We start from the raw sequence: 50,996 nt of genomic DNA, 5'->3' as shown, positions 1-50,996 counted from the left end.
TTATCACAGCTGTTATAGTGAATGTTACTCAGAAAAACTATTTAAGTTAGCATATTTGTACTTTGTAATTTATTTTACAGTGATGAAGCAGAGATATACATAGCAAAAATATAATTTAATTTTACTCTCACTAAATAAAAATGTCTCCTATGAAATTCATAATCTAAAAAGACCTTTTTTTTTTTCTTTTAAAGCCATGAGGTGAGTTGTACTTGGGATTATCAGATAAACTGTGCCAGAACTTTGGATTTATTTTGAAAATACTATTTTCCGTTTCTTATTGCTTTCTGGCCCAGCATGGCCAGGTGGTTAAGGCACTTGACTCTTAATCCAAGGGCTGCAGATTCAAATCCCACCAAACATGCTCGCCCCTTTTAGCTGTTGGGATGTTATAATGTGATAATCAATCCCACTATTCATTGGTAAAAGAGTTGGCAGTGGGTAGTAATGACTAGCTGCCTTCCCTCTAGTCCTATACTGTTAAATTAGGGATGGCTAGTGCAGATAGCCCTTGAGTAGCTTTGCACAAAATTCAAAACAAACCAAACCAATCTTATTGCTTTCCACCTTATGCCATGTTGTTTAATTAGAACTTTGTCCTTGATTTGCAGTCTGTAGATCATGGGATCGAAACTCTTCACCAAACATGCTGACCATTTCAGCCATATAGGTATTTTGATGTGATGATCAATCTGCTATTAGTTGTTAAATAGTAACCCAAAAATTTTCAATGGGTGGTGTTGATTAGCTTGCCTTCCCTCATGTCTTGCTTTAAAATCAGGGACAGTTAACACATATGACACTCAAGTAGCTTTGCACAAAATTAAAAAAAACTTTTCCTGCTGTTTTAAATATTTTTAGGCTTAATGTATTTTGAACTGCAGGTTTTTTTGCTTACGTTTCGTTTTTTTTTTCTTTAATCACTTTCTATTTTATATAAAACCCCTAGTGGCTCAACTGTAAGTTGGAAGGCTTATAAAGCTAGAAACTAGGTTTTTATATCCATGTGGGCATGGCAGAAATAGCCCATATTTTCTTAATAGCACTTAAACTTTTATATAATTATTTATCTTTTCGATATTTATCTATTCTTAGCTGTAAAATCGCTTCTAACTAAAACAAGCTTAATGTTTGAATCCCTGCCTTATCAAACACGCTTGCCCTTTCAGCCATGGGGGCATTATAATGTTACAGTCAATCCTGCTATCCATTGGTGAAAGAGTAGCCCAAGTAGACAGTGGGTGGTGATAACTAGCTGCCTTCTCTAGTCTTACACTGCTGGATTAGGGATGGCTAGTGCAGATAGCCCTCATGTCAAGAAATCTGTAGCAGAAGTTTTGTTTTTTAAATCTGATTTCTTTGTGTAACAGACTTATCAAAATTTGGGTGTTGGTGATTATGAGGAATATACTGCTGCTTTACAAAAGGATTTAAGTTATTTGGTGACTTGAATGAATAAACAGCAGATGACTTTTAATTATAACATATGCAAGGTAATGCACATGGGATATTGCAGTTTGAACTAAAGGTTTGATCAAAATAACTTTAATTAGTGATCTTGGTGTTCAGTTTATCAGTCTCTTAATTCATCCAAGCAGTGCAATGATGTTAGTAAAAGGGCAAATAGGACTATAGGTTGTATATAGAAATACTGAGTACAACTCTTAAAAAAAAAAAGTTATAATTTCATTGTGTAGGTCATGAGGTAGATCACACACACACACAAGAAGATGGTTGGATAAGTTTTCTTTAAACAGAAGTGAGTACCTCTATCCAGAAGTATTCATCTTCTTCAGATGACTCGTGGAAGGTTGCAGCAGAGGATGATGATAAGTCATGAAGCTATGAGTTAATCATTGTTATTAGTAGTGTTACATAAGATTCATCAAAAACTAATTAAAAGTAACACAGCCTACTGAGAAAGGAAGAAATGTTGACAGTTGAGATGTGGCAATAACTGGAGTTTTGCTGCATATTTAAAAGAAAATTATAATAACTGAATGTCATATGTAGGTCTACAGGATTCTGTATAAACACTAGACTAGAGAACTGTGGAAAGCTCCTGATGATGTACATCACCCAATATCCTCAATCCCAAGATAGAGAGAAACCTGTAGTTCAGCTTAGGTAAACTTAATAAACAACAGATCTTGAACACAGAACATCTATCCACTCTTCAAGAGACAGGAAAAGATGAAAGATGTTCAGTGCCCTTGTACACGTGGTAAGTAAGCTGTTTTGGGGTCTAACATGGTATTGTGATATGGGAGCTCAAATTGCAATCTGAGGATTATAAGATCGAATCCCAGTTTCTGAACATGTTTGCCCTATATGACTGCTGACTTGGCCAGCAGCCCTGGTGTTACACTTCTTGGCTTACAAAAATCCATTGATAGCCTTTGTTTTTTTTTTCTTTATGACAATCAGTAAGGTGAAAGACCACCTTTCTTTCAGAACTTGGTAGATAGAACTTATTATTGAACTTGGTTCAATACCAAGTTACACGTGGTAACTAAGCTGTTTTGGGGCCTAACATGGTATTGTGATATGGGAGCTCAAATTGCAATCTGAGGATTATAAGATTGAATCCCAGTTTCTGAACATGTTTGCCCTATATGACTGCTGACTGGGCCAGCAGCCCTGGTGTTAAACTTCTTGGCTTACAAAAATCCATTGATAGCCTTTGTTTTCTTTATTTTTTTTCTTTATGACAATCAGTAAGGTGAAAGACCACCAAAAGGACAAGGAGCTCATTGACAAAAGACATTTTTCAAGCATTATGAGGCAAACCTTTGTTGGGGAGGGGGATATGGAGGAGGTGATGTTAGTAGAGACTGTGGGTTACCTCTTGTGGGCTGTGCAATAAACAACAATATGATTAATATTTATTATGGATAAACAGAGTATGTTATATCAAGAGACGAATCTAGACTGTACATCAACTGTTGTTAACGTGGGTTGTAACACATTAAGAAAGATCAGAGGTATACTTGAAGTAGTTTGTGCCCCCATTCAGGCAAAGCTTCTGTTGTTATTTCAAACAATTTTGTTTTTCCATGCCTTAGAATCTACTGTCAGACAAACAAAGAATAATACATAGTACTTCTCATGGATTGCAAAAGTACCTCACAGGTTCAATACTAGATTAATAAGGAGCTACATCAATTCACGTTACATATTTCTTGGATGAACAAAAATGCTCTTTTGGGCCATCAACACGGCCTCGGTTGGAGACAATGATGGTTCAATTAAAGTGTATAAAGGCGTGTCTCAATTTACACATCTACTTTTTTATTTGAATACCCAGAACCATATTTCCCAACCAATGTATCACTTTCTACAGACTTGATCATTTTAATGAAATTATGATCAAATCTGTCGTTTAAAGACTTGGCTTACTGATGCTGTACACGCACATCTACGTTATATAAAATACATACAGATCTGATTAATGTAATTAATAAAAGGGTGAAAGAGTTTGTTTAATATCTATAAAAAGAGGCTTCTATGAATATACCAGTGGAATTTTTTCTTGGGCTGCATTACTAGTATTACTGTTGAGCCATTAATATTGATATGTTAGGATAGCTTATACTTTGTTTTCCTAGTTAATGTTTCCGTAGATATATCAGTATTCTTAAAATTATTCTCAAATTCTGAAGCAATATTTCGAAAATGCAAACTCGGAGTCATGAGTGCGATTGGCGATGATGACTGTACTACTTGTACATTCATCTTGAGATGAACTATTGCTCGGTAAACTGTACCTCAAACTGACCCTTTAATATATGTTAAATCCAACACACAAATTAAGATCTGTGTTGAAGTTAGAATGAAGCTGAATAGTTCATTTAACGCAGTTAATATATTTTGTTTGCTATCAAGCTCGAAGTTACACGATGAATTACTTATAGTGTGCTCACAGCGAGTACTGAAAGCCGATGCTTAGCTACCAGAAGGCCCCACATATGTAATATTTTAATATCGATTTTTTCCACTAGAATGTGTTGTTTGTGTCACACTTTTTAGGTTTGTTTAGAATTTCGCGCAAAACTACCCAAGACCTATCTGCGCTAGCTGTCCCTAACATAGCACTGTAAATCTAGAGGGAAGGCGGCTAGTCATGACCACTCGCCGTCAAATCTTGGCCTACTCTTTTACCAACGAATAGTGAGATTGATCGTAACATTACAACATCCTCACGGCTGAAAGGGTGAGCATGTTTGGTATGACGAGGATTCGAACCCGCGACACTCGGATTACGAATCGAATGTCTTAACCATGTCGGGCCCACTTTTTAGGAATTATCCAAATACATAATTTGGGTTAACGTGAATAATATACAGACTTTATTCCTAGCATTGCATGTGCTGTTCGTGTAACGGTGTTGATACAAATTTAAAACATTCTTAGGGTTACAGAGAAAACGGAAGCACAAATCAGCGAATAGTATTGGAATACAAAAAAAAAAAAAAAGCCAATAAGGGCGAGTTCTCGATTAATGATAAAAACACTAACTTTTCTAGTTTTTGTTCTTCCCTATATTAAGTATCAGAAACTTTTTGTTAACCTGAAGATGAACTAGAGAGGTCGAAACGTTGTTCTCTGATTTATTAGTAAAAGTATTACTACCCATACCAGCTGTTCTGAGATACATTTTTATTTTAAGTGTGTTTCTCGTCATCAAGTATAAGAACCTTTATGCACTTTTGGATTGCTTTTGTGTACAACCAAAATTATTCATAACATAGGCGTATGATGACGATAATTCTATAGTCTAAATCCTATTTCATAATCTACTGATTGTTTCATACAGAATAAATTCATCATTGTTCAAGAACTTTTCGTGCAAGTGTTGCGTTTTAAGGCAAGCAACTGTCACGTGACCCAATGAAGCCGAAGGGAATTTACCGCGGTTACCAAATACTATTTTTGAAGATTTTAGTTATGAATACAAAGCCGGAAGTGTAGTTCTGACGGTGATGGGTATCTAAACTTATTTGTCTTGTTTTATGTACGTTCAGATTTGTCGCTTCTATGACTTATTACACATTATCTTGTATTCTCCATATTGACACAGCGTTTCTCAGTGGCTGAGACATATACTTGCGTACTACAATACTGCGCATCGAAACTTCTTGCTGCGCTCATATATTAACTCGAATACGAAGATACCTGATGTTACTAGCAATCAGTGATGTCGAGAAAACCCACTTGTAGAGATATATATGAAAAACGGCTCGTTTTTCTCAACCCAAACAAGCTGTTTTTGCATATATATGACGTTACTAGCAGTTTTGGTAGGGGAGAAATCACATGTAGATTGAAGAAGACCATACCACCATAAACGGACGAGTACGCTCTGTATACCTGCTTAATATAGTGATGAGCACTATTTCTAAGATTCCTTGTTTGCAACTGATTCATCCTGTTGGCATAAAAGTTATTTATATTTATAAGAAGTATGTAGAATATATTACGTAAATTATAATTATGATAAACAGCATATAAAAAAGAAATACGTAAAAATAAAATGTTTTTTTTTTTAAAAAACTACAGTAAATTCTTTATATAAATATTCTTATAGTATATCCTTCAGAGCAGAGTGGCGCAGTGGAAGCGTGCTGGGCCCATAACCCAGAGGTCCGTGGATCGAAACCACGCTCTGCTAACATCTTTTTTCTTTTCTATATAAATTGTATATATAATCAAAAACTTACGTATCAAGAACGTAAACTTTATTACTTTAATATTAGCTTCATACTACTAATTAAAACAATTTGTAAACCTGGCCGAAAGATACAACACGCGAAATCATCCGCCGACATAAATCATATTATGAAAGTGAATAAGACATACTGAATATAATAAACTGCGATTTTGAAAATAACACAGACGGTATTTAATAATACTTATCCTATGTCATAAAATATAGTGTTAAAAATCTTATTTACTTTTCTAATAAACTAACAAGCAAAATGTTGACTATTTTTACGCTACAACTTAAAGCAGAATATTATGTTTTAAGAAATAGTGCAACATTCTTTCATTGTTGGAATATATTAATATAAAAACCTTATGGTTCAGCATTCCAATACTTCAAGTCATTTGCTAATTCTATAGCGGCCTCACGCACTTCGCTTCGGCGAGAACGTTTAGCTAATTCTTGCAGAACTGAAATCGGAATCTGAAAAACAAAATAATTTCGTATACATCCAATTTAAAATAACGAAAATAATTTAATGACTTTAAACAAACCTACAAAACGGTGTTGTCAACAGATAAAATTTTATAACCTGAAGATGACTTAAAAAGGTCGAAACGTTGTCACACCTTTACCAGCAGTCTTGAGAAAACTTAATATTTTATGGTTTTTGTCAACGCCATCTTTTAATGGAAATTAGAATTATAAATTTTTATAATTTTGTACTTTAATTAATAATACATTTTAAAATGCAACTTCAGAATAAACTGCCCAATAAGGCACATGTGGCTCCGTTATAATTAGCAAATTTTTACTAAGTATCTAAAGATAACTTGCTAGTTTAAGAGACATAAGTAGTTGATGAAGAATTACATAAAACAACAACTGCGGTTGCTTACAGGTTTCTGTAACTTAAAAAAAAAAAAACAGTCGATAAACAAAACACAAAAAATGACTTTTTTTTCTTGCATGCAATTTCTAGAGCATATGATACCGTCAATAAAGAACCACGCAGAAATACAGCTTTCTATATATGTGGTCTTTAAACAAACAGGTAGAAATAGTGACAAATAACTACTTCCAGCCTCAAATTTTGTAAAAAAAAAGTGCTGGATTTACATTTCAATAAGCACCCGATCTAGATTTTAAGGATCAGATAGAAATAGCTACATATGTCCACTTACAAATTGAGAACATATGAAACAAGTTTTAAACGTTTAGGGTTAAAAAATTATGAAAATATTTTACTTAAAAATCACTGAAACTCTTCAGATGGACTGACATCAAACAAATATAAAATGACAAAGCTGATGATTACTTACAGCTTCATTCAATTCGTGTAACAATCGTTTTTCTTCCTGTTCACACATAAGAGACTGGGTCAGTTTTAGGCACAATATTTGTATTTCTGCATCTTCTTCTCCTATATTGTAGTGTAATATTATCACAGGAAGTTTCAGGTATCCTTAATTACACTGAATATTTTAGAATTATAAGTAAATAAGATATATTAATTTTGACCATTCCATTAATAACAGTTACCTCTGATACATTTCCAACTTCTTCGAAACAGAATAATAATAAATACTTACGTTGCAGCATCCACCCGATTAAAGGAATGAAATTCGTCTTCGTGCTTAAATACTTGTGTCCTTTCTTGTTAATTGTAAGGTTATAGAGGGCCATGAGGCATAAACTAAAATAATAATAAAAAGTTTATCATAGCTTTGATATTGTATTCAACAAAGATCTTTAAAACTTCATAATCAACAAACTGACAAATAACTAATACCAAGATTATTTCCTGTTTACACGTTTAAAGCAAACCTCACAAGATATAAGCTGTATAAATATTTAAGGTAAAATTGTTATTGAGCAATAAGCAACTTGGGGTGTTTTGATAAAAAAACACCAAAGCCCTAGTTTGTTTTTAAGATAATGCCGTTTACTTTGATTAATCATTTTAACCAAGAGTATTTTTAGTAATAACATCTATATTTCAATAATTTGATTTATTTATGATTCAACATTTATATTTTATGTAACGTATTATACTTTCTAATTGCTTGAAACTGAGTTATGTGATAATTTAGGTTTAAAAGTTAATGAACGCGACACGCCAAGACACAGTATATACTATTGGTTTGTTATATAGTTCGTGTTCTATAAACTTTAGAAGCTATAACTGTGATTGCTATAACGCTTATTAATCGGGTACTTCAGATATTTGACCAGATAGATTTATAGATTTCGAACATTACAAACCATTTAACTTCAGCAGATCCGCATGCAACATTAACATTTTTACGAAAATGTTATGACTTCAGCGGCGGATAGCTCGACGTATGGTTGCAGAAAACAAAAGACTTAGACCTAGTTACCTCTTTGTTAAATGAATCGTACCTACATCAACTCAGAGTTAATTCGCTCGTTCGTGAACTTTCGATAAGACATTAATGAAGTTCCAAACCAGAGAGAAGACTCAATATTGTTTGTAAATTTTTAAAACTTTTGAATATAGATCGTTATTTGTAATAACTATTATCGTAAAGTTTTATTGCTGTATATTAAAATTTATTTGTATTAAAAATGTATCAATCTTGTTGGAAAGTATCATAAATTGGATACATATTGGCATTTACTTAGACTTAGAGGCGTAAGGAGAGTTTCTCGAAATTTCAGCTTACACAACAATATAGACGATACACTAGTGTTTACGTACACACATGTATTGTTGATTCTTACATCAGAAATTTTTTTAGAATTTTAGTGGATAAGTGGGAATTTCACAATACAGATTTAACAGTATAAGTTATGTACATTTGTGAATATAAATTTGGCTTAAAGAAGCATCGATATTAAAACTGATATATGATAGTAACTTCATCACACCTCCCTTCTTAGGGAATTAAAATTAGTGTTAAATAATTATAACTAAGATAATATATATATATATTGACAGCAATACATTATCAAAGAATTGTACAACACCATTAATCATGACAGAATACAACACAACTGATAGAAATAGCCTCATGATCATTAATTACATAGCACGTGAAAGTGCATTAGCACAGTTGTTATCGACTGCTTTTGTAATGGCAAATTCCAGTTAACCAGTCTTCTGCTTTTGCTCGTCATTTGGTTCAAAAACGTCAAAAGTGACAATAAGTTGTTGTGATGTAGACACACACACACTGAAATGTTCTAAACCTAACACTAAAGCCAATGTGTCTTTGTCCACAGTACAATGGTTCTTTTGGTGACAATTAAATGTTTTAAAAAATAACAAACAGGGTGTTTAATATCTTTGTTGTCTGATTGTAATATAATGGCATCGCTGGCATCAAGAGCTAATGCAAAAGGCTTATAAAAGTCAGGAGTCATAAATATAAGGTAATGCAGAATAAAGATATGATCTTTTCAAAAGCAGATTGACATGTTTCAGGCCGCTTGAACTTTTGACGTTTCTTCAGTAGGTTTGCTAATGGTACAGTGATGTCAGCATTTTTTTTTTTTTTTACAAAATTTCCTGTAATAGCCAGCCATTCATAAAAATCTCAAACTTTTCTTTTTAGTAGAAGTTGGATAATTCACAATACAATCAACCTCTGGTAAGCCTCTGGTACTAAGTCATATGCTTTGAGAATAGCCCCGTGAACCTTATAATTCGTACAATTTCCTAGAGACCGAGCGAGCAGCATATGCTTCTTGTTTTACTAGTTAAAACACTTTGTAACAATATTAATGACTATTTTTCAATAGGCCATTCCACGGTTTGGAAAACCATCTCAAAATGTTGCAAATATTTATCAAGTTCATTTTGACTGAATGGTTGCATTTTAACGTATTAATTAAGTCTAAAGTTGTAATTTTGTCTTGGTTGATCGGAATTTATTCTAATTTTCATTATTTCAGCCTAATATTTCTCAGTCTCAATGTGAACTTTTTCGGCAGCAAGTTTATTCTCTCTTTCAGTTTCGATACGAGTTGTTCTTTCTCTTTTTGGCTTCAAGACGAACTCATTTAAGCTCGATTCATTTGTTTAAGCTAAACCTGTAACTTATCTTTATCACTCAACTCCGATTTGTCAGTGGGTACACTAGAATAATTCTCTAATACTTTCTCGGGAAACAAGTCATCATCGACTAGAATCTCAGTAATACTTTGGTTTATTAGCCTCTAGTTCAATAAGTCTCAATTTCAAGCAATTCACTTTTGTTATATTTTTCTAGTTGTTCGAGGGAGGGTGATTCAAGAAAGCCTTGATAATCAGACACGATCAAATCTGGTTGGCACTAATAAATATAAATTTAATTTATAGTTGAGTTTTAATCAGATAAAATATTATTTCTGATTCAGATTCCAGACGAGTCCCCGATTTAGTACATAATGTATTATACTTTCGAATAGCCTGAAAGTGAATTAAATTATAATTTATATTTAGAAGTTAAATATTTATTCAACTTAAGATACTTGTCAACAAAATTGACACACACATTTTTAATGTAAATCTATTTTAATATACAGCAATAACACAATTTACAATAATGGTTATTACATATAATGATCTATATACAAAAGTTTTACAAACTTGTTTGTTTGTTTTGAATTTTGTGCAAAGCTATTCAAGGGCTATTTGTACTAGCCGTCCCTAATTTAGCAGTGTGAGACTAAAGGGAAGGCAGCTAGTCATCACTACGCCCCGCCAACTTTGGCTACTCTTTAACCAACGAAGAGTGAGATTGACCGTCACATTATAACGTCCCCCACGGCTGAAAGGGCAAGTGTATTTGGAGTGACGGGGATTCGAACCCGCGACCCTCAGACTCGAGTGCTTTAATCACCTGACCTTTACAAACTTACAAACAATATTGAGTCTTCTGTATGGTCTGGAACTTCCTCGATATCTTACTGAGGGTTCACAATAAGTGAATTAATATATGTAAGTAAAATTCACTTAACAGGGAGATACCTAGCTCTGGGGTCTTAGTTCTTTGTTGGTAACACGCAGAGTTATCCACCGCTGAAGTTGTATAACGTTTTCGCAAAAATACTAACGTCCAATGTGAATCAGCTGAATTCAAATGGTTTATAATGTTCTAAACCTATAAACGTTCCTGTTCAAATATCTGAATTTTTCGATTAATAGGCGTAAAAACAATCACAGTTATAACATCTAAGATTTATAACACACCAACTATTGCAAACCAATGGTATATACTGTTTGTTAGAGCATCGGTTTGATTATATTTCTAGGTGTGAGGATAGTTTTTAGAAATTTCAGCTCATGCAATAGTACAAAAGATACACCAGTGTTCACACGCACACATATATTGTTGATTCTTACATTCGACAATCTTCTGTAATTTTAGTGGACAGGCGGGACATTTGCAATACGAATTTAACAATATATGTTATGCAGATCTCTAAATATAAATTTAACTTAAACAAACATCGATATTAAAATATATATATACAAGACTGACCAACCAATATTCAAACGTTTGTAATTTTTCAAGGGCGTAGACACGATTTGGAAAGTGTGTGAGTGTGTGGGGGTGATGTGTTAATAAGATTTAAAAATAGGTACGTGTATACCGACTACGTTATCTATGGATAATTTATTTTATATTAGGTCTCAGAATAGGAGTTAGATACTCCGTCTACACACTTGTTTTTTAAAGTATTTTTTGGTGATTAACTGAATGATATACACCTTTTTAACTGAGCAGAAACAGTTGATTTAAACACACTCATGAGGGATACGAGTGTTTCCACAAAATTTGAGCTGTCTCTGTACTGCATGATGTACTCCCTGCCTGAAGATACTGCAGCTATATCTGTAAGAACACGAGCAGACACAGAAAGAAGTAACAAAAAATGTATGCTCTAAGCAGCACAGATTATTAACACACAGATATATACACTTGATGGAACTAATTAAGTAACAGTTCAGGTCTAACAATATAGCGTTAGCTTGGATATAATATCAGTTTTAATAATTGAATTTTAATTACGACTGAAAACTAGAGGAATGAAATACTGCGATAATATTTCTGAAAATATCCAAAATATATGAAATAATTAATAATTCTATATATTTTGGTTTTGTTTTCAGCTGCTTTCTCTAGTTTTGGCAGGAAGTGGTAGGAAAAGCAGAACAAAACTTGCATAAAAACAAAGCAAACACAAAACCTCACTTGTAACAGTACCACACAGTGCTAGAACAAATCCCTTTTCATTTTCCTCAGGTTGACCGCCTTCTTGACTGTCTTCGGCGTATGTTGTTAAGTAACTACTGAGCGTTGTAATCACTAGGTCCATATAGGCGTCTATATTGTTTTGCTAAAAACAAAATATATAAAATTACTTTGTGTGAAAAGCTTACAGTTGTTTAAGTAACCTGTTGTTGAAACATAATTATGATATTGTCCCACCAAAACCATTTGCAAGCTTTATGAAAAACTGCTAAAGCAGTTCACAATGTTATATAACGTTACTTACACTACTTAGCATTGCCTGAACACCATCTTCACGCTGAGAAACATTCCACAGTAAGGTGCAGCATGTGGTACCCATACTAGCACAAAACTCCGACTGAAAGCACAGCTGCTGCATAAGTTCTTGGCACTGACACTGTAGCTGAAATCTTGCCTGTAACAAAATAAATTTACACTGTCTCGAATTCAACAAACACGAAAGTGAGCGTCATATTAAAACCCGAGATAAACTGAAAGCTTGTTTTTGGGTGTAGTTTTCTCTCCAAACGTTTCTCCAGTAAAATAACTTTTAATGATTTTCTGTAGAAATAAAGTAAATTAGTCCATGAGAAAACGTTTACCTCTCTCTCCGTAATGCATTCAGCTTGAGAAGCATCGCTACGTGATTTCCAATGGCTTACTTCTGTCGAAAGTTCTCGAATCTTTGCTTGTGCTTTACTTAGATCTGAAAGAAATAAAACTATATTTCTATTAGCAGTAAATACGGTATTAAAATAAAGCTAACAAAGAAATACATAAAGCAAATAACATTCAAATTAATTATGTTTGTACACTCGATGACATAATGTGATATCTCAAGCCCCAAAGTTGGCTATAAATGTATGATATGTCAGCTGTTATTACGATTAAAACAGAACACCATAGCCGAGTCCGGCATGGAAAATAATATTAACCATATAGGTGTGCCACAGAAGGTATCATTAAGACCTGGACAATTTATTTGCTTCTTCGTTTCTTTCCTTACCTAAACGAAAACACTGAATGAGTTTCTGCACATCCGATAATGGAGGACCACAAATAAACGCCACCTGTTGACGAATTTGGGACACGTGTCTTTGAATCTTGTTCATGAGCGTTTTCGAAACCACGAGGTGATTACTGTAAGAATCCTAAATAATTTGGAAATTTTCAGGTTACAAGTTCTTATTTAAAAACAATAACACAAGTCATTGAATATTGTTAAGATATTCAGTCAGCATTAAGACTAAATCAGTATATTGTAATAAAATTTAGGAATCTGTTTTCTGCCAATTTTCTAGAATTAAAGGTCTACCATCAACTATTATTATAATTCTTATTATCAGATACATCCAACGTTTCTTTAAATTTATCACCTTAGTAATTTATCTGTGAAACATTTTTGATAATTTTCTTTTGTCAAGTATATGATTTAGATCACTGAAATCACACACCTTAGAACTAGAGATATTCAATGTAAAAACATGTTGCACGTCATTCCATTCTTCATGTAGTTTTCTAACACTGCTCCTGGCTTGGTCAAGAGCTTCCAGCTATACATATTGAAGTATATAAAAATCACTATGCGTGTGTGTAGCCTAATTAATTACAAACGATCGGATTAATATCAAAATGTGTTTTTTAAACTGATATATTGCCGTTAAACTCACTAATTTTATTTAATTTTTCTGACATATTTGAATAAAATTTCTTGTAGAAAGTTTATATAAAGGGTAATTATATCAGTATTTAATTTTCGTTGTTGTTGTTCATAGTGTTTTTTTATCATAAAAATTGACGTATGATCTTGCACGAGATTGAATCTATTAATTTTATATACCGTAAGAATTGTTACCTACAATTTTGGATTTCGTCAAATGATCTATATTCCAGCTAGCTGTATTCTGTTGACTCTGAAGTCCCAAAGTTGTCGACATGTTGTCACATAGCATCTGTTTACACAGTAGATTCTACAGAGAAAGTGGAGTTTTATTATTTATTGTACTTAATTAGTAAAAACAATACAAACCGGCATCACAGAAACTTTAACAGTATCTGGTGGCACTAACTTTGATGTAAGTGTAATTTATATATTTACATCATACGAAAATACTTTATGATAAAAAAGCACAAAAATAAACGTGTATACCAACGTATCCCAAACTTTCTCAGTTCAAGGCGTCCTTAGTTTTCTCAGTAATTTTTTCACGGCGCCCCTAGGCAAAAAGAAAAACCTAATAGTTCCATTTATTAAGTGTTTCGGTCCAAACAACTTAATACTTAATAAGTATTTATGTCGTAACAACGTAGTAGCCGTTTGAAAGAATAATACATGTAAATTGAAAATAAAAACAATATTTTTATTTTTGAATAACCACAATTACTAATAGGATGTGTGCGCCTGTTGGGTACCGCACAGCTTCTCAAATCTTGGAATCAGATTGGACACCGCTACCTTCATTTCCTGTTTCACATTGATTTTCGCGCGGTACTTGCTTTTTATCACAGCAGCTGCTGAAAACCCAGCTTCGCAAACATATGACGTCGCAAATGGAATTAAGATTCGTTGAGCTCTAGCACTTAGCAGCGGATATTAATCTTTTACTGATATCCAAAACTCAATTAGTGCCAGATGCCAAATTTTGTTTTTAAAGTTTTGTCACAAGATAGCTCAATAACATTTTCTTCTACTGCAGAGGTACATTCAGATGGGGCCTTAGCCTTGAATGGGTCTTGGATCCATGTAAACGTCTCCATATCTTCTGGAAAGTAATTTTCAAACCAGTCACTGAGCCGTGTTTGGTGCTCCTAAAAAACACGTTTTAGTTCGTGGGTCAAATTAACTTCATTGGATGTAAAAAAACTGTTGCAACAAGAGGACATCGTCTTTGCCACTATCTTCATTCGTTTTTCTTCTCCATAGTAGTAACTTTTTTCTGAAGGCTGAAACATTCTCTATGAGTTTCAGAGTGTGCGTGTTGCTTCCCTGCAGAGAGGGATCCAACGCATTCAGTTTTTCGAGGATATCGTACAGGTGTGCTGATTTTGACAAAAAGAAAAATCAGTATCCAAGAAGTTCTTAGCACACTCATGTTCTTTTTCTTAGAGGTAAGTAGAGTTCCTGTCGTAATTCGAACACACGGGACAGTACATTCTCGCGGGAGAGCCATCGCGAGCTACAGTAGTACAACAAAGATATGTGCTCAGGTCCCATATCCTAGTTTTTTTAAAAAAATTCGCCTTCTGTAGCTGAGTTTTTATAAAGTTCACCACTTTCAACACACTTTCCAGGACTATGTTTAGTGGAAGATTTAGGTGCTTTGACGCAAGGGTTTCCCTGTGGATTATGCAGTGCGTCAAGAACTTTGCTTCGTATGAGTGCTTGCAATCCTCCATAACAGGGAGACATAGAGCGACCACCATTGGTAGAGACGTCAATACACTTAGTCCAGTCTAACGTGTTTCCAAAAATAAAAATGTCAAGGATCTCAAACAAGTCTTGAGCCTTTGAACCTGCAGTGATATTTTTACAAAAGAAGTCTTCCATAATTTTGTCACCATCCATGAACCGTGTGTAGCAAATCAAATAAGCATCCTTGTTGTTATCTGTTACCTCATCTAGTTGTAACCAGAATTCCTTCCCTTTCATTTTTTTCAATTAGTTGATTATTAAAGTCTTCGGTCATGTGTTGGATTCTACGACTGATAGTATTGTTGGATAAAGGCACATTTAAAAGCAGCCTTCCAACAGATTCACCAACCATAATGTTCACCATATCCACTGCAGCCGGTAAAATCAGTTCTTCTGCGAGGGTGTGAGGCTTTTTACATTTCACGACTTCATGTGCCACCTTGTAGGATACTAGCAAAGCATCGCTTGGTATTGATGCTTGTTTAAAAAATGTATCTTTTTGTTCTTTCATTTCTTTTAAATTTCTGGTAAAATAATCACGGGATTTAGTCGCCACGTTAGGATGATTGGTCTCCAAGTGGCGTTTTAGTTTACTTGGAAGCACGCACGTTGGAGTTAAAAGTTTTACACATAATACACACTGTAGGTACTCTTCATGATTGACATCTACCGAATAAAAAATCTAGATAACTATCGTCATATTTCCAATATTTCCATTTCTTCACAACTTTGCCAATGGTCTGTGGTTCACCATCCTTTTCTTCACTCCTACAAGTCTTATTAATGTTCAAAAATATTTTCATTTTTATGCACAAGGACTAAAAATCAAAAAATAATTCATTGAACTTCGTTACATCTGGTAGATCACAACACCCTTCAGTTATTTCGATTACTGACGGATCTGGAGAGTCGACAGATATTTATATAGAAAATCTAAGAAACGAAGAAGGTCGAAAAGTTACTGGCGTAGCCGAAAGTAGACAAAAATGTATCTCAAGCATTCGTGTACGTCATCGAAAGGAATGTAGCGCAATCTAATATACTCTGAGCTACATCGAGATAGTAGTAGTTTGCGCGGTGTTCGACAGATGTCGATATCGCTGTGTCTCCATCGAAAAATTGAAATAACCCGTGGCGCCCCAGTATAGACGATCTATACAAAGTTATGAACTTAGACTTACTTTCTTAGTTGGTTTTTCAATGAAATCCACAGGAAATTTGAAAGCAGATAAAATAATAAAAAAAACTGCAATAACATAAAATCTAAATGGATAAATAGATCTCATTCATTAAACTAACAGGCAAAAAAAAAAAGATCTGTTCGCAAGTTTAAGCACTGAATGTGAAAAAAGACTAGCGACAAAATTAATGTAGCACAGAGTTAAAACATCTGAGAAACATTAACATCTTTATTTATCAAAACATAATTAATTCCAAAACTTTGTACTTACATCCGAAAACACGTTTTTCTAGGCAAGCCTACTTTTGGTGTGTCATTAAGATAAACTGTTAAATGTGTCAGAACTACCTAGTAGTGTGGAAGTTCCAGTTCTTAATAATTGAAACAAATGCAGCTGAAATGTGGATAGAAATTAGTTAATAACTAGTAGTGAGCGATTAAATAATAACTAATGAAGAATAATCGTAGATCATCATAAACACCACTAACCCTGAAAACCGATCAAACAGCCTTTACACTAATTGCTTCGTATCATACTCGGTTTTACTATTGCTTGTTCAATACGATTTTGATATTTGAAAACATTTTGAAACGTATTATTATTAAGGTGCGTAGACAGATTTTTAAAGGATATTTGATTCTTTTATTTGCAAATTTTTTTTTATTGTTAAAACAATCATTTGCAACTCTCCACGGGTTGTATAGACACAATGAAAGAATTAATTTGAATGAAAGAACAGATTTCTATTTGTACATAGTCAATTTTACATCAAATTACAAAATTTTAAGGTAAAAATGTTTAAGCTACATATTTGATCGTTAATGTTAATCCTAATCTTATTTATATCACAATACTATTGTTTGATTAACAAATTTGAAAAAAGTCATTTATCACAACTCGCTTCATGAAGCATAATTCGATAAATATTTAAAATATTCTTACAAGTATGTACCATTATTACAACAAAACAATAACTATACTGTCACAGCAAACGCAAAAGCTAAGCAATACGAGTTTTACTTTTTAAGTTTTAGGCCTTATACACATTTCATATTCCAGTTCCAATTACGTTTAAAACTGAGTTCATTATTAGTTAAATTACTTATTTCTCATTCTATACTTGAAAAAACTAAATCACACTTAAATTACCTGTTAATTATAATAGTATTTCAATTATTACAGTTTTAATAAAAGTTTTGGAATTGTTTGATAATTAAAAATAACTTAGTTTTACATCATTGTTGACCTAATGGTATCGGTAGGCCTAGATACAAACAGCTTCATACTGGGTAAAAAATGAAAAAGTATACCGTGGTAAAGTGTTGATTTCTTCTTAGATTTGGTTAAAAAATATATAAGTTAATCCTAGTAAAGTTAACTGACAAACTCCTATACAGCTAATACCACATAGGGAATTATTAAATTTTATACCAAATGTTTCAAATCAAAAACACAAGATTTCCATTTACGTTCCGACCATGGCGCCCTCAAATAGAATTGATACCTACGTCACTCAACATACACAAAATCAACACTTTATTTTTTATTATGTAATATGAATAAGAATTGATAACTTCCAAGAATAAATTAAAAAGTAATCATATGTATGTAATACAGTGAAGTATTTCATTGTTTTCATTTCTATGGGGTTTTGAGTCCGTTTTACTCAACCACCTAGGTTACTACAGGGTGAAGTAAACTGTACTAAAAACGCTTTACATATTACATACATATCTTGACCATTGTGAGAGGAATAATCAGAGTTCGTTGGTTTGCTGATCCGAGTTAGTTATACTGATGAGCCCTGAATAAGCGAAAATGCAGTCCACAGCAGAGGGTATGGCCAACCAATTAATGTATCATGTTTTTATGTCAAACTTTCTTTTCAATCCTTATTTTCATTTGTTTATTACTATTTGAATTGTTATAGTGTATGTTTATAATCTGTTAATCAGGCCTTTACGCAGAATGTTTAATACGAGGGTTCTGATTGTGAGATCAAAAGTCAACACATACTGTGTAAAGCATAATCAGCATGGAAAGCGTACTAATGTTACGAGAATCTGGGAAGGAAAGCGTGCCTTAAAAAATTTTAACAAACAAAGGTGCTAAGTGATTAAATCTGGAAGCAAACTTGCTTGAAAGATTGCATGGTTATTCACATAAAATCCGCAAATATTCAACGAAAAGCCAACAAATTATCATTTTGTTGTGACACTGCAAAGGAAGCTACACTTAAATTAACATAGTGTGCATGTTTTATTATATTAAAATATTGTACCAACTACTTGGAAAGTAATAATTGATTCTTAAATTATATTATTAATTTAAACAACTGTGTGTGGTTTCTTATAGCAAAGCCACATCGGGCTATTTGGTACGTCCACCGAGGTGAATCGAGCCCCTGATTTTAGCGTTGTAAGCCCGTAGATTTACCACTGTCCCAACAGGGGACATATCTGGTCTGGAACTGACTATTCTTGACGGTCCAGGTCCACGACAAGCAAATTAATGTTATGTTAATACACCAATACATTTCAATTTACAGGAGTAATGTTCCCAGCTGGTACAGCGGTAAGTTTACAGAGTTACAACGCTCAAATCAGGAGTTCGATTCCCCTCAGTGGACTTAGCAGATAGCCCGATGTGGCTTTGCTATAAGAAAATACACATATACACACAGAAATGGTAGCTAGCTCTATTTTTAGGCCCAGAATGGCCAGGTGATTAGAGCACTCGACCTGTAATCTGAGGGTCGCAGGTTTGAATCTCCATAACACCAAACATGCTCGCCTTTTCAACCGTGAGGGCGTTATAATGTCACTGTCAATTTCACCATTCGTTGGTGAAAGAGTGGATCAAGAATTGAAGATTTGTAGTGATGACTAGCTGCTTTCCCTGTAGTCTTATACTGTTAAATTAAGGATAGCTAGTGCAGATAGCCCTCATGTAGCTTTGCCGGAAATTCAAAAACTAAGAAGTTTTATTTTTGAGGACATTATATATTCTCATCTGGAAAATCTCAGGTGTTAATTTATCTCAATTCTAGCTTTCGAGGCTTATAGTATACAGACTGTAGGGACCAAACAATATTAAACTGTTTCTCAACGCGTCGGTTTATATACTTTAAGGCGAGATTCATGAAAGTTTATAAATATTTGAAGGTACGCTAGTATTTTTGTAAAAAATATATAATATTGATTCTTACTCTTGCGAATCTTCTACAAATTTAGAGAACAGAGGGACTTGCGCAAAGCACATCCAACAACATGTGTCATATACATCAAACTAAACAAACGCAGATATTAAAATAAATGTATAATAATAAATCCGTTACACCTCCCTCCTTAGATAATTAAAAATTGGCGTGAGACACTTTTAAACTAAAATATTAGATCATGATATATACACATATATTGCTAACGATAGATTAAATACAATATATAATTATTATATATATAATAATTTCCCAGTGTACTGATAAATGCTCCAGTTGCAGTAAAAGGGTTAGAAGAGGATGTACTATATATTAATTATTCATATTCCAAAATAAACTGTTATGTTCACAGTTAGTAGTATCAATATAATATGCAAACTACATTTTTTTATTTTGATAAAGAATTAGACAATTTCAAAAATCATGACAGTACATAACATAATCAATACAAATAAGTTTATGATAATAAAATTACATAATACGTGAAAGTGCTTAAGCAAAAGTGCTATCTCTTTGGGTCAACACAGTCAATAATCGTATGACTGAGGCGTTATTCGAAAGCTGGGATAGGTCTCAAAGGAGTAATGAGAATTTTCTGGTTAGATTTCCCAACCAATTGACATGCATATGACAAGATTTACAAAACTGGGAAACATCTTGCCAAATTTTTGGCCAAACGAAATATCTCATAATTTTTGTCACATGTCTTGTTAGCACCTAAATGACTTCTTATGGCAGTTCATGGGCAGTTTTCAATATTTCAGAATGACAATAATTTGATAAACTACAATCCAGTTCTCTGAAACTGGTACAGTTGGTGGTCTACATGTTTTCATGAGCACACCATATTTGAAAAAGTAGCCATTTGAAACTTTCTACAGTTCATTCTTTTGGAGTGAATATTTAAAGAGTGACGAGATTTGCAGATCCTTTTCTTGCTCAGCGGTCAACTTGCTTTTAGTAAACGTATCTTTACTAGGTGAATTAAGTCCCTCAGGTTCAGCATTGTCACTCACCAATAAATTGTTAGTTTGTTTTTGAATTTCGCGCAAAGCTACTCGAGGGCTATCTGTGCTAACCGTCCCTAATTTAGCAGCGTAAGACTAGAGGGAAGGCAGCTAGTCATCACCACCCACCGCCAACTCTTGGACTACTCTTTTACGAACGAATAGTGGGATTGACGGTAACATTATAATGCCCCCACGGCTGAAAGAGCGAGCTTGTTTGGTGTGACGGGGATTCGAACCCGCGACCCTCGGAGTACGAGTCGAGTGCCTTAGCCACCAGGCCTTGCCGGACAAATTGCTAGTAGAAGAAGTTAGTAGTGGTTAACAAATTATCATGGGTATAATTCCATGGTTATAATAGAATTTATCTATTAAATTATTTTAATATTCCATTTTGCAATATACCTTGTTATATAGATAATAACGTTTCGATAATAATGATGTTTTTTTTTGGCAAATGAACTGACAATTATTAACATTTGTTCATATAAGAATCGTAGACCAAATAATGTCCTATCCTCATAAATAGACGAGTGTCAACCATGGGCGCACATAAGGGGGGCACTTCTCCCCGATTATCATTTTTGCGTCTCCCTTGTTATAGCTTTGAAATAATTTCGCCATCTTTCCCACACCCAACCTTCGTAATATATTATACTGACATCCATGGTGTCAATAATCTTTATGAGTTTATAGAAATCGTGAAAGTAGTAATACATATTATATTATGAGCCGATAATATTATACACTTAATTTTTCAGTGTCATTAGACAGTTTACTTTATAACTTATTAGACGGAATGGACGTGTTTAGTTAAAAAAATACAACTAAACTAAATCAAGCTCATTGAAGTTGCGTGTTTCAGGACACTTGATATTTGTCAAACTGATATAAAAATAACCTATAAAGTTTTTATTAAAGTTTTCTCTTTTCACAGTTATTAAGATAAACAGGTATTACATGTTCCATTGCTACATTTTCTTCAGGTAGTAAAAACTATTTATCTATGTTTGTCCATTTCGTGATCAAAGATTAAAAAATAGTCATTATAAAACAAAGAAAATTACAGGTGCACATAAAATAACTGTATCAATGTAAATAGTTTGTTTTTGAATTTTGCACAAAGTTACTCGAGGGCTATCTGTGCTAGCCGTCCCTAATTTTGCAGCGTAAGACTAGAAGGAAGGCATCTAGTCATCAGCACCCACCGCCAACTCTTGGGCTACTCTTTTACCAACGAATAGTGGGATTGACCGTCACATTATAACGCCCCCACGGCTGAAAGGGCGAGCATGTTGGGCGCGATGGGGATGCGAACCCGCAACCCTCAGATTACGAGTCGCACGCCTTAACACGCTCGACCATGCCGGGCCGTCAGTGTAAATACAGTTTATTTATTGTTTGATGTATGTTTAAATTGTCATCAATCTTCAATATTCCTCTCGGTTCAGTTACTTTATAATACTATGCAGTGCTGGACACAAATACACTGCAAAGTCTGGTTGAGCTGCTATAACTGGTTTCCGTGGCAGAAAACTATTATATATGAATGTAAAGAAAATGTTTTGTAGCAAGTCCTTACACATTACAGTCCGTCAACAGTCGTCAGAAGAGATTATTGTTCCTGGAAAAATTGGAATGTACCTTCTACCTAAATGGAATCTGACAATGAAGCAGAAGGATTTGGAAACAGTAAACACAAGCATAGTTAACAGTATAGAAAAATAACAGAAGATGGAAAGTCGAACGTTTTATAAAATAATAATATAAAAGTGTAGTTATGGCAGGCAGAAATAGAAGGTAGAATATGCCAATCATATTGTTATGTGACAGCAAAGTAGGTTACAAAATTTAAAATGTTCTGCCGTAAATGAGCGATTTTTAAGCGCATAAAGTAAAAGACTCAATAACTATTCCTGCAAAACACTAACAGAAGAAATTCAAAAAGGGCGAATGCAAACTGAAAAGTTGAGACAACAACTAAAAAAATGGGGCACACTATGACTTTATTGATCATTCGATATGCAAGCCTACTTTTTTCTTTGAGAAAATGACGGTTTCGAGGTCTTACGATCGCGAAAACTAAAGCTGATGTAGGTTACTTAGCCAGAAAAGCAGATAGGCGGCTAATTTCTAACAGCATTGCCAACTGCGTGGAGGATTTCATGCGCTTGGTTACATAAGAACCTTACGATAAAATACCATGAACAAAAAACAGGAGTATATGTTCCATGATATGTTTCATTTTGAAATCTCAGCATTGGGTTTATGATGCATCAACAGACGAGATAGTAGGAAGAGGAGTTTTCTAATTTTCAGTTAATCACAAATTGTGCGTCTATAGAAATATTTGCACAGCCGAAAATTCACTACATAGTTTAGTTCAAGTCGATAAATATAAATGGTCCGGCAAGGCCAGTTGGTTAAGGCACTCGATTCGTCACACCAAACATACTCGCCCTTTCAACCATGGGGCCGTTATAATGTGCAGTCAATCCCACTGTTCGTTAGTAAAAGAGTAGCCTAAGAGTTGGCGGTGGGTGGTCATGACTAGCTGCCTTCCCTCTAGTCTTAGAGTGATAAATTAGGGACGGCTAGCGCAGATAGCCCTCGTGTAGCTTTGCGCGAAATTAAAAACAAATATATATATATATATATAAAACGTATCTAAGATGATAAAATGCCATAACAGAGTTGATAAATAAATAAATTTACTAGAATGCTCTTCATTTTTGGGAGCATTTGTTACTAAGCCCGTATATATGAGATGTAATAAGGCGACAATTGTGCAGTTGAAACAAAATTCTTTGAAACACTTTGCGTACGAAAGAATGAAATACTGAAAGTGAAACGTCCCTAAACAGCTGAACATCACACACCACTTGCATTATCTTTTTTACTTACCACTTCAACCCCATATCTTCAATTGAAAATAGTTTATAACTATTTTTACCAAGTTCAAGGTTAATTAATGTACACACATAATACAACTTGAACTCTGATTTTGTCTTATAAAATAATATGGGATACACAGTGAAATAATACTGGCCTCTGACGCCTTCTGGACACACATTATTCAATTTTCTTCAGAATTACCTTCTTCCGGAACTGGATGACCCGCGATTTTCACGTAATTCGACGAAACTGGCAGTACGACCCTCAAGCAATTCAAAATTGAAAAGCATCGCTAGAATATATGCAGATAACAAGAATTCGACTTATTTAGTTTAAAGTAACTGCTTATGTATAGATCTTTACTTCTGTCTAGACCAGTGGTTCTTAACCTTTTTTCAGTGTTTGCACCCCTTTCAAATCAGTAATCATTTCTCGCACCCCCTGGAAACTTAAATATAAAAAAAGCTAAAAATACAAAGTTGATGTAATCAAAAATTTTTTTTTAATCTTCATACATACAGCATACCTTTTTTCAAGACAAAAATTCAGGGTACATAATGAAAAATTAATTTCAATTTTGTTAATGATGTTTTAAATGACATACCCGTTTGTTTACCCTGTATTGGAATCTGATGCAACTTTACCACTTCATTAGGAAATCAGGTTTAGGTTTAACTTTATCTCGGAACACTGCTGAAGCAAAAATGTTTCTTCTTAGGAGAAATATAAAGCATATTCTTATGTAAAAATATAGATTTGCTTTAATTATTCATGGGCATCCTCGCACCCCTTGGGAATCATCTTCGCACCCCCTAGGGGTGCGGGCACCCCTGGTTAAGAACCCCTGGTCTAGACGTAATAAATCCAACACAGATAACAAACGTGGGATATCACATACATTTAGAAAATTTTTTGTGAAGATGATGAATTATTTTACTTTGATATGTTTAAGAATTACAAATTTTTAAATGCTAGCGAGACATTTTTTCTTTCAAAAAATAACTCAAATTTATGTTGGAGCATGTTTTGCATATCAAATTCTGAAATAATATCTCGTAATAAGGTAACAACTTGTCATGATTAGACATTTTATGAAATGCAGAGCTAAAATGTAAATATAAATTTATAGTATTTTCATCAGTGTATAGGTTGTATGCATTAATGCTCAGCAATTTTCAATGTATTTTTTATGTCAATATGCAAGTCTGTTTTATTAGGTGAAGAATTATGTTACTATATTTGGTAGCAACGTCAAAAGTCGTTGTTGTTGTTTTTTGGAATTTCGCACAAAGCTACTCGAGGGCTATCTGTGCTAGCCATCCCTAATTTTGCAGTGTAAGACTAGAGGGAAGGCAGCTAGTCATCACCACCCACCGCCAACTCTTGGGCTACTCTTTTACCAACGAATAGTGGGATTGACCGTCACATAATAATTCTATATATACCTATTATTTTGCAATTTTTCATTAACCTGTTTTCACAGTTTGTTCTTTTACAAATATTTGCTCAGCTATTTGACAAAAATGTTCGTTGTCATTACTTTATATTTTTATAAATCCTAGAATTATTGTTTTGTACATTATCCACATCTATCCCCTGCAGTTAACAAATAGCATTGAAATATATTTAACTTATTTAACTTTCAACGACTACCTTCCCCGTCGTCAAAATAGTTTAATCATAATCAAAATTTATAGCATATTTTTATTAACGAGTTATTCAAAATTCCTACTCATTTTATGATTCGGCGCGTGATGTAATATATAATGAAACAATGTAGCCTTCCATACTTTTGAAATGATATAATTTTACTAAAAAAAGTAATCCTGTGTTTTTTTTACTAATTGAGTAAATAATATTAAACACATTGCATTTTGTTAATAATTTTGATTTGTATCAAACTCTTGGATTGTAACAAGCAAGATCATTGAAGTTCATATTTTTTAAAATTAAAATAGATCGTGTGATTTCTAACAATGTTACAAATTGACTACAAAGTATCAAGTTAAACAAAGTAACAACTTAGCTCGAGCTATAGGCCGAGATGCAAGGCCTTTTTGAGAATGACGAAACTGCTGTTATTAATAATATACTCTTCCACAAACAACGAAATAATTTCTCTGAGGTTTATCAACTTATAAAGGTAAGATAATCAGTTTTAAAGTAAGTTGTTTTGAAAATAAATAGAAACTGCAGGCCTAGTTCAACCAAACGTTTGGTTTTACTACTTTCAAAAAGTAAACTTAGAAAGTTCCAATAAGCCTAAAATTAGACAGACGTTAAGCCGCTTTATCGCTATTAATATTACATGAGAATACATATAAAGTACTCTCAAAGATATTTTCTTCGAAGAATAGATTATCAATAAGCAAACCCGATAACTTGACATATAATTGGAGTGACGTAGCGTATCTTCTGATAAAGCCATCAAGGATATTAATGTTTTTTTCTTAGTTTTCTCTGCTGTTGCTTCTGATACTTACTAAACACACACACATCCCTGAAGTGGTGAAAATTGCTCTCCTTTAGTGAGAGGGAGGGGTTCGCACTGTATAGACAGAGGCATTATTTTAATTCATCCTGATTTTGATGCAATTTATTGTTAACGTTAAACCAAAGGTTTTCAAACCTAAAATAATCAAAAACTTAAATACTTTATGTCAGATCATATACGAAGTTTTAAAAACTCTTGCTTTCTACCTTAATTTATGCAGAGTGGCATGTTCTGGTGATTAGAGTGTTCAACTCACAACCTGAGGAATGCGGGTTTGAATTTCCGTCACAATGAACATGCTCACCCTTTCAGTTGTGGTGGCATTATAAAGTGACGACTGGTCTCACTATTCGTTGGTAAAAGAGCAGCCCAAGAGTTGGCTCTTTTGTCTGTTTTTGCTAAATTAGGAACAGCTAGCGTAGATAGCCCTCGTGTAGCTTTGCGCTAAAATTCAAAACGCACAAATCTTAATTTATGCACTATTTACTGGATTCTCGCTTTGGGATTCATCGAGTAGAGTCGTACCTGTGTATCGCTCTGTGAAAACAAAAATCGTTACTCCTTCAATATTAGGATATATAGGCGAGTGTATTAAATGTAAGCAACTTCTGGCACATAGGAGAGACCGCGACAAAAAGCTAACAACGAGTACTTTATATGAAACAACAAAATGAATTTTCTGAACAACAGAATGTAAAAAAAACAAAATAAGAATTTTCATTGAAGGAGGCACGTCATTGTGCGCTAGTTAAACACGATAATAACAATAATGAAGTCAGCCATAAGTGTTTATGAATCTTTCAGTCAAACGTCCTCTTCCATAAATCATCTATACAATAACTCTTGTATAAGTCCTGGTTTAGTCACATTGTAATCATTGTAGCTAAAAGTTTTTTTAGTTTCGCGCAAAACTACACGAGAGCTATCTCTGCTACCTGCCCTTAATTTAGTTTGGGTAAGACTAGAGGGAAGGTTGGTAGTCATCATCACCCACCGCCAACTCTTGGGCTACTCTTTTACGAACGAATAGTGGGATTGACGGTCACATTATATAAAGCCCCGACGGCTGAAAGGGCGAGCATGCTTAGTGTGACGGGGATAGCAACATAAAGATTTCGGATGTGTGTGTGTTTTCATATAACAAAGCCATACGATGCTATCTCCTGAGTTCACCAATGATTATAGCGTTGTAAATTCGTAGACTTATCGCTGTACCAGCGGCGGATGATTACGGATATAATGAAACAAAGCAAAACGGAAGAAAGTAAGTGGAAGTTTTATGAAACACTGACTGTGTGTTGTTGAATGATAACCACTCCTACACACAAGTTTCTCACAAAATATTAGATTAGTAATAAATGTTTATATTTCAATGGCAAATTTGATCTAGACAGTGATTATTCACCAATAACGAGCCTTTGTTCTTGAAACCCATAAAATAAAGCTATATATATATATATATATATATAGCACCCTGGGAAGAATGCGCAAACTTTCTAAATCAGTTATTACTGGAATCAACGTCAGGTGGGTTAAGGCGTTCGACCCGTAATCTGAGGGTTGCGGGTTCGAATCCACGTCGCACCAAAACATGCTCACCCTTTCAGCCGTGTGGGCGTTATGTGACGGACAATTCCACTATTCGTTGGTAAAAGAGTAGCCCAAGAGGTGGCGGTGGGTGGTGATGACTAACTGCCTTACCTCTAGTCTTACACAGCTAAATTATGGATGGCCAGCGCAGATATCCCTCGAGTAGATGTACGCGGAATTCAAACAAACAAACAAACTGGAATCAACAATAAATGTAGCCGAAAAAAATAACCAGGTATTGATACCTATTGTCAAACAATTGCCTTATAGAAGGTGTAGAACAGACCATACCAAAACAAAACCTTACAGAAGGTGTAGAACAGACCATACCAAAACAAAACCAATACAGACCTCATACACACAAATTATAAGCATGATTAAAGAACACAGTTACCTACGAATACAAGATATCCATATATCAAAACTTAGGTTAACACACTAAGGAACAAAGTACGAAATGAAATAAAACGAGATAACTGGGACAGTTACTGTTCGAAAATGAACGAACAAACAGAGCTGAATAATTATTGGACACAAGTGAAACGGTTTATGAATAACCCACATATAAAACCTATCCGGCCTTAAATCATGAAGGTAAAATAGCGTATAAAATCGAACAGACAGCTAAGTGTGTAAAGATCTATTAAGAATTCCTTTTAAAAAAGACAACGAAATAGACATGGATAATCACTATTTTATCACACTGACGAAGTACATTAAAGAAAGCCAACACTTCTATACACTATGTTTTCCGCAGCTTGAATTAATTTTCAAATTTTACAGAGAAACGAAAATGATTATGTAAATAAAATCCCAAGAATAATAATGAAAATAGAAATACTTACATCTATAGAAAACAACTAGCTAGGTGCAGATGGTATACAAACCATTTCCCTAAAAAATAATTGTTTGACCATCTAACAGCATTATTGAGTTCATCCATTAACTCTGGTTAGATCCCAGTCTCTTGGAAACAAGCAAACGTTCTTAGGTTTCTAAAACTGTTGAATGAACCAGGGACTAACCGACCAATTAGTCTGATAATTGTATAACACAATTTTAGAAAGAATAATTACATTAGACTTTCCGCTTTTCTGGAGATAATATTAAAATTTCCTGAAGTTCAAAGTGCTGTAAGGAAGTTTCAAGAAACTACAGATCATTCGATTAGATTAACTAAAACCATAATAAATAGTATTAACCACAAAAAATGTAGTCTCTCTTAATTTATCCATGTACAAAAAAACATTCGACACTCTATCTCATAATGGCTTAAAATAGAATTGTAACAAACTGGAATTATCATTCGCTGGTTGTCTAACCTTTTAGAAAATAGAAAATATCGACTGAACCTGAAGGGTGCCCATTCAGATTACGTTACTCCCGAGGCGGACGTTCCCCAGGTAAGGGTAGTTATCCCTATGGTTTGCATCATATATTTAAGCGATATGTCATTACATGATCCTAATTTTAGCCTAACCTCAAACACGTAGACGATATGGTGATATGTTGTGTTTTTTTTTTAATTTCATGCAAAGCTACACGAGGGCTATCTGCACTAGCCGTCCCTAATTTAGCAGTGCAAGATTAGAGGGAAGGCAGCTAGTCATCACCATCCGCCACCAACTCTTGGGCTACTCTTTTACCAACGAATAATGGGACTGACCGTCACATTATAACGCCCCCACGGCTGAAAGGGTGAGCATGTTGGTGCGACTGGGATTCGAACCCGCAACCCTCAGATTACGAGTCGAACGCTTTAAACCCACCTGGCCATGCTGGTTCATGGTAATATGAAACAGTTTTGTGATCCTTTCAGTTGTAGTTACAAACGTATAAACAATTCTAAATGAAACTGCCGAATATTGTGAAAAAAAGAATTAAAAATAAGTGTTCCAAAAAAAAAGGAAACATTTCCTATTTTCAAAATCGATTAAAACACTTAGAATTCCTTCCGAGATATATTTTAGCAGGGCTCTTCTAAATATCGTCACATCGGTAAAAGTTTCTGGAATGACACATGATTCAAAATGAGCCTGTAAAGATCATATCACTCAAATCAGGAACAATGTATGACAAACATCTAAAGAATTGACAGGTAAAAATATAAGAGTCACACCTAAAAAATATAATAAAAATCTGTAAACGGTACATACGACCAGTACTGGAATATGCCTGACCTGGCTAGACGAACGTGACACAGGCTATACGGAATGAAGTAATCACCACAGTTTATACAGGGTTAGAGCAATAGGTATAAGATTCATGAATTTAATAAGAACGCAAACATTAAAGTAATAAACGAGAGACTGACAGATTGCTCGTTCCAATAGTTTTATAAAACGACTCCCTAACTTCAGGCCTGGCATGGCCTAGCGCGTTAAGGCGTGCGCTTCGCAATCAGAGGGTCTCGGGTTCGCGCCAAACATGCTCGCCCTCCCAGCCGTGGGGGCGTTATAATGTGACGGTCAATCCCACTATTCGTTGGTAAAAGAGTAGCCCAAGAGTTGGCGGTGGGTGGTGATGACTAGCTGCCTTCCCTCTAGTCTTACACTGCTAAATTAGGGACGGCTAGCACAGATAGCCCTCGAGTAGCTTTGTGCGAAATTCCAAACCAAACACTAACTTTAATAGATCGCTATACCATATGTAGTGATAACACTAAGTATCTCCCTCTCTTCAGTTTGTACTATACGAAATGTCCACCTATACTAGACCATAAAATTAACGCTTAGAGTTAAGTATCATGTACTTAAAAGGGTACTTTGTGTTAAATACATGAAATAAAAACGCACAATTTTGTTAAGGAACTGGTGGTGAGTTTGTACGACCAAATGAATAGAAATATTTAACGTGGAGTTACTTGTGAATATGTAAGACCGAATGAAGATAAGTAGTGTAATTGCTCTAAATGCTATTCATGGACATGGCTCTGAAGAGGGAAATAATATCGGTGTTTTCACATTAGTGTTTAAGTCCTGATAACGTGAATAACTCTGTATAAGTTTGATACAGGTAGTAATGGAGTGAGGAGGAAGTCTAAATAAAATCTGTCCTCCCCTCCCCAGGTCGCTCACAATGATTATAATACCAGTGCAGACAAACCACACTAACTGCAGAAACTTGTAGTGGAAATGTAAACACAAAAAATACTCATAATTTTTACGTCATAGAAGTATATAATTTTAATCAATAACAGATTTGCAACAATACAGTTAGCCTGATGCATCGTCTGTGCATTGTTGTATTTAATTCTTTTAATATAACATTGTAATACATTAAAGTACATTATTAGAGGTCCAAGTATTGTTACATCACTTGAAGTGAGTTGTTTGTGTTTTGCAATGAACTTTGTGTTCTGTAAACCACGGGGAATCGAACCGCGGATTTTAGTGTTAAAGTCCATAAATTTACCTCATCGGGGCACAGTGAGGTAAATATGATTAGGCTCTTATCAATATGCGGAATGACTAGGAAACAACTAAAGTAGTATTGAATACATTATTTCGAATACTGATTTACCATTATACTTTTACTTGTTTCAATAATTAAGTATTATTGTAAAATTCGTTTTTTGCTAAAATTTCCAAATGATTGAACATTTACTGATACTCGTTAGTTGCAGACTTTCTACACGTATGAAATCAGTTATGTATGTTTCTAACTGACGTGTAATTATATTTCTGTAAGAAATGCCTTAACGTGCAAGAACGGCTGCCAATTTAATAGGAAGATGTTATCACTTTTGCGAACTTTGTTCATGGACCCCAATAAATTATTTTTGGATAATCGTTTATTTCAATGAAAGTTGAAAAAAACAGTAAACTATAAGATATATAAATGTATTAGGTTTGTTTTGACTTTCGCGCAAAGCTACACGAGGGATATCCACGCTAACCGTCCCTAATTTAGCAGTATAAACTAGAGGGAATGCAACTAGTCATCACCACCCACCGCCAACTCTTGGGCTGTTCTTCTACCAGTGAACAGTGGGATTGACCGTCATATTATAACGCAGAAAAGACGCGCATCTTTGATGGACAGGGATTCGAATCCGTGCCCCTCAGAGTGCGAGTCAAGCGCCCTAACCACGTGGCTATGCCATGTCTAAGCGTATGAGAAGGAAGTTAAATATTTGTTTAAAGAATAAATGGTTTGTATTTTGTGTCTAAGTAACACTAGTGTATTAACTTGATATGTTAGTTTATGTCATCCATTATTTAGGAATAACGCTATTTCAATTTCATTTATCAGGAAGGTACTTTTTCTGACCACAAGAAGGTACTGGCGATCTGGGATGAAACTCATTATAAGGAGAAGGAATTAGCCTCAGGTCGGCCACTAACTCCGTTGATGAAGTTCCGAATTAGAAAAAGGTTGGTAATGCCAGCCACACAGTTTTAATTGAGCCTGTAGTTAGTTATAGAACATTTAAGCAATACTAACTCACGCTACGTAAATTAACAATTCATTTAAACAGTTCTAAAGGAATATTAAAAATAAAGATAAATCCAATTTGTCATTCGATTTGCCATTTGTCACTGAAATATATTAGTTTCAGGGAATCTAACCCGCCCTCAGTAACAACGGGCAAGGGTTAATCGAGAAATATAAGACTAGGCTTTGTATGGTGGTGAAGTGTACATTATATCTATGGTATTTTGAGATGTATTTTACTCACACAATAAACCTGTGTCTGTATAGGAGTTTCAAGAATATACAGTAATGATGAAACCAACTGTTCGACAGATGAGCCATTTAAAATGCCAAGGAATAGGCAGCTAACACATAAATATACAAATATAAACAACTATGTCTACACACTTAACAATATGATAAAGTAACTCTTCGAAATCTTTGATATTAAAATCGAAGCATTACATGCAAAGATATGGAAACAAAGTTTATAATAATCTTCTGTAAGTACAAATGATGTAAAATATTGGCGTGTATATACGAGAGAAAAAATAGTGATGAGCCCTTTAAAATGATTAAAGAATGCATGATTACATACGAAAACAAAACGGAAACTTTTAATCAATTTTTTTTTATAATTTTAACATTATGTGAAGTTAAAATGAAAATACACGCACACAAAAACACACAGGTATGTGTAATTATAAAACTTTAATACAGATTACAGAACTCTTCTAGAATAGGATAATCTAACAGATTACACAAACAATGAAAAAAAAAGGGGACTGTTTGCTTGTAGTTTAAGCACAAAGCTACACAATGGGCTATCTTTGCCCTGCCCACCAAAGGTACCGAAATCTAGTTTCTAGCATTGTACATCTACAGATATATCGTGGTGGAGGGGCAATGAAAAAAGGGCAAAGTAAAGTAAAATGTGTTGAACAATTATAACCTACAAACTTTACATGTGACAGGTTTAACATGCTATACCGTATTGTATCTACTGGCTGGAGTACCTGGAAATTCATGATTAATGAAAGGTTATCTTAGGACATGGAAAGTTGCTTCTCTTATAAAAAACGTCCATAAACTTGTAAAAAACGCAAAATCCAAAACAGAAAATTTGTGTATACTCCCACATTGACCTGTAAAGTAGTGACATGGACACACAACAGGCAGCAGATAGTTACATATATATATAGTTATAACCAAAAACAAGCCAAAACATAAATAAAAAAAAATGTTGCGCCAGTTAAAAGAATCCCAGGGTAAAGTCTATAGTGTGGGATATAAAATGTACCCTAGGTTTTGGAGGTGATTGTGCAAGGAAGATCCACATTGAGGTGGGGATACACTGTCTATCAGTCTTAAATTTCATTCGCCAGTCTCACAAAAAGAAATAAGTTAAGGAATAAAATAAAGAAATAGATATAGAAATTAAATTTACAATAATAGAAATAATAATTAGATATAGAGAGCGAGGTGTGGAGAGATGTGGATGCTCAAGCCGACATCTATATAATCCTTCACTGCCTGCAGACAGTTGTGGGAAGGTGACTGCTCTCTAAAGTAAAGAAGAAGAAAAAATAAAAATTAAATGAAAAATACATGAAAAATTAAATAAGGTACTACTATTAGAAGGGGTAAGTAAGTTAAATAAACTTACCTCTTGAAGTTAGCATTCTAGTTCCCATTATAGTAGTAAGGCGCGAATTGGTATCCCAGTAAATGTATTATACAGTAATAAAGGGTCCAAACCAGTTATCCAAACTAACTAACATAACTCCCAACTACCATCCATTACGTTTTTTGTAACTATCAGTTTTCATACTCTAAACAAGCCTTTATATGCGGTAAGATACTCATCCACATAAAGTCGTGTCAAGCTGTTAAATGACCTTATTCACAATTAAAAATAGTTACCAGACATTTTTAGTGCAACTTCTTTAACCTTTATTTCTTTATATTTATTACATAATAGTTTAATAATTTTATTTAAAGTTTTTTTTTATTAAATTCATTCAATATTAACATTTGTATCAGTATTTCAACATTACTAATAACAATTGTAATTTATTACAAATTTTACAAAATCTGAAAAATTGAAAAACTGGACAATTTATTAAATAAATTACTTAATATTTTATTTGATAAAATTAAAAATATAAGTGTTAATAATAAAAAACGTGGGGTCCGGCATGGCCAGATGTTTAAGACACTCGACTTGTAATCCTAGGGTTCCGAGTTCGAATCTCTGTCACACCAACCATGCTCATCCTTTCAGTCGTGGAAGCGTTAAAATGTGGCGGGTTGATCCAACTATTCGTTGGTAAAAGAGTAGCCTAAGTGTTGGCGGTGGGTGGTGATGACTAGACTGCTTTCCCTTTAGTCTTACACTGCTAAATAAGGGATGGCTAGCGCAGATAACACTCGTGTAGTTTTGCGCGAAATTCAAAACAAGCCAATAAAAAACGTACTTTTTGGATAATAAAAAAATTAACCCATGTTAGAATATCTAAAAATTGTAAACAGATAAATAATATTCCAACATTTGATTTCACTTCATTGCACACCACGACTCCATTAAAATATTTAATTTTTGTTATAAATTCATTATCCTTTCATAGATTTGTTTGTTTGTTTTCCATCAGTTTGTTGGCCATCAGTTCTTGCGATTATCTAATTTTATAACGAGATATAACTATCTCCCTTACAATTCACCCACAACTGTAGTGCAAGTATAGTAATGGGGAAGATATTATTTGCAAGTTCGTTATTATTATTATTTTAGGTAAAACTACTCAAAGGGTATCTGTACAAGCTGTCTGTAATTTCGAAGTGATAGACTAGAGGGAAGATGGCTAGACAACATCAACTCAGTAGTTGGATATGACACTTACGATGCGCCTACAACCTCACAGTGCAGTAATTAGGAACAAATTCTAAAACTTTAGATTCTCAGTCTGGTACACTATGTACTGGAATGCTCTCGGCTCATTATCTTCAAGAGAACAACAAAGGGAAAAAAGTTAACTGGAAAAACCACTCAAGTTTTCTCGATGACGTGCTTATGTGAAAACTGCATAACACCTGACTATACAAAAAAAACAACAACTTCATAATAAAAAAAGTAAAAAACACGTGGTATGTCTGAATACTGCAGGTGCAAACATTGCCCAAAATTGTCAGGTACATCTCATCTTAAAATCCTTCATGATCTCACAAACATCTTGTGGTGTCTTGTCATTCTAATGTTATTCTCTATGGTGATTGTAGGTATTCATTTAAAGTCTATAAAATGTTGTAGCATCCAGTCTTTATGAGATAGTGGTAAATATAATTTTTTCCCACTACATTTTGTATAATTCCACTGCAGTTTTGGTAGGCTTCAATGTTACAAGTTTATTTATTATGTTTTACAGGAATCCTCCTCCACTCAGTATTTGTCCTGATGGACAACGGCCCACTGTGGTGCTGTCTGAACTTGCTAAGAAAACGTTACTTAACTGGCTAAGTTCCCACAAGTCATATCCATACCCTTCACAACAAGAAAAACAGATGTTAGCTAATGAAACTGGATTAACAGTCACTCAGGTTCGAACCTGGTGTGCCAATTATAGACGAAGAAAACTTAGCCACAAGCATACATTTCAACGGAAATTGTCTGACAGAAAACGGAGAGGTATTTTTTTTATGTATTAGTTATATGGTAAATGTCAGGATAGATTAACTTAATTGTTAGACATCAAATATTATTTAGTTTGGTGTATAAAAAATTTGATTTTGGTATCAATTTGTTAGTTTATAGTTAGATAAAGTTACATCATGGATATATATGCTATGCTCATCTTGAGTGTCAAAACCAGTTTCTAGGACAATTTAAATTGGCAGACTTGGCATTGTGCCACTGGGGGTGAATGTTAATTAGTGATATAAAAATAGATTCTAAAGCTGGTGCATATAAATATAAAAAACGATTTTACGAGTACTAAGGAAATAATTATTTCACTTACTTAATATGTTTGATTATTTATACACTTTGTTTTTTTAAAAGACCATGCTACTGAGATGAAGACAATTTTGTTACTCTAAGAAAACAGGAAAATGTAGTATGCAATACCTACAACAATTAATTAAGTAACGCTGTTGACTTATTGTTTTGTTACAAATATGAGACACCACAGATCATATTACAAGCAATGAAGTTTTTAAACTTTGAAAATTAATACTGAGCATTTATGTTAATTTTTCAGTTGCACAGATCAAATCTTCTCATGAGCTGTTGCAAAGACAAAACCAATCAGAGTCTTTGAAGTATTACTCACAGAAAAGTAGAAACAACAACTTTGTTACTAAAGAAATCAAAGATAGGCCTTTGTGGTCACCCACTTCTGAAGAACAACTGGAGTATCAGAACGTATTGGCTGATGAAGTTTTAGCTGCAGAAGCAATGATTAGTTTAAGTACTAGTCAGAGCACTGGTTCAGAAAGTCAAGATTTTGCATCAAATAAAATTTTGTTGAATTCATCTCAAGATAATGATGATATTGGTATACAGGCACATTCTGTTAGTGTCTTGCCTCAATTTAGTTCATCAACATCATTTTGTCATCTTGGTTTTCCAGTAGTTGATGATCTTTTTGTTAGTCCAAAGCTTGTGCAAGAGCTGTCTCAATCTGATCAAGATCTTATAAGTACAACAAATAATATCATCCTTGAATTGAGTAACTGTAAAGTTTTAAGTCCTTCTGAACCACTAGAGTTTTCTCATAATGATTTGGAAAATATGATATCAGTCTTTGGATATTCAGCAGAAACAGACACAAGTCCTCACTAAGAAAATTAGAGTTTCTTTTTATGGATTATAGATACTCAAATTTATGCATACCTGACAAGAAATTCATTTTTAGGGATCTCTTGTCAAAAAAACTCTTGTGTGAAATAATTAATTTGAAGAGGTTTTTAAAAAGATATAGACCCAAAGAGCTGTTTTTGCTTATAAGGAGATTATCACTTTCGTATGTTATTTACAGAATCATTTTTCATTAGTAGTATAAAATCTAGGTTTTATATTTTAGATAATTGTTTCAAAATATGACTAAATCAAAACTATGAATTACTAGATTCTATATTGGCCTGTTAAATTAATAATGGCAATATATTTAAAAATTTTACAAAAATAATTTTATTGTGGCCAAAATTTTCAGTTGTTTTCCTAAGTTATATTAAGTCATTCTTCCTATAACAAAGTTTTTAAAAACTGACTGAATATGTATTGCTAAAAAAGTTAAACCATAATAAGATATGAATATTTTTAAATTCATAAATAAAAATAATTAATTGAATCTGAAATATAAGATTAGAATAAAATTCTTGTATAAGTATGCTCATATTTAGTGTAATTTAGTAGTAAGTATATATTAAGTATTTTCTTTCATTGTTGAAGTTAAACAGATATTCTTGGATAAATTAATTAAGTCTTGTTACTCTGGAATGAAATGATAACTTGACTAAATGTTTGAAAATAAACATTAAATGTTTCTCTCATGGAGGGAAAATATCGTTTTCCACAAGATATGTGTATAAAGTAAGATATAATTATATTTCAGTTATTTAATTGATTTCCATCAAATTATTTATATGTAATAATCTTTCAGCTGTTTATTTTTACATATTATTAGGAAACAACTCTTCATATCTCTTCATGTTATTCAATAAGTAGCTCATAGTAATGAATATTTGAATTCTGTTTTTTCACTATTTAACTTAATAGTGATATTTAGAATTATTAATAAATTATAAATTTATTTTTATGTGTTTCTGATAAGAGAACCATAAAAGAGCAACAGAATACAAAGGTACAAAGAATGGAAATAAGAACTTTGAAAACATTTGTATTGTGACAATCTTTAGAAAATCTAACCAATGTTCTCAACTGATTCAATATCTTTATCCTAGTCAAGTTAAAAATACCTAGGTTCAACTAAAACCATTCTCATTTCATGAATGATATAATACTTCATAAATGCCAATAGTAAAATCTAAACTGGGAATAAATTCAGTGAATACAGGAATTGAATGTTTAAACTTGTTGAATTAAAGAGCGTTTAATTATGTTTTTCAAGTCTAAAATTTTATATTTTGTCTGATCTGATAACTTACAAAAGTTTATGGTTTAAGGTTGTTTTTTTTTACCAATAAAACTAGAAAACTACCAAACACAGAAATGTTAGGTAAAAAAACTTTTCAATTTCTTTGTGGTATATTTTTAATTTCATCTAAACAGATGTATATTTTGATAATAACTGTATCAATAACTTTACACGTTTTGTTTGGTTGTTATTATTCACTTATTTTTCTGTATTTTAATTCCTGTGTGGTTACAAATAACACCAAACAAACAAGATGTACGTTTTATAAGTAGAACTTACATCAAATGCTCTCTTTGTTAATATGAATTATAGAATTAGTTAAGAAATAAAAAAACCTCAACAAGTTACAGACTTTTTGGATCAGAGTTGACGTATTTAATAAGATATCCGAATGATACACACAAAATCTACTAATGTTTATTCATGTGAAATATATATGTTTATATGGAATGTTTGACATAATGTGAAAATTGACTCTTCGATTCTGACTAGAACAGGGGTGGACAACTTATATTTCATAGTGGCCACAACTGTGGCTACGAAAACAACGCTGGCCACAATATTAAAAAAAAGAAAGATGTTGGTTTAATCAAATAATTGCATTTCAACTAACCTTTAAGGTGAAAATTGATGAGGATTTTCATCAACAAATTTCGTGAAATTTGGTTTAATATCTTTGCTCAATGAGCATCTAAGCTCTGCCTGTAACTTTATGTCAGTAAGCCGAGATCTGTATCTAGACTTAGAAAATCACCACTGCCTCTTGGGCTACTCTTTTACCAACGAATAGTGGGATTGATCGTAACATTATAACGCCCCCACGGCTGAAAGGGACGAGCATGTTTGGCGCAACGGGGATGCAAACCCGTGACCCTTGGATTACGATTCGATTGCCTTAACCACCTGGCCATGCCGGACCATGTGTTAGCCTTCACTGTGGCTGTTTCTTTGTATGTGTGTGTGTATGTGAATTTAATTTGTTTTAGAGTTTGCAACATTGATAATAATGCTGGTAAAACGAATGTGTAGTTTGATCCATTAATAATAATTGTACCACTAAATTCCGTAAGGAACATAGGGCCGCAAACACTTGCGGTTTCATGAAAAGACTGGTTTTTAAGTGAGTAGGTTGTTAGTCTACTGCACAACCCCCAACTAGGAGGACCTTTTTCTCAGCCCACCGAGGGGAATCGAACCCCTGATTTTAGCGTTGCAAATCCGGAGACATACCGCTGGACTACCGGGGATCTTGATCCGTTAATCAATTCACAATTACAGCGTCGAACAATTTTCTATTTTCTTGTTTCTTTGTTTTTAAATCTGAGCGTTTGATATCTCTAACAAACTTCAGATGTAATTGAAAATGTTTAAGAATGATACGGTGATTAAAGCTTTCGGCTCGCAGTTTCAGGGTGGGGAGTGCAAATCCCTATCACCGAACATGCTCATTCTTTCAAACATGGATGTTTTATAAAGTGATGGGCAATCCCACTATTCATTGGTAAAAGAGTAGCCCAAGAATTGTCGGTGAGTGACGTTGACTAGCTGCTTTCTCCCTAGTGGCCTGGCATGGCCTAGCGCGTTAAGGCGTGCGCTTCGTAATCTGAGGGTCGCGGGTTCGCGCCCGAGTCGCGCCAAACATGCTCGCCCTCCCAGCCGTGGGGGCGTTATAATGTGACGGTCAATCCCACTATTCGTTGGTAAAAGAGTAGCCCAAGAGTTGGCGGTGGGTGGTGATGACTAGCTGCCTTCCCTCTAGTCTTACACTGCTAAATTAGGGACGGCTAGCACAGATAGCCCTCAAGTAGCTTTGTGCGAAATTCCAAAACAAAACAAAACAATTCTCCCTAGTTTATCACTGCTAAATTAGGGACGGCTAGTACAGATAACCCTCATGTAGTTAAGAACGACATTCTAAACAAACAAGTTGGTAAAGAGATGAAATACATGTGTGTATAATTGAATTATCAATTTATGAAATATACACAACGCGATCCTCATGTATAACTTCCTAAAAGAATAATAAAGTCAACTGCATGCACATATGAAAGTGTTAGAGCAGAGGTCCTGTTTCAATTGGGTAAATGTTAAGTTTACGGACTTACAATGCCTAAAACCTGAATTCAATCCCCTATGATGTACTGAGCATAGATAGATTATCATGTAACTTTGCACCAAAATAAAAAAAGAACAAATGTATATACACACGATAGTATTACATTGACACAAAGACAGCTTTTTCAACATGATGTTTCTTTATTACTCATATTTAGCCTGAGTTTTTTGAAACCATTTAAATTCATTGCTTACCTATAGGGTCTGTTTGACTGATATAACCGAAGATTCCAGCACTCCTGATGTTCAAAGTTGCTTCGGTCTGACATAGCCATGTAGTTAAGGTACTCGAATCGTAATCTGAGGGTTGCGGGTTCAAATCCCCGTCACATCAAAGGTGCTCACCCTCTCAACTGTGTGGACGTTATAATGTAACGGTCAATCCCCCTAATCTTTCGTAAAAGAGTAGCCTAAAAGTTGACGGTGGGTGGTAATGACTAGTTGCCTTCCCTCTAGTCTTACACTGATAAATTAGGAACGTCTAGTGCAGATAGCTCTCGTGTAGCTTTGCGTGAAATTAAAAACAAACCAAACCAAAACCGTACGTAAGTTAATAATACTCATAAGCATGCGGTTGAATGTTAATTTGTTATGTGTTTCTGCTGAAGAGTTCACAATACATACAAAAAGTGTACGTATATGGCACTTGGATAGATATTTATCACATCAGGGACACTTTGAGAGACTGTTTTTGGAAATCAAGGACGTCTTGTCATCCCAGAGAGACGTTTTTTTTTTTTTCAATTATAGTATGATGACATATTTAGATAAATTAACATAACGAACCTATCCTTCCACAAAGTTGAAGGATACCTAGAAATTAGTTTATAGTCGGTAGCGTATCAAATAACCTATTAGTCGAATGTGTTTTCAGCTTTCCTTAGAACTGGGAACGACTCACTTTGAAAAGTTAATGAAAATCACTTCAAAACTAATGAAGTAAGTATTATTAAATCTAGCGCCTCTGGTGGCTGAGTGATAAGTCTGTGGACTCATATCGCTAAATATCGGGTTTCGATACCCACAATTGGCAGCATACAGAAAGTCAGTGTTTATCTTCGTGTTTAACTACATAAAATAAACAGTGGATTTACAACGTGACCAAGATAATGCAAATTGTTGAAAAAACACATTTATAATTTAATGTATTTAGTTATCAAACATATTAAAACCTGCGAATAAATCTTATATATAACGTATAAATGCTCTACTTCAAATGTAATAAAACAATGATAGAATCTTTGCAGCATCCCGTATTTGTTTTATAACCTGAATTCTGTTACCGGATGCTCTGGTGGCGTAATGGAAGGTCAATGCTACTAAAGAATACTGTGAGATACATTATTTAGATATTTAAATAAAAATAATATTTTAATTAGTAGTTGCAGTTGAAATAAAGATAAAAACATATTTTGACCTTCTCATACTCACACAATGATCTGAACGATCTGATCAGAAAGAAACTATGATTCAATTAAAATTTAAAACTAGATATAATTGGAAAGTGCAGACCAGAAAGGAGGCTTCCAGTAGACAGAATTCGCTGATCGAAGCTGGCATTCTTAATCTAATATCAGAACAACATAATGCACTTGAGAATAGTTAAAATAATTATTTAACTGGACAAATGTTCTAGTTTTGTGAATCTCATATAAATTCATTACCATGAATCGTAATAAAATGTTTACAATGAAAGCATATTGTTGGTACAGAAGTAGTTACAACATTAATGTTATTTTACACTGTTGTCGAATGGATTCTTTTTGAATTGTTGAATAAACAGTAGAATGTAAAGCCCAATCCACTTCACGAACACCATGACTAGCGAAACCAAATTTCATGAATAGACCTGACTACGTATAAGCAAAAATGTAACTTATTTGTTTAATTTCGTACAATTAGTTCCCTCCCACATTTTTAAATAAGGCATTTTTATAGAATTCTGTCATGTATATCATAGCTATAGAAACTACACACCCTCACCATTCTTCCCCCACAAACACGTTTGAAACTATAGTTACACAACTGGCTGACAGTAACAAACAAATTGATTAAATCATGCACTGCTTGTTCATTAACTGAAAAACTAATTTACTCTAGCCTAACTCAGTTTTGTATATGACTCAGAGATTTTAATCATAATATTTTACAATCGCCTATTGTACACATTACACAGTAAAATTAATTTATCTGATATTATGTCTAGTTTTTTTTTATTTTATTTGGTGAACATAATAAAAAAAAACACCTTATGTTTACAAACATTACAAACTAATGACGACAAAACTTTCTCCAAACATTTGTTACGACGATAAATATTTTAAAAAGTTATCTTTTGTTTCCCATGCAACCCACATCTAAACTGAACAAGTTTACTATAATTATCTAAAATTATTTATCACAATTTACGATGAAAGGCACACTTACACACGCACACAAACAAACAAAGATTAAAGATAACTGGGCTGTTTTATTTACAGGCAAAACTTTGAAGTCATAGAGAAAAGCATATATTACATTTTATTCATGAATTACACTAACAAAGTATTTTGAAACATTTTAAAGTATTCTAAAACATTTTAAAGTATTCTGAAACATTTTTGAGTTTAATTTGTTTAAGTACTTAGAATTAACACATATTTGCTTATAAAATACACGAAATGCCAGATGAAATCCTGTCTTCAGTTACAATAATTTAGGCGTAATTACTTTTCTTCTTGCTTAACTTTTACTACAAAACCTGTCATAACCTGAAAATAATATCACTATATCATCCTACTGGTACAGCGGTATGTCTTCAGACTCACCCACTAAAAACCCGTGGGAGGCAGAGCACCAATACCCCATGGTGTAGTTTTTTGCGTAATTCCAAACAAACACATAAATTTCACTATAATGGGCGTGGCTTGTATGTAACCCAAACTCTTGCACCATATACTGAATGGCGTCGCCCCGCACCCACTGACACAGCGGCATGTCTACGAACTTACAAAGCTAGAAACTGGGGCTCGATGCCGATGGTGGGCAGAGTACAAATAAACCATCGTGTAGCTTTGTGCTTAACTACAAACAAATCTTCTGAAATAGCACCACAAACAAAAATGTATAAAAAATTTAACACTTTGCCTATTGAAGATTCACACAATTAGTATCAAATATAATTGTGGTGTGTATAACTATTTCTTTATAACAAACCCGGATTTTAAACAAAAGTATTTTTCTCACAACTTCCGCTAAGGCTGTAAGTGAGGGTTTGATTATATTCTTATTAGTTAATTTTCAAATGTGCTACTGAGAAAGTAGAGTTATTTTTTTTCAGTAAACGGCACCATTTAAAAGTTTTAAAAACATTACAGCTTATATTAGTAAAATTTATAAAAGTCTGATCTCTGTACCTTGAATCATTTTGATGCTTGTTTGCTTTTGAAATTTCGCGCAAAGCTACGCGAGAGCTATCTGTGTTAGCCATCCCTAATTTAGCAGTATAAGACTAGAGGGAAGGCAGCTAGTTATCACCACCCACCGCCAACAATTGGGCTACTCTTTTACCAACGAATAGTGGGATTGACCGTCCCATTATAACGCCCCCACGGTTGAAAGGGCGAACATGTTTGGTGTGACGGGAATTCGAATCCGCGACCCTCAGATTACGAGTCGAGCGTCTTAACCACCTGGCCATGCCTGGCCTCCTTTTGATGTAATGTGTCGTGTATGACTAAAGACTACAATATAAACACTTCCTATGCAGTATTTCTCAGAAAAACAAATCATTTTTCGGAAAATGTTCACTTTTTCTGTATTTTTTTCAATGAGATATGAATACTACGATTAGTAATTACAAACACAAAAAAGTCACCTGTAAGGCGACGCCTCTGCTTGAGGAATAAAAATAATTTTTTAATCTATGGTAGGAGAGGACATCTCGTGGACAATGATTAAAGAGTCCCCTCTTAGAACTGGCAGAATAAAAGGCTAATAGTATTAAAAGCAGAGGTCTGAAATTTGAAAATCTTTTGATAATCAGACGTATGTTTTTTGGTAAAATATCTTATTACTAGTTTGTAATTATATGTGAAATATACGAGACTAAAGCCATGCCATTTTATATGAATTGAAAAAAAGTTACGTTACTTTAAAATAAATAAGTGACTCAAACGTATATTAGTTTTAATATTTGTTGACAAATCAGAAATTCTATTTCCCTTTTTTGTGTGTGTTTTCGTTTTATATTAATGTCCATCGGCATATTTAGGTAGGAGCTAGAGGGGGCTCAGCCACAGGGTCCATTGAAAATGTTGTTCTGTGTAAAATTACATGAGATGTAGGGCCCACACAACCTAAAATTTGATACTATTGGTGTCCTTTTGTATTTCATAAATTTTGCTGTTATAATCACTCATTATACTTCGATATTATCTCCGACTGGATTGATTTTTATTTAAAATGTTTTGTAAAACCGATTTTACATTCTTGTAACACTTGTGTCATTCTCTTTTTATAATTATTCAACTCTTCGACTCATTATTTTTATCTTTTTAATTTTTTCTGTCTTCTTTTTAATCATCTTTGCACTGTTTAATTTCCAAAAAAATTTTCGAATGTTCACTGACAGCCATTAAAGTACAGTAGATGCTAATACAACAGTTTACTTTACCTACTTATTCTATTACTCTGCTAAACGTATAATTATTACACAGTTAAAACACAAATGCAATATTCACAACACGTAAATAAATAACTGGTTAACAAACGCTGAATTAAATCGTGTCTCATTCCTTCAAACTTGCTGTAACACAATGATAAGCTACATAACTAATGATAATATACCCTAATCCGACTCTAAAACTGGGAGTAAACCACGCACTTATCTCCTGACAACAAACCCCCCAATGGCCAAACAACAATAAAGATGCCTAAACTGAGATAAAAAATATGATATACAACTATATAAACTAATCACACATTGCCTCTAACTCGAATACTGTTTGATTTAATCAGTCATCCATTTGATACGAAAAATGTGAAAAAACCAACCTGAGATACTACGATAAGGTTTTTAAACGTTATAATGGTTCCACTCAAATAAAACTGCCATACATGTTAAAATATGATTAACAACTGCTGTGCTTAAATTTCATAGCTGAACTCTTGCAGGGAAGAGAATCTTAAAAGTAAGGCTTACTTATGACTCGTTAAAAAGTAATAATCGACCGTGTTTTGTCGTATCTTAAAACATCAAAGCAAAACATAAACATTAGCCACAAAAAGTGAAGAACAGAAGCTGTTTGCAAATGGCGTTTCAATTTGTGCCTGTTGAAATTTTCAGCCGACGTAGCAAAGTAACTGGACAGTTCAGGCACAGATTAATGCAGAAGGATAAATATTTACATTAAACGTATCTTTCTGCAGCTTCGAACTCTTCGATCGCTGGTGATAAATTGTTTAAATCGACCAAGAGCTAAATAAATTGCATACTTTTTCTTCCATCCTTTAGTATTATTATGCCGTTTCTGCCAACCAATATCAAAACATTATTATTACAAAACAAAGTGCTGTGAGGTGGCAGAGTCGAGAGTTATTAATTCTTAAGTCATTGACTGAAAAACTGCTTGCAAAGTAAAATGACGTGTACAGTTTAAATAAGACATTATTTTAGATGAATTATAGTGTACCTAAAACAACAACAGCGCTGTTTAGATGAACTTTATTCAGTAAACAAAGAACTGTGTAGCTCTAATGATTGTAACACAGTGTATAAATAACAACGTAAGTCTCTTGCCTTTTACACGGCTCACATATTAGAGTGTAGATCAGCGAATTGTAGCTCAGTTAACAGATTACTCTGAGAACCTAAAGACTACAGACTAAATTCTTTGACTATACTGAGTTATCATATTACAGTTAAGATCCATTGACTGTAACTCAGTCCTGATGCTACAATATAGATCAGCAGCTTAAAATTTACTTCACAAATAACTGTGAGAAACCAAATCTTTTGGTTGTAACTTAGTTCTTTTCCTACAGCACAGTTTCAAAAACAACATACAAAAGTTTAAATCCAGCAATCGTACTGCAATCCACCTATTATTCTCTAGGTCTTTCAATTGTAACTCAATCCACAGGCTAGAGTGCTATTGCACATTCTCAGACTATATTGTAACTACAGCAAAGCTTTCTTTCTCAAAACTATAACTGAACCAGCTTCCTTTAACATTAACATTTGTCATGATCACTAATATTTAATAAACGTAAATAGTTGGATATTATACTGATATGCACTCAAGAAGTCAGAATACAAGACCGAAAAGTGAGCTGGGAACTTACAAGGAGCAGGATAGAAACTCAAACCATGAATCATTTATAAGTCGAATGGTTGATTGCTCTTTGAATGTGTGGAAAAGAATTGTCACAAGAACAAGGGACGAGTTGGAAGGACCTGAAAAATTAACAAACATGTTAAACTCTGGTGAACATACTGCTACGTCTTCTGGTCATCTTGCTTTTATTGAGACAGAAAACAACATAACATCGGGAGATAAAAGGGAAAGCTTCAGTTCCATAGCAGGTGACTCAAACGCCGAAACTTTATTGCAAAGTTTTCTGGAGACAACTTCGTTCCATGGCGTTAAGTACATAGCTGATAACAAAACCAAATGGTGGCGTTGGTTCTGGATTCTGGTGGTGGCTGGATGTGCTCTGGGCAGTATTGTGTTAGGTGTTACCGTATCACTGCGAAACTACGTATCCCCAACAATGTACACTCAAATGGTGATGATGGATAATTTGACGAAGACGGATGATAAAGATATCCCTCTTTACCCAGCGGTTACTGTTTGTAACCGATCTCCATTCAAGAACAGTAAGTATACTGTTAAAACATCAGGTAGAATGCCAGTCTACTTTACCCAGTGGTTACTGTTTGTAATAGATCTCCATTCAAGAACAGTAAGTATACTGTTAAAACATCAGGTAGAATGCCAGTCTACTTTACCCAGCGGTTACTGTTTGTAACCGATCTCCATTCAAGAACAGTAAGTATACTGTTAAAACATCAGGTAGAATGCCAGTCTACTTTACCCAGTGGTTACTGTTTGAACAGTAAGTATACTGTTAAAACATCAGGTAGAATGCCAGTCTACTTTACCCAGCGGTTACTGTTTGTAATAGATCTCCATTCAAGAACAGTAAGTATACTGTTAAAACATCAGGTAGAATGCCAGTCTACTTTACCCAGTGGTTACTGTTTGTAACCGATGTCCATTCAAGAACAGTAAGTATACTCTTAAAACATCAGGTAAAATACCAGTCTACTTTACCCAGCGAGAACACGTGTTAGTGTTTTGCTATGCTATTTTTGTCAGACAACCCTGGACATTGATAACAACGTTAGTGTGTAAACTATGTCAATTTTGTAAAAAGACAACCCTGGACACTTATAATAATGTGTGTGTTTTTACTACGAGGTCTGTTCAAAAAATACGCGGACTGTTTGAATTGCGCGGCTCCAGTTGGTTCCAGGAAATCCGCTTAGTGTCGCTAGGTTTGCACAGATCAGCTGATTACGACGCCATTTCCCGATTGCAGATATCTTCATTTGTGTATTAGCTACGCGGTTTTAAGTGAAGTGCGATTTTTTCGTTTGGCGGATTTCAGAATGAATGACCTGAAGGAGCAACGACTTGCTGTGAAATTTTGTGTTAAACTTGGAAAATCTGCGACTGAAACTTTTGCTATGCTTAACACGGCTTACGGTGATGTTGCTATGAAGCGTACGGCATGTTTCAAGTGGCATGAACGTTTTAAGGATGGTCGACAGTCCATTGAAGATGATGAGCGTCCTGGACGTCCTTCCACGTCAACTGACGACCTACACGTCGACAAAATCAACACCCTGGTGCGGGCAAATCGACGTCTGACTGTCAGGGAGCTTGCTGAAGAGTGTGGGATATCAGTTGGATCTTGTTACGAGATTTTGATCAAGAAACTGAAGATGCATCGCGTTGCTGCGAAATGTGTGCCTCAGAACTCGTGAGTTTTTGGCCAAACACTCGATCACTGTTCTTCCCCACCCCCCTCACCTGACCTTCCCCCAAACTCAAAAGGCCCTAAAGGAAGAAGATTTGAGACACCTGAGATTAAGGCAAATGCGACAAAAGCTGACATTACAAAGTTTTCAACAAGTGGAAACACCGTTGGGATAAGTGTGTGAGTTGTGGAGGAGAGTACTTTGAAGGGGTCCCAGACCTGTAACTTCTAAATAAAGTACATTTTGTTTTATGACGTCAGTCCGCGTATTTTTTGAACATCCCTCGTATGTCACACCCTGGACACTTATAACAATGTCTGTGATTTAACTATGTAACTTTTGTAAGAAGACAACCCTGGACACTTATAACAATGTAACTATGTCAAGGACACTTACAATGTCTGTGTTTTAACTATGTCACTTTTATAAGAGACAACCACTGATATTTATAACAATGTTAGTGTTTTGCTGCCATTTTGTATAACAACCTGGACATTTATAATAATGTCTGTGTTTTAACTATGTCACTTTTGTAAGAAGACAACCCTGGACACTTATTACAATGTCTGTGTTTTAACTATGTCACTTTTGTAAGAGACAACCACTGGATATTTATAACAATGTTAGTGTTTTGCTATGCCATTTTTGTATGTAAGACAACCTGGACATTTATAATAATGTCTGTGTTTTAACTATGTAACTTTTGTAAGAATACAACCGTGGACATTTATAACAATGTAAGAAGACAGCCTTTGACTTTTTTACCAATGCCCGTATTTTAATAATGTCACTTTTCCAAGTAAGACAACCCTGGACATTTATAATGATGTCCATGTTTCTGAAGGTGGAAAATAAGGTTCATCTTATTATAATTAATTTAATCGTATACCTGCGTCTGGCGACAAACTATAGCCCATATTGGTACAAAATTGGTGCAGTTTGTATCTGTGAAGATATGGCTAAGCCAGGAACTAAGTAATTACTTCCCTGTTTCAGGTTCATTGTGATTTATATTGTTTTTACCACCACAATATCTGATAGACATGAAAAGCATTTAAAATGCCTTTTAACATTAATTTAGTACCAAATTTTTTGAGCAATAAAACGTTTATGATCATCGGTTCACAAATTTCTATTTATTGAGATCTGAGAGGTTTGATGTTTCCACCTCTTCCTTCCACCCGTACTGGTATTTTAGTAACACTGCTAAATGTCAAAAATGGACTAGAGTGTTGCTTTCATGTAATGCCGCCCCCAGAACTCCAGTGGCAAACAGTTTTGATACCCGTGGTGAGCAGAGCACAGATAGCCCATAGTGTAGCTTTGTGCTTAAATCCAAACAAACAAAATCCTTCATGTAATGTCGCCTCTAGCACGATAAAAACCATCTGTCAGGGCCATGTCCATTTATGTAAAACGTTTAGCACTTGCACTGGCATAAAGTTTGCTAATTTGGCGTGATAACAGTCTCACATATCACAAACAGTACCATAGAATCCAGTGTTCTCTCATATGTCCAGCGTGTTTTGACATAATAAAATCTTTTTTGAAAATACACAGCATGTATAATACACAATTTATATGTTACGTAAGTTTAGCAGCAGAAAGCTGACTGCTACACTTGTAATACATATTTATAGGTGAGATATATTAGGTTCATTTCCATTGAGTGAAGTAACAATTGATTATTGTGTAATTTTGTCTCATTTATAAGTCTGTCATAAAGTGACTGTGTTTTGTATAGTTATATAAGAAATGTGAGCGTGTGTGGAACTTTATATACATTAGTGATGACTGAATTTTGTAATGTTTGCAATTTTCGTTTTGATTTTGCTTTGTGGTACGTTAATCCACGTTGTAATTTGTTGCAGAAAAATCTTAATTTGAAAATTAGTTTTTGCTCACTCGCATCAAGGTTTTGGTGAAAGTACATTTCCTTATGTCACACACTCATAAAATACCTGTTTTAATCGATAAACCGGTCAATAACCACTGAGGTAATTTCTGAAGGTGATGTTTACCCTAGTTTCTATTGTAAGTGCAAGGACGGAAACTGTGATGTTTGTACGAAATACAGTCACGATGAGGTTTCAGTTGTATAATTAAAACGATAAAAAATTTATCCAAAAACGTAAGAACTCAATCAAAAGATCTTAAAGAAGAATAAAAAAGAAGAAGTAGTAACAATAAAATGTTTTGTTCCACTTATTGTAATAACTTTCATTGTCTTAGATCGTCCAGTGACTGATAGACTTAGGTATGATTGGTCTAGCATGAACCAATGGAAATCACAATGAATAATTAAAATACTGTTTCTACTGGATGTGCGAAGTATGTCAGGAACACGTTTAAAACCGTTATTACAATATAATTCAAGGTAAAAAATAAAATGACCCTGAGCAATACTGACCTCATTGTGTGAAGACCTCCCATCAAAACTAAAAACAACATTCTGTGGTTTCATTCCGTTTCTCCAAGGAAGAGATCAAACCCTAAACTCATGCAAGGTTTTATATGAGAAACTATATAGAAAATTTTCTCCACT

General features: G+C 34.1%; 2 protein-coding genes, 1 long non-coding RNA gene and 1 other non-coding gene across 4 annotated transcripts in view; 2 read left to right on the top strand and 2 right to left on the bottom strand.

The window, feature by feature from the left end:
- Nucleotides 1–4,581: 4,581 nt before the first annotated feature.
- On the bottom strand, nt 4,582–12,354 carry LOC143224278 (heat shock factor 2-binding protein-like). The gene is made up of 7 exons (XM_076452679.1): nt 12,212–12,354; nt 11,908–12,052; nt 11,424–11,547; nt 7,297–7,400; nt 7,027–7,127; nt 6,076–6,187; nt 4,582–5,428 (listed from the first exon to the last, which is right to left on the bottom strand). The coding sequence occupies exons 1-6, from the start codon at nt 12,323–12,325 to the stop codon at nt 6,077–6,079; spliced, it is 699 nt and encodes a 232-aa protein (XP_076308794.1). The 5' UTR covers nt 12,326–12,354; the 3' UTR covers nt 4,582–5,428; nt 6,076.
- TRNAM-CAU (transfer RNA methionine (anticodon CAU)) lies at nt 5,600–5,671 on the top strand. The gene has a single exon. It is a non-coding gene; the product is annotated as a tRNA-Met (tRNA).
- A 20,594-nt stretch (nt 12,355–32,948) lies between the features above and the next one.
- On the bottom strand, nt 32,949–40,975 carry LOC143224277 (uncharacterized). Its single transcript, XR_013013310.1, has 2 exons — nt 40,621–40,975; nt 32,949–33,722 (listed from the first exon to the last, which is right to left on the bottom strand). It is a non-coding gene; the product is annotated as an uncharacterized LOC143224277 (long non-coding RNA).
- A 5,723-nt stretch (nt 40,976–46,698) lies between these two features.
- The window catches only part of LOC143224002 (bile acid-sensitive ion channel-like), a 15,785-nt gene continuing 11,487 nt past the window's right edge, over nt 46,699–50,996 (top strand). The window contains exon 1 of the mRNA XM_076452467.1: nt 46,699–47,284. Within this exon, the coding sequence (XP_076308582.1) occupies nt 46,699–47,284 (586 nt within the window). The remainder of the gene's footprint in view (nt 47,285–50,996) is intronic.

Source organism: Tachypleus tridentatus, chromosome 8 (assembly GCF_004210375.1).
Source record: "Tachypleus tridentatus isolate NWPU-2018 chromosome 8, ASM421037v1, whole genome shotgun sequence".
Taxonomy (NCBI): Eukaryota; Metazoa; Arthropoda; class Merostomata; order Xiphosura; family Limulidae; genus Tachypleus; species Tachypleus tridentatus.
Note: the sequence above shows the minus strand (reverse complement) of the source record. Positions and strands in the feature narration are given on the sequence as shown.

What these genes read in the sequence shown, in the direction of transcription:
- LOC143224278 (XM_076452679.1), bottom strand. Translation starts at nt 12,325, where the DNA reads ATGCAGCAGCTGTGCTTTCAGTCGGAGTTTTGTGCTAGTATGGGTACC. An exon ending in GTTTCTGCTCAGTTAAAAAG is followed by an intron (nt 7,401 to 11,423) that starts GTGTATATCATT and finishes TTATTATTTTAG; the next exon opens with TTTATGCCTCATGGCCCTCT. An exon ending in AATCGGGTGGATGCTGCAAC is followed by an intron (nt 7,128 to 7,296) that starts GTAAGTATTTAT and finishes ACTACAATATAG; the next exon opens with GAGAAGAAGATGCAGAAATA.